This window comes from Equus quagga, chromosome 14 (genome assembly GCF_021613505.1).
Source record: "Equus quagga isolate Etosha38 chromosome 14, UCLA_HA_Equagga_1.0, whole genome shotgun sequence".
Taxonomy (NCBI): Eukaryota; Metazoa; Chordata; class Mammalia; order Perissodactyla; family Equidae; genus Equus; species Equus quagga.
The window spans coordinates 34201516-34273604 of NC_060280.1; positions in this window are offsets into that span (position 1 = coordinate 34201516).

The following is a 72089-nucleotide window of genomic DNA, read 5'->3' on the forward strand; positions in this document are numbered from 1 at the left end:
TGATCTAGACACATTCCCTCATTCTGCAGCCTTTCAAAGGCAGTCTAGGCTCAGGATAGACACCAATAATGTCTGAGCAAAGAAGGGAAACTGAGGCCGAGAGAAGTCGAGACTCACCATGTGTAACTCAGTAATTGTATATTGAGAATAGAGAAAAAAATTCTTTACATTCTTTACGCTCTCTCCTTATGAAGAGAAATTCATCAGATTCATCAAAAAAGTACTGGCTATATTTGGTTAAGGCGATCACATTGAAAGAAGCTTTTAAAAAAAGATTCCGCAGGATTTAAAGAAGGGCAGACTGAAAACCAACTGGGTGTTGGGGAGCATGGTTAAGAATACTATTGTCTGGTTGTTCTAAACTGGAGAATTTGGGATTTCCCCTAGGAGAGAGGATGCAGATGTTAGTTAAGCATGGGTGAATGTTCGAGATAGTGGAATGAAGTTAGAGAGAGGAATGTCAGTTGACTTTGCGTCAGTTACATTATCTCAGTTTTAGTTTTAGATCAGAAAAATACAAAGAGTGAAAGAAAAAGAGAATGCCCCTTGCATAATGATTTAAGACGCGAACATGACAATTATGAGAATTAAAGATTTTGGCAACTGAATTGAGCAGCCTGTATTCTGCTGTGACATCAAGTTTAAGTGCACTTTCGTCCCTACATACATACGTGCACGTAAACACAGACAGAGAAGCATTGGAAAAGGTGTGTGTTTCTGTGATGACTTACAAATTCTGGTGAAATAAATCCTTAGAGTGAGTGAGTTTGTAAATAATCAGACTGAGACAGTGGATGTTATTGGCAGACATTCTAATTTATGCTACACTTGATTTTAGTAGGTAGTTTTCACACTCTTCTCCATGGAGACCTAGAAGCTCAGAGAAAGTGCATTGGAAGGAGCTGGGGCTGGGGGACAGAGTGGCTGGGGACAAAGAGGACACGCTAGTTCCAGAGAGCAGTTCTGCCTTATTTTACTAGAAATATTGAGATTTTGTGTAACGTTTTATTTGGGGGGGGGGAGTGCTGCAATTTTTTCAAGTATGAGAGTCATTCCTTCAGTGATACTTAATTTCCTAAAACGTTCCTAGTCAAGTGATGTTCAAAATGCCCTATGCAAATCTGATATAAATCTGTAATTCACTTCTGCTTTCCTGAGGAAGCCTAAATCTCCTAGCTATGGAACCCAGATGGGGCATCGCTATAATCTAGAATTAAAGTTCATGGAGAAACATGAGCGTGCCGTAACACCCAATCCCATATGTTGGGCCATATGGTGTCATGTTCCTCAAAGCCCATTCTGGAGGAAAGTATCTCAGGAGACTTTCTGATAGTGTAGAAAGTGACCAAGACATTTCCAGGGATGGCCTTTCTACAAGCAACTTGTCACAATGGAAATATTAGGCTGGAATCAGACAGACTTCATTTTTAACCACAGCTCTACCATGAGGTAGCTCTTATGATCTTGGGCAAGGCAGTTTAATCTGTGAGCTTCATTTTTTCTAATCTGCATAATAAAGATAACATCCTCTTTTTGTACAGTGGATGTGAGAATTAAATGAATTAGCACAGGTAACTGGTGCTCAATAAATAATCTAGAGTACCCTTCAGAACCTCATAGAGAAGTGAGGAAGGCACATAAAAGATCTCTACCGTGACAACTAACTCTGAGAACCCCATCTGGCCAGCGTGGTTGGCAGGAGAAGAGACCAACTCAATGGCTTTGGGAAGGTATATGGATGATCACATGATCAGGTGAGTGACTTCTATATTCCTGTCTTGGTCTCCCGACCAAGCACTCCTGGGTTTGAGGACAACATTCACTAGGCCTCCAGTCTTTGTAAACCCTGAGAAACGTTTGCTTAGTAAGTAGAGCTATTTCTCCCAAGGAGAATGGATTCATTCTTGATCCAATTAAAGAAATTAGTTTAAAAACTTCTAAAAGTACAAAGGGAAATTTTTTCCATTCTCTATACAACACTCTTTATCCAAATGACGTCAGAGTTCATACCAATAAGGATTCTGAGAAGAATATAAAACAAGTTGGGATTCAAAGGAGACTCAGATACATGGCGGAAGCCCCAGGGAGGCCTGAGTGTGTGGCAGCTAGTTACCGCAATGGGGACTTCTGTAATTATCCTGCTGCTTCATTTTCTTGAACACATTTTGCAACAGTAACTGAGTTAAAGAAAAAAAATCTAGTGGAGGGCTAAAACTACGAGGACTCTCTTACCGGAATAATACTAGAGAATTGCATATGAATTTCAATGGTTTAAGAATTCCAAGGTGTCGGGGCGGCCTGGTGGTGCAGTGGTTAAGTTCGTACATTCTGATTCTTGGTGGTCTGGGGTTCACAGGTTCGAATCCCAGGTGCGGACATGGCACCACTTGGCACGCCATGCTGTGGTAGGCGTCCCACATATAAAGTAGAGGAAGATAGGCACAGATGTTAGCTCAGGGCCTGGCTTCCTCAGCAAAAAAGAGGAGGACTGGCAGTAGTTAGTTCAGGGCTAATCTTCCTCAAAAAAAAGAAAAAAAAGAATTCCAAGGTGGCGGTCTTGCAAAAAATAGCTTTTAGTTTTCTGCTTTGGTCCATCTTTTGACAATTGTCTACCCTGTCCAAAACTGCCCACATACAGCTCTCTAGAAAAGAAAAATAATGTCATTTTTTACTTTTCATAAAACTTCCCTATAAAAACACCATACTTGACCATAAAACTGATCACATAGTCATTTACTGCCTTTTTATTTCTGAATCATCCTATGTGCTTCAGGCACCTTGAGGGGCGCTGCGTTGATTATTCACCTTTGTAGCTCTCTCATCTTGTATTGTTTATCTTTGAGTGTTAGTCATTCCTGTGGGTGTACAGTAGTATCTCATTGTGGTTTTTATTTGCATTTCCTTGATGAGTCATGAGGTTGTGCACCATTTTATTTGTTTACCGGCTATTTGGATATCCTGTTTGTGAAGTGTCTGTTCAAGCCTTTTGCCCATTTTTTTATTAGTACATAGAAAATATATGCATTTTCTTATGGATTTGTAGGCAGGAATTCTTAACATATTCTGGATATAAGTTCGTATATGTATATATGAGTTCATATATATGAAACAAATGTTTTTCTACTCATCCCTTTTTTAAATAATTCGTTAAATGAAAAATGTCTTATTGCACATCTAATGTTCCAAGGACAATGCTAGTTTGAGAGATTAACAGGGTTTTTAATAAATTCTTCATATATGTTTACAGGAAAAGAACATTAGTGAATTTTATGATAATAAATGGCTAATTCTGAAGAGTTGTGGTAGTTTCCTACCTCTGAATAACCAATAATGTCTCATGGAGACACTCTGAGTATCAAAATTATTTCACAGCATCTTTTTTTTTTTCTTCTTCTTCTTCTTCTGCCCCCCAAAGTCTCCCCCTACCCCAGGACATAGTTGTATATTCTAGTTGTAGGTCCTTCTGGTTGTGCTATGTGGGACGCCACCTCAGCATGGCCTGACGAGTGGCGCCACGTCCACTCCCAGGATCTGAACTGGCAAAACTCTGGGCCACAGAAGCGGAGTGTGCCAACTTAACCACTTGGCTATGGGTGTCTTTTGCAGATAGAATATTCTTCATCATTAGAGATACCAGGAATTTCTTTGAATGTTACAGAGCTGTAAAATTATAAGTTCGAAATATATCTATTAATGTATTTATTGGAGGGTACGTAAGCTCTGGGGGTAGTTAATAATAAACTCCTCTTTCAAAATAAGATTTTTGATGAGCAAGATGGTTTATTCATTAAGCAGCTTTTAGTACTCAAGTGGTCTCTATTATTAAAGAAATTCCAAAGCTTTTTGTTCTGCAAATTTCATTTAGTATCACAGATTCTTTTTTTTAGGTATTATTAATTTTAGACTTATCTTGTAAAGGTAGAATAATGTTTAGCTTCTCAGTTTGACAAACTAACCATATGAAGGTTATATGGGCATCACATTAATGGAGATGAATGAATGATTGTTAAGTGACGAATCAGTTTCCCTCTAGATGAAAGAGGGGTATCTAGCAGAAGTAGTAGTAGAAGTCAAAGCCTCTTTCACTGAATTAATTCATCAATAAAATAGCCTATTCACTTAGTCAGTCTGTCAATCAGTGTCATTCAATCAGTCCATCAACAATATTTATTAGCTCAAATCTGTGAAAGGGCCTATCTGTGCCCTATCGAATGGGCACAGAAGATAGAGCCCTTCCTCTCCAAATCCATATACAGTCGTGTGTCCCTTAACCATGGGGATGTTCTCTGAGAAATGCGTCATTGGGAGATTTCATAATTGTGTGAACATCATTACCCAAACCTAGATGGTTTAGCTAGTATACATCTAGGCTGTAATATGGTATAGCCTACAGCTCCCAGGCTACAAACTCCTACAGCATGTTACTGTACTGACTGCTGTAGGCGATTACGACACAATGGGAAGAATTGGTGTATCTAAGTGTATCTGAACATAGAAAAAGTACGGTAAAAATATATTACGAAAAATAAAAAATGGTACACCTGTGTAGGGCACTTAACCATGAATGGGAGCTTGCAGGACTGGTAGCTGCTTGAGGTGAGTCAGTGAGTGAGTGGTGAGTGAATGCGAAGGCCTAGGACCTTACTGTCGCTCCTGTAGACTTCATAAACACTGTACACTTAGGACACACTAAATTTATAAAAGTATATTTTTCTTTCTTAAATAATAAATTAACCTTAGCTTACTGTAACTTCTTTTTCTGTTTATAAATCATTTTCTTTTTTTTTTAATTGAGGTAACATTGATTTATAACATTAAATAAGGTTCAGGTATACACTGTTATATTTCAACTTCTGTATCGACTACATTGTGTTTACGATCGAAAGTCCAGTTTCAGTGCATCGCTGTACAAATGTACCCCTTTACCTCTTTGCCTTCCTCCCACCCTTCTTCCCTTCTGATAACCACCAATCTGTTCTCTATATCTGTGTGTTTGTTTGTTTATCTTCCCCATATTAGTGAAATCATAATGGTATTTGTCTTTCTCCATCTTATTTATTTCACTTAGCATGATACCCTCAAGATCCTTTTATGTTGTCACAAATGACAAGATTTCATCTTTTTTATGCTTAACAGTATTCCATTGTACATAGATACCACATCTTCTTATCCATTCATCCATCAATGATTGGTTGTTTCCAAGTCTTGGCTATTGTGAATAATGCTGCAATGTACATAGGGGTGTATATATATTTTCAAATTGTGTTTTTGTCTTCTTTGGATAAATACCCAAAAGTAGAATTGCAGGATCATATGGTAGTTTTATTTTTAATTTTTTGAGGAATCTCCATACTGTTTTCCATAGCGGCTGCACCAACTTACATTCTCACCAGCAGTGTATGAGGGTTTCCTTTTTGTCCACATCCTCTCCAACACTTGTTATTTCTTTTCTTTTTAGTAATAACCGTTCTGATGGTTGTGAGGTCATATCTTATTGTAGTTTTGATTTGAATTTTCCTAATAATTAGCGATGTTGAACATCTTTAAATGTGCCTGTTGGCTATCTGAATATCCTCTTTGAAAAAATGTTCCTATCCTCTGCCCATTTTTTGATCAGGTTTTGTTTTTTGTTGTTGAGTTGTATGAGTTCTTTATATATTTTGGATATTAACCCCTCATCAGACATATGGTTTGAAAATATCTTCTCCAATTTGGTAGGTTGTCTTTTCATTTTGTTGATGGTTTCCTTTACCATGCAGAAGATTTTTAGTTTAATGTAGTTCCATTTGTTTATTTTTTATTCTGCTTCCCTTGCCTGAGGAGACATATGCAAAAAGATGCTTCTAAGACCAATTTCAAAGAGTGTACTACCTATGTTTTCTTCTAGGAGTTTTATGGTTTCAGGTTTTACATTTGAGTCTTTAATTGATTTTGAGTTAATTTTTGTGTGTGGTGTAAGGTAGTGGTCTACTTTCATTCTTTTGCATGTGGCTATGCAGTTTTCCCAATATAATTTATTGGAAAGATTTTCCTTTCTCCATTTTATTGTTCTGGACTCCTGTGTCAAAAATTACCTGTTCACAGATGTGGGTTTATTTCTGGGCTTTCAATTGTGTTCCATTGATCTGTTTGTCTATTTTTCTGCCAGTTCCATGCTGTTTTGATTACTATACCTTTGTAGCATATTTTGAAATCAGGAAGTGTGATACCTCCAGCTTCGTTCTTTTTGCTCAGGATTGCTTTGGCTATTTGAGGTCTTTTCTTTTACCTTATAAGTTTTAGGATTATTTCTTCTTTTTCTGTGAAAAATATTGTTGGGATTTTGATAGGAATTGCTTTGAATCTGTAGATTGTTTTAGATAGTATGAACATTTTAACTATGTTAAATCTTCCAATCTGTGAACACAGAATATGTTTCTATTTCTTTGTGTTCTCTTTGATTTCTTTCAACCATGTCCTATAGTTTTCAGTGTATAGGTCTTTCACACCCTTGGTTAAATTTATTCTTAGGTATTTTATTCTTTTTGTTGAGATTGTAGATGGAATTGTACTCTTGATTTCTTTTTCTGGTAGTTTATCATTAGTGTATAGAAACTTGACTGATTTTTTTTTTTTTTGAGGAATATTAGCCCTGAGCTAACTGCTGCCAATTCTCCTCTTTTTGCTGAGGAAGACTTGCTCTGAGCTAACATCCATGCCCATCTTCCTCTACTTTATATGTGGGATGCTTACCACAGCGTGGCTTGCCAAGTGGTGCCATGTCCTCACCTGGGATCCAAACTGGTGAACCCTGGGCCGCTGAAGCAGAACATGTGCACTTAACTGCTGGGCCACTGGGCCGGCCCCTGATTTTTTATGTTAATTGTGTGCCCTACAACCTTACTTGTATTATTTCTAATAGCTTATTGGTAGATTCTTTAGGTTTTCTGTATACAAAATCACGTCATCCATAAATAGCGACTATTTTTCTTCTTCCTTTCCAACATGGATACTTTTTATTTCTTTTTCTTGCCCACCGCTCTGGCTGGGATTTCCAATATTATATTGAATAAGAGTAGCAGGAGTGGGCATCCTTGCCTTGTTTCTCTTCTTAGATGGACAGCTGTCTATTTTTTTACCATTGAGTATGATGTAAGCTGTGAGTTTGTAGTATATGGCCTTTATTGTGTTGAGGTGCTTTCCTTCTCTAGCCATTTTATTCAGAGTTTTTATCATAAATGGCTGTTGAATGTCACCAAAGCATTTTCTGCATCTATTGAAATGATCATGTCATTTTTATTCTTCATTTTGTTAATGTGGTGTATCACACTGATTAATTTGCAGATGTTGAACCATACTTGCATCCTTGAAATAAATCCCACTTGATCATGGTGTTTGATCCTTTTAATGTATTATTGTATTCAATTTGCTAGTATTTTGCTGAAGATTTTTGTATCTATGTTCATAAGCAATATTGGCCTGTAATTTTGTTTTTTTGTATCGTCCTTGTCTGGTTTTGGTATCAAGGTTTTGGTATCAGGTTTGATTTTGGTATGTTTTCTTTTCATTTTCATTTGTCTCCAGTATTTTTTGACTTCTCCTTTGATTGCTTTGTCGATACAATAGCTGTTCAGTACCACGTTGGTTAGTCTCCACATATTTGTGACTTTCCTAGCTTTCTTCTTGTAGTTGATTTCTAGTTTCATTCCATTCTGATAGTAAAAGATGCTTGATATAATTTAGAGTTGTTTTGTTTCTCAACATAGGGGCTATCTTGGAGAATGTTCCACGTGCACCTAAGAAGGATGTGTATTCTGCTGTTTTTGCTTGCAATTATACCAATCTATCTATCTATCTATCTATCTCTATATATCTATATCTATTAAGTCCATTTGGTCTAGTGTTTTATGTAAGGCCAATGTTTCCTTGTTGACTCTCTGTCCGGATGATCTATCCTTTGATGTAAGTAGAATATTAAAGTCCCTTACTATTATTGAATTGCTGTCAATTTCTCTCTTTAGGTCTGTTAACAGTTGTCTTACATACTTTGGTTCTATGTTAGGTGCATATATATTAATAAATGATATGTCTTCTTGATGGATTGTCTTATTTATCATTATATAATAACATCTTTGTCTCTTGTTACCTTTTTTGGCTTCAAATCTATTTTGTCTAATATAAGTATGGGTACACCAGTTTTCTTTTGCTTGCCATTTCCCTGGAGTATCATATTCCATCACCTCACTTTGAGCCTATGTTTGTCTTTAGAGTTGAAATGTGTCTCCTGGAGGCAAGATATTGTGGGGACTTTTTCTTAAATTAATCCAGCCACTCCATATATTTTGATTGGTGATTTCAATCCATTTACATTTAAGGTGATTATTGATATATGAGGACGTAATACTGCCATTTTATGTTTTGTTTTATTGTTGCTCTATATTTCTATTGTTTCTTTTTATTTGTGTTTCCATGTACCATTTCAGTTGGTGGTTTTCTGTGATGTGTTTCTCAGTTTCCTCTTTTCTTATGTTTCGTTACTCTGTTCTGAGTTTTTCTTTTGTGGTTTCCATGAGATTTGTATAAAAGATCTCATAGATGAAATACTCCTTTTTCTGCTGATAGCATCTTATCTTTACTTGCCTATGCCGGACCTGTCCTTTTCCTCTTCCCCTCCTATGTTTTGTTGTCACAAATTATCCCTTTTTGTATTGTGAATTTATTACCAAATTGAAATGGTTATAATTAATTTTAATGCTTTCTTTCCCTTTAACCTTTACATTATAATTACATAGTTACTAACCTATTCTGATATAGAGCTGCAATTTTCTGATTCTATCTGTCTATTTATCAGCTTTTTTAAAGGTTTGTATACCTTTGCCTTTACATTTCAGGTAGAAGAGAACTTTTCAAGATTTCTTGTAAGGCAGATCTCGTGTTGGTAAACTCCCTCAACTTCTGTTTGTCTGGAAAAGCCTCTAGTTCTCCTACATGTTTGAAATATAGCTCTGTTAGATAGAGTATTGTTGGCTGACAGTTTTTCTATTTTGAATATATCATTCCGCTCTCTCCTGGCCTGTAAAGTTTCTGCTGAGAAGTCTGCTTATATCCTAATGGAGATTCACTTGTAGGTTATTGATTTTTTTCTTCCTTAATTTTCTTTCTTTGTCACTGACTTTTGACAGTTTTAATATAATGTGTCTTTGAGAAAGTTTTCTTGAATTGAGATAATTAGGTTTTCTATTAGGTTCGTGTACTTATATATCCAGTTCCTTCCCCAGGTTTGGGAAGTTCTCAGCTATTATTTCTTTAAGTAAGCTCTCTGTTTCCTTCTCTCACTATTCTCCTTCTAGGATACCCATTATCCTTATGTTGCTTTTCCTAGTTGAGTGGAATATTTCTCATAGAATTTCTTCATTTTTAAAAAATCTTAGTTTTCTCTCCTCTTCCACCTGTTTCATTTCTAGATTTCTATCTTCAAGTTCACTAATTCTCTCTTCCATTTGGTCTGTTCTATTTCCAGTGCTTTCTACTTTATTCGTCATCGCATTTATTGAGTTCTTCAGCTCCAGAATTTGTTTGGTTCTTTTTCAAAGTTTTAATCTCTTTGGTAAAGTATTCCCTCTGTTCATTAATTTTATTCCTGAGTTCATTGAATTGTCTTTCTGAGTTTTCTTATAGCTCATTGAATTTCTTCATGTCAGTTATTTTGAATTCTTCATCAGTTAGATTGCAATCTTCTGTAATTTCAAGTTTGATTTCTGAAAAATTGTCGTTTTCATTTCATGGTACCATGTTACCATAATTTTTAATGGTATTTGGTGAATTGTTCCTCTGCTGGTGCATTTGTAGTAGGGAACACATTTCTTATTTGGGTGAGGTTTTGTTTACTTTGATTCTGATCTGCATCTGGTGGTATTTGAGAGCCTGTGTTTTCCACTCTCCACTGCCTCTGCCAGAGCTGTCATCAGTGCCCTTGTTGTGCTGCTTGGGCCTTAAAGGTTGCTGGTGCCTTGCTATTTCTAGTGTCACTCTGTTTTCAGGCTTTGCCACTGGAGTCACCAGGTTAGCAAGCATCTCTGCTGCTTCTAGGGTCATGCCTGGGCTGCAGGTTTCCCCACTGCAGTGGGGGGACGGGGAAGGTGGGGTGGGAGCTGGGGTCATGTGTGTCTCTCTGCCATGTCTAGGACTGTTGGGCCTGCAGGCACTGTTGCCAAAGGTGGGGGGACTGGGTTTGCGGGTGCCATTGCAGCAGGGGGTTCCAGGCTTGTGGGCTTCATCATTGCTGTTACTGGGCTCTCCATAGCCTCGGGCACTGATGCAGCAAAGGGGCCACTGCCACATGTGCTGCCTCTGCTGCTGCTCCAAGGTTTTCTGGGAGTTCTGGATTTGAAGGTGTCACCACCACTGCTGGTTGCGCCAAGGTCATGGGTGCCACTTCCACAGGGGATAAGGTACCTCTGTTGTGGGTCCTGCTGTGATTCCTGGAGCCTTAGCTCACAAGCCCTGCCACCACTGCCAGGGGCCCTGGGGTCTTTAATTCAGCCCCTGCTTCTGGGAGGACTGGTGTCAGAGGCACTGTCATCAGTGGAGGGGGAGAAGCCTGGGTCATACTGTGGTTCCTGGAGACTCTGGTCGTGGGGACCACAGCAGTTCCTGGAGCCTCAGGTCACAGGTGCTGCGTCAGTTCCTGGGGCTTCCATTCATGGGTGTTGCTGCAGTTCCTGGAGCCTCTGGTCATGGGCACCACTGCAGTTCTTGAAGTCTCTGGTCTCAGGAGCCACTGCTGCTGCTCTCCTGGGTCGACTGCCTCCACAAGGTCCAGGCCATCCACTTCAGGTTATATAGATTTATAGTTCCCTCAGGCAGTCTGATGTACTATGCAGAGAATCCTTTGTTGGTCTATAGATGTCCAACTGTTGTAACTTAGAGGGAAAAGAAGAAGGGGCATCTCACTCCACCATGGTGCTAATGTTACTCCTGTAAGATTTTTATTTTGTATACTTGAATTTTTAAAATTTTTGACTTTTCTGTAATAACACTTAGCTTAAAACACAAACACCTTGTACAGTTGTAAAAGAAGTTTTCTTTCTTTATATCTTTATCCTATAGGATTTTTCAGTTTCAATTTTTTATTTATTTTTTTTTACTTTTTAAACTTTTTCTTAAAAATTCAGACACAAATACGCGTGTTACCTAGGGCCAGAATCATCAATATCACAACCACTTCCACATCTTGTCTCACTGGAAGGTCTTCAGAGGCAATAATATGCATGGTGTTGTCATCGTCTATGGTAACAATGCCTTCTTCTGGAATACCTCCTGAAGGGACTGAAGGCTTGTTTACACCAGCATCACTACAAACATGTTGAGTGATGCACTGTGCTACAACATTATAATGGCTATGACGTCACTAAGTGATAGAAATTTTTCAGCTCCATTATAATCTTATGGGACCATCATATATGTGGTCCATCATTGACCAAAACGTTGTTATGTGGTGCATGACTATAGTCTCACATTAGAAATAAGCAACGTAACTGAAATTAAATGTAGAAAAGTATATGTCATAAGCAGTTTATAGATAAAGGGCTATGGCCATTTAAAGAAGGATTCAAATTCATGGGAAGAAGGTATCTTTGAATGGAGCTATGGGGGATTGGGACAAGAAGGGAGGCAGTCTACACCTAAACTGTTCTATATGATAGCTGTAGTCACCTGTAAATATTTACATTTAAATTAATTAAAATAAAGAGAAAATTTAAAATTTAGCTCCTCACATAAATTACCCTAGTTTCTAGTGCTCAGTCAATAGCTATATGTGGCTTGTGTCTATCATATTTAATGGCACAGATAGAGAAGATGTCCTTTATCCCAGAGTATGTCTTTTTTTTTTTAATTTTTTTTTTAAAGATTGGCACCTGAGCTAACAACCGTGGCCAATCTTTCTTCTTTTTTTTTTTTTTGTTTTTGCTTTATCTCCCCAAATCCCCCCCGGTACATAGTTGTATTCTTAGTTGCAGGTCCTTCTAGTTGTGGCATATGGGACGCCGCCTCAACGTGGCCTGGCGAGCGGTGCCATGTCCACACCCAGGATCCGAACCAGCGAAACCCTGGGCCGCTGCAGTGGAGTGCGCTAATTTAACCACTCGGCCATGGGGCTGGGCCCGATCCCAGAATATTTCATTGAACAGAGCTGATCTAACTAGAAGAGCATGAACAAAACTCAAGTGTAAAAAATTGGGTATTATATCTGTGGAAGAGTAAATCCCTCAGCTTATTTAGGCAGCTTGAAGGTAAGTGACTGGAAGCAACCTTGGGAAAAATTTGGATTCAAACCATGGAGGCATTTGAGTCCAGGTTTTATTTTGCTTCTTTTAAAAAGATGTAAAGTAGTGATCAGACACAGACATTGACAATGCGGTAATGATAGCAATTAAGAGTGGTTTATAGAGAGAAGACAGAGTTGCACCATATCCAGACTAGACCAATGATAGTGGAAATACAGGGAAATTAAGGCCTTATGAGACCATCACTCATTCATTCAATAAATATTTATTGAATATATTCTCTAGGTCAGCAATTTTCTAGACAAAGGATACAGCAATAAACAAAACAGACAAAAGTTCTTTCTTCATGCAGGTTACATTTTAATGGGAAAGCCACTAGACTTTAAATTCATTGACTGCTTCCATGTACTTCTTAGAACAAACCTGGCAGGTGAGTACACTGGCTTTCATTTTGTATATGAGATTAATTATCACAGGTTCCAAACCTATGTAATAGCTATAATAGCAAAGTAATAATGTATGATTATATCTCTATTACACATTTATGAGTGTGATAGACACTGTACTGTGTTTCACTAATCTCATTTAATATCCATTTAATATTCCTAACAACTTATGAAGAAGAGATTAACATTCCGTCTTCTTTTAACAGGTGAGAAAACTGAGGTTTTACATTTTTATAGAATTTAATTTGAGTGAACCTCACCCAGTAACTAAGCAATAGTTACTCTGAGTCCAGAGGGCGCCTCTAACGTGGAATGCAGTGCACATAGATCTCTTTGGTTCCAAAGCCCATGCTCATACTTATAAAGGAGAAATCATAAGATTTGATGACTTGACTGACTGTGGAATGTGAGTGTAAGGAAAGAATTAGACTCCTAGATATCGGTGCCATTCATTTAGGAGGTACCGTAACTTAACCCTGACGTCACCTTGTCTCCTGAATAAACCCTGAGTTCACATTATCAGTGCTCTGACCACATTAGTAGAACAAAAAAGGTCTGGCATCTTCCGTGTGACTTAATCCTATAGTTAGAGGGCAGAGGAGGAGCAAAAATGAAAACACGTACCAAAGAGAGTGTAAATTAATGGAATTTGAGGAAGAATGTCCCTGTGACATCACCGAATGGAATGGGAATTTTCACTAACACATGTAGACGATCACAGCAGCTCAGGGCTCCTGTACCTTCCACTATTAAGTCTGCAATTAACACTTGCAGTCAAAGAAAACACTTACTTGAGGGAGGTGATTGGTAGCTTGCCTCTTTGGTGAATGAGTGACATTGCTAATCAAGGGCAAGTGGCTCAAAATTCAAGACCCTACACACAGACTCTCAGGCTTCCCAAGAGTGGGGGCTGATGATGCTCTGGCACTAGCACGTTTGGTCAGCTGAGTCCCTGCTATTCATGGTACAGCCCATCGTTATTTGTTACAAGCTGAAACATTTCCCAAGCCTGAATTCTCTGAGTTAGTCTCTGTCTCCCTTTTCTTCCCTTCTAAGCCAAACTTCATCAAACCCCATCCACTTAACACCCTAAAGAGAGTCAATCCCCTCTTGCCAGCCTCATTGTCTCATCTTTAGTCCATTCCTTCATCATTTTTTTGCCTTAATTACATCAAAGGCCTCCTAATCTGGTGTCCAATTCCCCTTTTCCCTGCTAGGTTGCAATCCATTCTCCACATTGCTCCTGATTAGTTTTTTTTTAAACGCAGATCCGATCATGTAAATCCCCTGATTAAAAACCTTTATTAATCCCAGTTGATCTTTGATCTTTAATGTGGTTCCCAAGGACCTCATGATCTGATCCTTTTATCGTCAATTGTCACTCCCCTCTCTCTGTGACTTTTCCTGTAACAGCCAGCTCTTCTTCCCTAAAACATACTGTGCTGATTCACACCTCATACTTTTGAAAAGAGTGATATAAATTAAAATTTTTACTTTGTGTAATTTTAGCTTTATTCTCACTTTTTAACTTGCTATTTCTGTTTTGAACCTCAGGAAATACCTAACTCAGAATCTTGGGAACCAAAACCAAGTTTTGACTTCCTGAAAGATTCTCAGCCAGGCCAAGACAGGGGCTTCTGAAACAAGACTTCCAGACATATCTCTGAACCCAAGACTTGAGATGGAACTACCTGCCATCAGGACACTCTTGTTGCAAAAGAGCTTACCAGCTTTGCTCATCTACTTATTCCTTGATGCTAATCACCTGCCAGTTTTCACAGTGAGAGACTGACAACATATTTAACAGTTAGGCTCTACTGACCAGGCATCCTCCTCTCCTTGCTCTCCTCTGAGGAAGGCACCAAGTGCCACTGTGAAAGTGGGGTCCCTGCCAGTGGTGGCAAATATGAAGCTCATTTGGAGGCATAACAGGGTCACATAGTACTGGAAAGCAGAAGCAGCATGAAAGGAGACATGGAGCCAATTGTCTCCTCTTCTACGGGTTCACTCACTTTCCTCTTATACCGCCAGAGGGAAAAGATCAGAAAGACAAAATACGGCCAGGTAAAAGCAATGTGGCAAGGGAAAAGAGGGACTGGCTACTCAGACTGGGTCTAATGGGACTTTAACAAAGCAGCTTGAGATTGGAGGAGAGTCCATGAGCAGTTGTAAAACTGAGCCAATACAGGGGATGCAGTACACCGAGACTCATGGACATATGGGACTCTTACAGATGTCCGGATTGAGACACCTCAGGGCAAAGGTAATACTCCTGAGACAAACGTTGGTCATTTGATTTTAGATGACTTGGAGATGGCAGGCCCATTGTGTAAGTCTTTACAGCACAACTTCAGAAGTACCATTCATGAAGTTGGAATTTTCTGGAATCCACTGCCTCCTGACTGTCTGTATCCTTTTGCCCAAAGTAAATGAAAGATGGATGGATGACCATTTTTTCCTTTTAGTCTCAGTTGTCTCATCCCAGGTTTTTAGGAGATGGGAACAGTATTGAATATTTTACACTCCCCAGAGGCTAACCAGAGAGGCATCCTCTTTCCTAGAGTAGACAGTCTTTAGGAAACAAAAATTATCTGCCCAGAGGTGAAAGTGCAGAGGAGAGTGCTAGGCTCTCTATTTATTCTTCATATGGATGCCCAGACATCACTTTATATCATCATAGAGTTTAGGAAGAGTCAACAACTGGGGCCAGCTCCATGGCTTACTGGTTAAGTTACACACCCTCTGCTTCAGTGGCCCAGGTTCATAGGTTCGGATCCCAGGAACAGACCTACACCACTTGTCAGCCATGCTGTGGCAGCAACCCACAAACAAAATAGAGGAAGATTGGCACAGATGTTAGCTCAGGGCCAATCTTCTTCAGCAAAAAAAAAAAAAAAAGTCAATAATTTTGACTAGATGACTTTTTCTTCCTTTCAGTTGAGACCCTTGAATTGTTTGCTTTATTTGGGTTTCAGAGTAAGAACAGAGGAGAACAGAATTGCTCTGCATGATAGAGGGAGAAAAGAAGTTGGATCTTTGGGGCAATGAAGGAGGGAAAGAGGAATGAACAGGGAAGAGAGGGAGGGAGACAGCAAGATGTATGAAACTTTAAGTGGAGGAATGCGACTCATCTCCATGAATTTCCCACACTTTGAAGACTCTATTAAGTTCATGAGGTGTTTGCATGTGTAGATGCCTTTTGCAAATCAGTGAATGCTCTAAGCTCTGCATGGATTGATGCCACGCAAAATGCAGCAATTTAAATGGACAGAAATGTTGGAGGTAAAGAGAAGCATGAAAGCGTTAGTTCCTAGGATGAACAGAAGTTGTGGGGAGAATTTGGGCTTTCCTAGGCCTAGAAGTTAGTGGTATCTGAGAAAATTGTTCCTAGATCTTTAATGCGCAAATGTCCCCTAGCTGACATCTGGGTGACATCCGTTATTTCCCCATCCTCAAGTTTGGTGTGGTCTAAGCCACCTCCAAGGGATAGAAAATAATTTCAGGCCAATGTTCCAGCCTGGTCAGAAGACCAGACTGTGACATGCAAGTGCCAATGCCACGTGTCATCACTTACAAAAACTCTAAGAAGAGCAGCAGTAAGAAATAGCCATTGAGTCTCACCCGCATAGCTCTTGAGAAACGTAAGAAGTAGCAAGAAGTAGTGCATCTTTGCCATTCTGACTTTCCAAAGGTGTTTAACAGACTAAGAGGTGGGCACATGGAGTTGAATGAGAGACTACATTTAGATCTAAAATAAAGCGATTAGAACATGCAGTTTTCCCAGATGGAGAGACCGGGTGATACAATGGAACGAGCCTGAGTGTCAGATGACGTATCAGCTCACCCTCAGTCTACACAGACCCACTTGGCAACCGGGGAAATGGAGGAAGGTCCAGGATCACACCCTCTCACTCTTCTCTTCCCGCTTCTTTTGTCCCCCCCACCTACTTTATTGACATAACTGTATATTTCAATCTGTTCACTCTTGTCACCAAAATTGCCAGTTTTGGGCAATCTGATGTGGGACTTGATACGTTACTTTCCCTCTCTGGTCCCAGATTTCTCATTTATGAAATGAGGTGTTGGAACAGATGATTTCAAACATCTCTTCTAGCCTTATTGACATTGAGCGAAGATTTTTATTCCTCAAAATCCACTCCCTTTAGAGCTCTGACTTTTGAGGATCCAAATAGGACAGAATGTTTTGCTGTATATTCGGCATGTCAGGAATTTGAATTTCTCATCTGTAGCTTTCAATTGTGTTCAAATGGCCAGAAGAGAAATGCTGCGGTGTATTTATAAATTAGTGACTAATGTAACATTAAACACTCAAGATCTAACACCATGCCAGACATAATGACTAAATATTCATTAGACAGAACATTTTTAGCTCAAAATTATACCAGTAAAAATGTCCAAAATGCTTTAATTTGTGAGTAATCTTAACTACAAATTGTTCTTACAAAATATGGCTCAATTTTCAGCTTGGTGGAACAATGCTTAAGACCTTTCTCTCACATAGATTTTTTTCCCAGTATTATTAAACCTCCATATCCACAGTCCAAAGTGAATAGACTTTTTCTTGCTGAAGAGGAGAACTTTCAAAGAATTACTCTTTCCTTCACACAAGCTTGCTCATCAAAACCCCTCTTTCTTTGATCTTGGATTTGGGGATTTCAGCACCAAACTGAGCAATATGACCTTTATGACATAATGGGATTTTTGTCAATCCATGATATCTTTCCAGTATGGAAGTACAAAGGGAAAGAGCATTTATTAATCATTCAGTATGTGCCCAGTGCAACATCTGGCTCCCAGGCACTCACTGAAAGCTTGTTATAGGAATGAATGAACAAACACACACATGAGAAAGCCGAGCTGCAGGTCTTTTCCATTTAATGCCCAACGCGGTCCTCCAGGACAGTGAGTGCAACACTCGCACTATAGGACACAAACGTGCCAAGGTCCCCGAGTGGTAAGAGGTGGAGCAAGAATTTGAATGGATACAAAGTTTATTTTTGAGAGGGATATTTGGAACTCAGAGATGCTTTCTCATGACATCGATATAGTTATGTTATTGGATTTGTTTTTACCCTATTGCGACATTATATGCCTATAGATAGTATGACAGAGTGTAAAGAAAGCAGGGCTTGGGATTAGAGAGACAGTGTGACTCCGACCTTTGCTATTCAGTGTGTAACATTGGGCAAGTTCATTAACACAAAGGCTCAGTTTCTTTATCTACAAAATAAGGATCATATTCCCTAGAAAGGTCATTCTAAGGAGTAGAGAAAATATGTACAGAGTATCTGCATATACCCTGGTGCCTTCTGGTGTTCAACGGATGGCAGCTATTATTATTATTACTATCGGTGCTGATTAAATATTTCATGAATGGTAGACTCAATTATACAAACATTTAAACAGCTCACTACCATTTCAACTTCTAAAAAGTGAAATAACACATGCAACCTTTTGATCCCTCTAATGAACAAATAGAAAGTGAAAGTCCTGGCACTAAAAAGTCATTACTGTAAGAGAGGTAATTACTAGTGTGAGCTGCCCAGAGTTTCACTGACTTGACTTCTAATTTTGTTTGGGACAAAGGTCTTAGCAATGCATAATCAGTTAAAATCTCTAAAAGAAAACAGATTTTGCCTGAGCTGTCTTTGTCTGTACTTTCCTTACTGCTGAAGCAAAGCTCCTTGCTCTGGCTCTAAACATCTCCACACATTCTTGCTGTACCTTCCACGAGATTTTCATTTAGTGCTTAACAGTCACAGAGTGAATAACAGAACTCGCACACCTTTTTGGTTCCTGTATCAGCAGCTCTTTCAATTATGCTCTGATGTGCTAGGCCTGCCTGAATGACTGAGCCTTGTTGCTAATGGGCTTTTCTCTGCTTACCTTGCAAGAATGGCAAGCTGTTTTGGTTTGATTTTTTTATGCAATGTAGCTACTTAGCCCTTAGTCTTTCTTTACACACACAAACACTAAAATAAGACTGCTGGATGGTGTTGCCAATCCAAATTTTATAATTGGTACGAACGTGTAGGCTTTGATTATATTTTAAAGTAGATAAAAATCAAATTTAATCTCTTTTGCCTGATGCTTGAGAGAGACAGCTGCTGTCGGGGAGGAGAGGGAAACAGCACGTTTATGGAGAGTATGATGTCTAAAGACAAAAGTCCTGGATTCAGATTTCCGCTAAGCAGGCCATCATCATCTTCCTTGTCATCATCAAAACAACAATTATAACAATAACTACAATCATAACAAAAATCATAGTGATCTGTTTTGTGCCAGGTCCTGTACTAGCCATTTTAAATGTCTTATATCACTTGAACTTTACAATATTAAGAAGAACTTTATTTTAAGTCAAAAACTGAGTCTCAGGTGATTGTGTTAAGAACTAGATCTCTCTAGCGGCAAATGACAGAGTCAGGATTTATACATGAATGGTCTGACTCCAAATCCGTGTTCTTTTTACTATGTCACTCTATATCCCCACTCATGTCCTACACGTGTGATCACATTTAGATTATAGAAACTCTCTCAATCTCTGTTCCCGCATCTGTATAGTTGGTATTATTCATGAGGTCACATGATTATTTGAGGCTCAACTACAATAACACGTAAAGATATGCATTATCTGCTGCAATAGGATGTGTACTTAAAAATTAGACTATTTTTATCCCTTGCAAGAGAAACTATACTCCTATCATTTTAACAGCAACAATATCTGCCAGGGACACTGCCTGCAAGATTGAAGATCTGGTTTCTACAACAGGGCACAGAAAAGTTTTGCCCCAATGTTCCATTACTTCCTCCGCTTTTTGCTTAATACGGTCACCAGATTGGTGCTTCCCAGTGGTAGATATCTGAGGAGGGGAAAACCCTCACTCTCATGACTACCATGGATGAAAACACACTGGAGGGTAAGTCCTGTGTTTGTCCTCACGTATGCCAATCTCCTCAGCAAGGGGATCTTGGTAGTATCTGTAGTAGAAGAGTCAGTTTAAGAAAAGTGGGATGAACTCATCAGAAGGACACCTGAATCAGGTAAAGAATGTTTCTATTGCATAGACTATTTCCCAGCACTGCAGTCTACTTTTCTGCTTTGCCAGCTGCTCCCTGTTAAGCCGTGACAGTAGGGGGTGCTGGCAGGAGACTACAAGGTTGGAGGAGGAAGAAGGGACTTGCTCCTTCCCATTCCTGGGGGTCTCCTGCCCATTTCTTCTTGGTGCACATGCTCTAGGTACACTTCTTCACATCATCAACAGCAGTGCTTTCCCAGAGGTAGAAAGCTCAGAAGAGCTAAAACCAGTTTGTAGTTTTTTCAACCCTTGCACTAAACCCTTGCGGCTTAGTCACGCCCCTTTAGCATTAGCCAACAAGAATCCTTTCCTCAGGAGTCAGAGTCCCAGCCCCACAGCACACCTTCTTTGAGGTCAGAGACACCAGCATCAGCAGAGCAGCACCCCTCCTTAGAAGTGTGAATTTCAGCTCCTTAGTGCCCCTCCTCCAAGCTTCTAAGTGTTCAAAATTCTGACTTCCTCCCTTCCTATAGTTGCTACCACCATCATACCTTAACTTCTTTTGCCTTTTTGCTTATCCCCTTAACAATTTTATACCTAGTTAACAATGCTTTTATATCAAGTACTTTCTCCTCAAAGAAGTGGTATAGATTCTGCCTCCTGCCTGCACCCTTGTATATACCCTTCCACCAGCCGTTTTACTCAGGTAACAGGACTAATGGGTATAATGTCTGCCAGTAGAATGGAAATGCAAAACTCAGGTATCTGAAAAGGTTCTGAGCCTTTTGCTAGGAAGTAGGGGAGGCCTGGCATTAACTGAGAAGCTACTATGTGCAAGCACTGTGCTAAGCATTTCATATACATTATTTCTAAATCCTCACAATGAAAGTGTGAGCCTCTTATTCTTAAATCACTTTATAAATGAGGTTTGAAGAGGCTAAACAACTTGCTCAAGGTTACACCAGTGGCAATATGGGATCCAAATTCAGGTTTGAGTGATGCTGTAGGCTAGACTCAATTAAAAAGATTAAGAGAAACTTCCAGGTTTCACTCTATTGTGTTGGGTCCAATTCCCCAGAGGAGAGAGGGAGTTAGGCTAAACGTTTTGTTTAGGAGTGAAAGTTGGTCATATATCCACTGGGCTGTTTGCTCAGAAACATCAGCACAATGGATAAGGTCCTAGAGTGGAAGCAAGGAATTCTAATGAGCCTGATATTACTATTCATGCCCTTGATAGGAATTGGTCACAGCGTAAGACACACCAATTACCCAGCTTCACATCACTTACTAACATAACCTCTTAGAGAAAAGAGGACTGTGAAAGTTTGTGAGAAGTGTTTGTGTATACAGAGGTTTGACCTAGTCCTCACTGTCATGTGACCAGCAATTATGTCGTGGGATTTCTAAAGTTCTTGTGCTTCTTTTCTCCCAACTTTATTGGGATATAATTGACAAATTTAAGATGTACAATGTGTTGACTTGACATATTTATATATTACAAAATGATTAACACCATAGAACACCTCTATCATATCACATAATTACCATTTCTTTTTTTGAGGTGGGAACATTTAAGATCTATTCTCTTAGCAACCTTCAAGTATATGATATAGTATTATTATCTATAGTCGCTATGCTGCACATTAGATCCCAAGAATTTATTCATCTTTTATGTGAAAGTTTGTACTCATTGATCAACCTCTCCCCATTTCCCCCATCTCCCGGCCCCTGGTAACCACCATTCTAGTCCCTATGAATTCAGCTTTTTTAGATTCTACACATAGGTGATACCATATGGCATTTGTCTTTCTCTGTCTGGCTTATGTGATGTTGGAGCTGGATGGTGGCATCTAATAAAAGGTTAGTAGAAGATCATTCAAGACAGAGAGCATGACTTGTGCAAACCATATACATATGAAATAAAAGTTGTGTCCTAGGAACTGTTGTAAGTCTGCAAAACAAGGAGAAGGTGGGGAGGGATGTGAAATAGCTCAAAGAGGTAGAAAGGAACTTGACCCTGATGCCATGGCAAGATTTCTTTTCTCTGTCATAAGATCATAAGAGTGCAGAATATGCTAATCTTTCTTTAAAAAGCTTTCTATTCTGAACTAATTCTTGACTTACACAAAAGTTTTAAAAATAGTAGCTAGAGTTTTGTTGCCTCCCTCACCCCACTTCCCATAATATTAATATTTTACACAACCATAGTACAATTATCAAGAATGGGAAATTAATATAATATTATTAATTAAAATACAGACCTTATTCAAAACTCACTAGTTTTTCCACCAGTGTCTTTTTTCTGTTCCAGGATCCTATCCAAGATATCATATTGCGTTTAGCTATTTTTCTTTATTTCCTTTAGTCTGCAGTAGCACCTATCTTTCAAGGTTTTTCATAATCTCGACACTTTTGCAAAGTACTGATGTTATTTTGTTGAATGACCCTCAATTTGTGTTTGACGTTTTTCAGTGATTGAAGTGAGGTTTTAAATTTTTGTCAAAAATGATGTTGTGTCCTCAGTGCATCATATCAAGGGGTTCATAATGCTGTTATATCTTAGTACTGGTGATGTTAACTTTGTTCACCTGGTTAAGCTGGAGTCTTCTGGATTTTTCTACCATCAAGTCACCATCTTTTGCTTTGTAGTTAATAAGTATCATGGGGAGATACTGTGGGATGATGCAAATCCTATTTCTATTCAAACTTTCATCCATGAATTTTAGCATCTATTGGTAGACTTTGTCTGCCACATTTATTACTGTGGTGTTTGCCTAATGCTGATTTTCTATTTTCTTCTTTCCTTCTGTGAGCATTAATTAGAATTCCTTTGTGAGGACAAGCTGAGCAGGACAGCAATATTATCCTACAAAAGAATAATATCTTAGAGAAGAGTAGCATATCAGATGCTGGATTGGAAGCAGTGAGGCTGGAGGTGTGTAATTTAGTGACTTACTGTGGAGAAAGGGAGAGAGAAAGCAAGGCAAGGACCTCCTGATCTGTGTGCCTGTTGCTGTGGTAACTGAGATTGAGAGCCCAGTGAAAGGGGCAGTTCCAGGGAAGTGCTCTCTGATCTTTAAGATGCAGACTCATTCAAAGCTCTATACTCTTTTGATCTTCTCCATAAATTACTTCCCCAACTGAAAAAGGGGAATTAAAATATCCCTTGTAGTTATCTCCACAAACCGACTAAACAGGACTGGAGATGAGTAAGTGGTCTAAAGTACCAAGTCTGTATGGATGCACCGTGTTATACTTACTGTCATTTTTATCCTGCAGACTCCAGAAGAGCACAGGATAAAATACAAACACACGCAGATAAGACCCTTCATGACATAGCTTTTGCCCACCTTTGCGGCCTCATCTCCAGCCATGCCTTGCCATTTCATATCCTGTGCTCAAACCATCTCAAACAACTGGCAGTTCCTTCAATGCGCTGCGACAATTCACACTTCACACTTCTGCAAACAAAGCTTGCTCTTTTGAGCCTGTCTCCTCCCATCCCCACACCAACATCACCGCATCCTCTGGGTGAATCCTACACACTCTTTCAGATCCCTGCATGTGTCTCCTTCTCTAAAGCTATCCTGAAACCCTCAGGCAACTATGAACAGAATTTGTATATACATCTGTTACTGTATTAAATACATTACATTACAATTATTGGTTTATACCTTCACACAATTTAATAACGAGGTTAATATTAGGGTAGGTGTAATACCTATTAGTTGCTTGTTATATGCCAGCACTTTAATTGCATTATTTTATTTCTGTCTCCTATGAGGCGATTGCTGTAATTTTCATCCAATCTATAGAGTAGGAACCAAGCTCATAGACCAGAGGAAAATTGCCTAAGGCTACTCAATAGGCAGGTCTGCCTGCCAAGGCTGTGTACCAAACCATGGTACCTCCTACCCCTCTCTCAGGTCCTCGAACTTCTGAGGGCACCGCTGGTGTTTTTTAGCTTTCTCTTCAGTTCACTGTGTAAACTGGAGAGGTGACGAGTGATGGAAGAGACCAGTATCTCTTGGTCTGGCTTGGGAGTGGAGAGTGTGGAGGAGGGCACTGGCTTTGCAGGGCTCACCCACTCCACAGCTCCTTGCCTCTCATCAGTGTCTCAAGCAGCCATAAGATGCTCCCTAAGAAAAAATGCAGGGGGTGTGAGCTTACAGTCCCACTTTCTCCACATACTGTCTCCAAGGCTGTTCTGTCTGGCTTTGCTCTGTGCACACAGCTGAGCTGCGCATACGTGCGGGAAAGGCTTATGATGAGAGTGAGCAAGGCATTGCACGCGATGGGCTTTGTGAAGGCCCCGCCCTGCAGGATCAGAGCTGTTGTTTCCTGGCCTTCACCCTCCCCCACAATTTGCACTGGCTGTAATTGTGACCAATTTGGAAGTTCCAGTTGCATCTGCTCGGATAAAATGTGTACAGCTGTGGGAATAATAAAAATGAAAACTCACTCTGAATGGGGGGAAAAAAACCTTCACAGATTTCCACCGAGTACTTAAGATGAAAATGCTGCCTTTTCTCTCAAGTAGCGTTGCAATTTCCCAGGCTGCAGTCTTGTCTACTCATGGGCATGGACACAATGGATATTTTCACATAAGCTTCTCCCCACAGTATTGTTGGGGTTACAACACAGAAGCAGGCTTTTGCCTACAGTCTCTAAACAGGTCTAAACTATTGGGCTAATAACACATCTCAAGTCACCATAAGATACAATTATCACTGAGTTCAAAAGACACAAAACACCAATAAATCTCTTAGAGTATAGGCTCCATCTAGACACTACTTCTGTTTCTCCTTGCCCCACTGTGCCAGATCAGCGTTTTGTATCTGGCAGATATTTAAGCACTGTTTGGTGAGTCAATTGAAGCATCTCCCAAACAATGACAAATGTGGGAAGTCAGAAAGGAGGGGCGGGAGAAGGGACAGAATGTGTATTCAACCCTTACTATTTGGTGAACAATGTGCCTGAAATTGATTTACCTTGTAGCACTCCAATTTCACAAAAACCTAAAGTGACCATTTATTCCTATCCCATCAATAATGAGGGTGACTCTGGGGCTTAGACAAACCACCGTGTAAAGCTCTGAGAATCTTCACTTCCTGCTAAATCAAGGTCAGGAAACAGACTGTTCCCTCCCACTATGGCCCCATGCGGCCACACCTAGGGAAGAGCTCAGAGCTCTCATTAGCTCTGGACTTGGACCACCTGGGCCTGAATTTCCATTCCGCCACTTACTAGCTGTGTGGCTTTGGACAAGCTAACTAACCTTTTCGGGCCTCAGTTTCCCCATCTGGAAAATAAGATTGATAAAAATATTTATTCATAGAGTTCTTGTGAGGATAAAATAAGATAAAAATGAAGTCCTTAGAATAGTGTCTAGACATAGCTAGTGCTTAATAATAATACTAATAGCCATACTGTATTCATGTAAGCATTGTAGTCAACATACTTCATATACATTATCTCAAATCCATACAGCAGCCATGAAAAAGAAATGGAATTCCTCCTCTGTAGCGTGAGATGGAGGCTTAGGTAGTTCAGATGGCTTGTTCAAGCTATGGAGCTAGTAAATGAGGAAGCTAAGGTTAGAATTTATCCTGTTTAGTTTCTGCATAGCATTTTATTCTACTATGAACAATTAGATTAACTTTTAAAATTCATTTTCATAGTCTGTTTCCCCCACAGGACTGCAAGCACATTAGAATAGCCACTATATTTGTTTTATTCATAACTATTTCCTAGCACCAAGAATAGTATCTGGAATAAATTATCCTTAATAGTGAGTGAGTGAATGAATGAATGAATGAAATAGATAAAAATATACAATATGTGGGGCACAGGGCCACAGAGTAGGAATCCAGAGGGCTAGGATTATTCTCACATCCACCACTGTTCATCTGAGTGATGCTAAGCCAGTTACTCCATTCTCTTGAGATTGAATTTTCTTGTCTCCAAAATAAGGGGGCTGGACTAGTTAGTACTGTGAGTACTTTATCTGTACTCAGTATCCAAATCGCCTCGGTCCATTTGATAAAAATGCTATAAAGCCTTGGTGTGGCCATTGACTATTGGATGAAATGGTACACACTTTTCCTCACTGCTTATCCTTGTGTTATGAACAATATCAGTCTTAGACAAGACCACACCCCACTTCCTGTGGACCACTCACCTATCTCTTCTGCTCTCTATAGTGCATTCATTTTTAGGGTCATAGATATTTCCTCTTCCTCCTCCTCCTCAATCTTCATCATCATCACCACCAGAACAACTAGTATTCATTGAAGACGCCTTCAATGCCAAGCACTCTACTAAATATTTTATAAATGTAATCTAATTTGATCCTTTTATCAAACAATAGGGAAGGTATAATCATGAACCCCATCCTATAGAAGAGGTAACTTCAGCTCAGAAAGTTTCAGTGGCTTGCCTAATGTCATACAGCGAGTAAGTGGTGAAGTGAGCACTGAGACCCAGATCCACCTGACCGAGGCTTTGCTCTTCACTGAGACTCACGTGGCCTTTCCATACAAGAAGCTGGAAATTTCCAGAGTAGAAATGAAATGCAAGAGAAACATGAATTAAGATGCTTCTTGTGTAAGTCCTTCTATACAACTAAGAGAAAAGGTTCTATTGATGCTAAAATAATTAAATATGTGTGTTATTCTGTTACTTATGTTGTATGGCCTTGTACCATTTCTTAGTGAAGAGCTCAGGAAGGTAAATGGCATATGCTGTCAGCAACTCCAATGGCTCCTATTAAGAACTTCTATAACCCGCCCTTTCATGAAGGTCCATGGTGCTAAATCTACAATAATCAGAACATGAAATTATTTTTAGTCACCAAAATGGTTCTTTGAATTCTCTGAAAGAGTTTTTATAATGTATAATTTAAGTAAATAAACTACAATATTTTCCTAATGCCTGTGTCATCACTTTTTCACATTGTGAGAATCAGAATTAATGTTTGCTAAGAGCAAATAGGAGTAAAATTAAATATTTTCCGATAGAAATGATAACTGAGTACTTGTATAATAGAATTGTTTGTTTAAACAAAGTAGACTAGTGTTTTATTATATCTCAGAGATTCCAGTTCTGCCATTCATTCTGTATTTGTTCCCAAAACAATAATTAAGGACAAATATTCAGCTAAATGGAAGAACCAAGGAAATCTGACTGCTTTTGTATGTCAGAAATCTAAACATAACTCACTACAACCTTCAACAATCTCTGAACAAGCCATGCTTTCTCATCTGCAAGACTTTGAGCCTGGTTCAAAGACTTTGAACTCTGTACTGAGTATAAGTGGCAGAATCTTTGAAGAATGTTTCTCTACTTAAATTCCCATTCTCCGTTAAATAGAACAAAACACCCATGGCTGAAAGTGATCATATGTTATTTCTTCTGTTCTCTTCCAAGAGACAGCTATTCCTCCCTCTGTGATTAAGGGTAACTTCCTCATTCCTCCATGTTTGAGATCTCAGACTTTCAGGGCAAGGGGGAATTTGACCAGTAAACACATTAAATGGTAAAAAAAAAAATTAAGCCAAAGTTTTAAAGTGGGGAGATTTTATGTAAAAATCTATATTTCCATTTCTCGTGAAGAAACAGAGAAAGAAAATATCAGATCGTAATGAGTTAGCACGCCTGAAGCAGCAGTCACCTGGGGCTGAGAAGCAACCATCCACTCGAGAAGAGATGGGCTCGCCAGTGCACCATGGGCTCACTTCGCTCATTTCCTATTTACTGTACCTATGTAAGCATTTGAGTGTAAGACTGCTGCTCTATGACAACTCTTACTGCTTCGCAAAAGTTATATTGCCATTTTCTCCCTCTCCTTACCATGAAAGAACTATGCATTTTTCCCTCTGAACACTAATTTTACACTTATTATATATCAGATTCTATTTTAAACAGTTTATCTACATTAGCTCATTTAATGTTCGCAACTACTTAATGAGCAAGGAACTTACATTATCTCTACCAATCTGATGAGGAAAATGAGCACAGAGAAGTTAAATAATTTGGTCCAAGGTCATCCAGTTATTATGTCTTGGAATCAGAATTTATCTTTACATTCCAGTGTGTAGCACATGATCTAAGCTAGGAACTACTCAGTTAATAATAGCAATGAGATAATTTCAAATGAAGTGTTAATATGATCAGCATTAGATGTGAAAATGTCTAAGAGACAAACCATCATGTGTAAAGTTTACAAAAAAAAAAAAAGAGGGGCTGACCCAGTGGCATAGTGGTTAAGTTCACGCTTTTCCCTTCGGCGACCTGGGGTTTGCAGGTTTGGATCCTATGAGTGGCCCTACACACTGCTTATCAAGCCATGCTGTGGCAGCATCCCATATACAAAGTAGAGGAAGACTGGCATGGATGTTAGCTCAGGGACCATCTTCCTCAAGCAACAAAAAGAGGAAGATTGGCAACAGATGTTCGCTTAGGGCCAATCTTCCTCACAAAAAGAAAAGAACAAAAACCTGTTGAGTGCTTTTACTTTCTTGGAAAACAAAAAAGAATGAGAGTGCGAAAAAGAGAGTTGCACTGGCATTGGGCATGTGTATGTGTCAGAGGGGGGTTACCATCTCCTTTACCTCAAGCCTAGAGAATAAGCGATAGAGAGAATGACTCAAAGCTCTTGCTCTGTGTATCCCTGATTTGGGATGACTCCTGCCTGGTTCGTCGAATGGGACTAGAACCTGGGGGACTCTCTGCTTCACAGTGGATACAGAAGGGTAGTGTTGCATTGGGTTCATCATGTAGGCCCAAAATTGATCGGATCAAAGGATGTGCAAGTGTTTCCTGTGGTCCAGATGTGGGTCACAGAGGAGGGAATGCTGAAGTAAGAGTTGTCTTGAAGGTCTAATAGGGTCACATAGAGGGGAGAAGAGACCTCAGCCCCCACACACTGCACCTGAGCCTGACTTATTAGTGCTAAGTTAGAAAGCCCCAGATGACCATCGAGAAGAGGGATGCTTCTGCTTGGGTCAAATGAACCGCAGGAGCAAAATCCACAGTAATGGGAATTTCTGAAGACTCACAAAAGTGTCCGCGAGAGAAAGAAGAACATCTAAACATCCGCAAGCCTGAAGAGAATAAAGCCAATTTAAGACATCAGACATTGAAGTCAAACTCCTCTCCATCACCCTTAATAGTTAGCAACTGGCTAGCACACTGTGAAATACAGACGCCAGCTGTGCCCCTACTTCCAACTGCAGGCTTCTGCCCTTGAAAGTAAGCTTAAGACAAGATTTAATACTAACTTAAGTGTGAATTTTGTTTAAAAGCTTGGACTAGACTTACAGACACTGTGTTTGTAAACTGAAATGACTTTACGACTTTCCAAGGTCTGATTGTGAGCAGAAGAGTAATGGGACCTGCTGAGTTTTCATCTAGCAATGGGAGAAAAGATAATTCCCACTGAATAACTTTATGGGGATGGTGGGGAATGCAAATAAATCTGTTGTGATTGTTATAATTAGCTCCTTCCACACAGAGGTTACAAAACTGGTGATGAGGAGGAGGATAATTTGATTATTATAGGAGAGAGAGCTTCATGTAATGGTTAAGGACAGAGTTTTGGAGACAAACTAACTTGGATTCAGACTCCTTTTCTGTTATTTACTGTGTGTCATTGGGTGGGATACAGAACACCTCTGAGTCATAGTTTCCTCTTCTGCAAGATGGTTTTATTTATAACTAGCTTTAAATATTATATAGAAGATTTAAGGAGATGATGCACATAAAGCACTGGATATAGGGCTTGGAATTTATTAAGCGTTCAACAATAGAACCTGGTTAGCTGTTGTGGGAATGATCCCTGAGTAGGTGGACAAAGTCTTGACCATCGGAGCACTGTACACCTCTCATCTCTCTAGAAACTCAGCTTTGTCTCAGCCCTGGCTTCATCCTCCGCTGACCATGTATTTTTTTTATTCCTCATCTACTGTGTTTATCTAAGTCAGCTTGGGCTGGCAAAACAAAATACCATAGGTTGGGTGCCTCAAACCACAGAAGTTTATTTTCTCACAGTTCTGGAGGCTGCAAGTCTGAGAACAAGATCTGACAGGGCTGGTTTGGGTGAGAGCCCTTGGCCTGGCTTGTGGAGAGCTGTATTGTCCTCACATGGGTGAATGCATCCTGAGAGAGATGCTTCTCTCTTCTTCTTATAAAGCCATCAATCTTTTTGGATTAGAGCCCCACCCTTATGACCTCATTTAACTTTAATTGCTTCCTAAAGGTCGTATCTCCAAATACAGTCAATTGTGGGTTAGGGCTTCAACTTACACATTTAGGGGACACAATTTAGTCCATAGCAGCGTTCAGAGGGATTCGGTGAGGATGCAGACAGGAAAGACAACCACAGCCCTCAAGGTGTTCACAGCCTTCCAGCAGGGAGATAGACCCAGGAAAGGCAATTTTATCTTCTGATGTGATTCCAGATGCAATATTTTCTTGAGTGGATTCTGAGCAACCACTGCTAGAGATGTCTACCAAGACATTGAAGCCTGTTAAATAAATTTTATCATTGAAAACTAGAATTATCAGCCATAGGTCAACAGTGTTTGTGCACACAGTATTTGCTGCACACGTTTATACTGCTATTGGACTTAATTTTACTGGAGCCTTAGAGATAGGTGTTATAATTATCTCCCTTTTACAAACAAGGCAATTGACCCCGGGATGTTGGGAATTTGTTTTAAGTTTAATAGTAAGTGGTAGATTTCTCAACCTCCAACCTTTAAAAGTACAAGTTCTTCTACTTAGGCCAATGGGAATAATAACAGATTTTGGACCATGGTTTGTGGAAGACTGATTAAAGGCTGGTATGAACGTGGGAGGGAGTCAGAGATGATGGCTTAAGGACTTGTCTCTTGAGCCAATCTTTGAATCAAGGAAGTATTGAGAGACAAATATTATTTTCAGTGCTCATGCAATTTCTGCTCAAATTATAAATATTTGGCCAATGAAATAAAATACAGCTTTTAGCTTCTTAAAGTTAAATCAGAATCAAAGGATGAGTTTCGATACTCTGCAACTTTTCCTACCTTCCCACATGAAACATTTTCTTGGTCTATGTTTTCTTTTGTTGAAAATTTACCCTGAAAAGTAATTTAATAAACCAAAGATTCCTGTTAAAATATTTTCTCTATATTTGAGGTAAGGAGAGATCCTCCTTTTGAAATGAAGCTGTTGATCCCTAAAAAACTTGAAGGAAAATCCTCAAGATGTTTTAGTTCCAGTAGGAAAAGGTAATATCAAAGCTGGCAAGCATTTGTAATGTTCTCGGGGCTAGGTGAGTATCTAAACACACGCATTTTCTCACTTAAACTTGGAACAACTTAATGAGGGATCATCCTCATCTTATAGACTGGACCCTGGGGTTTAGTGAGATGGAGTAAGTTGGTCAAGTGGGGAGAGTTGCCAGGATTCCACCTTAAACTCTGCAGTGTCCTGGCTCTGGGACTGTGCTGCAAATGTACTGAGAGGAGGACAGCTGTCTGAAATCTCAGGGACATTCCATTGTCTCTAAGAGCTGAAGGAACCTTAGAGCTCATCTCATTGCAGGTTTTATACTTGGGCTGTTGAGGCCGAGGGCACATAGGTGGATTGCTAAAGAATCAACAAAGCGAGTGACAAAGGCAAACAGAGCATAAAATACCCTGATTAGTTGAGATACTGCAATATGCCAGACGCTGAGCTAAGGGTTTTACAAGTATCATGTCACGTATTCCTTAAAATAACCCTAGTAGACAAGTATTATTATCCTCATTCTTCAGATAAGGAAAGTGAGACAGAGAAGGGAGGTCAAGAAATTTTCCCAAGTTAACCCAGAAAGTAAGCGGAAGGACTGGGCTGTGAACCTCCATCTGCTGAGCTGGACCCTAGCTCCTCTAACTTTCAGGTGTAGCCACCCCTCGTGATCTGGAAGATCAGCTATTCTACTTTATTAGGTGACCCACCCAAGATAGCATATTACAATTCACTGTAATAGTTCATAAGCATTTGTGGATATAAAGTATAAAATATATTTTTAGTTTTATTATATAAAGTATAAAACATATTTTTCGTTTTATTATTGTATTTGATATTCAAAATCAAACTATGGACTATAAAAAAGAAAAATAATAATAATAATTTGCATCATCATCACATTCATTATTATTTTTGTCCTATGAAAGAGATATTCTGGTACCGAATATACTTGAGAACTTAGACTAACAGAGGTTATAAGTGGCCCAAAGTCACATATCTAATTATTGTTTAGTATAGTATAGTTTTATTCCATATGTCCATCCAACAAACATTTGTTACGAACCTACTATTAGAAAAAAAGATATGGGCCCAGCCCCATGGCTGAGTGGTTAAAGTTCTGCATGTTCCACTTCAGTGGCCTGGGTTCACAGGTTTGGATCCTAGGCATGGACCTACTCCATTCACCAGCCACGCTGTGGGGGTGTCCTGCATACAAAAAAATAGAGGAGGACTGGCACAGATGTTAGCTCAGGGAAAATCTTCCAAAACAGAGTAGGATTGACAGCAGATGTTAGTTCATGGTGAATCTTCCTCAGCAAAGAAAGAAAAAGATATGAGATAGCTTGGAGGTACATGCAAAATGAGACAAAAGTAAAGTACATGAGGAAACAAAAGCAACATAAAAATAAAGATGAACCAGAACAAAACCCAGCACCCAACATATGTTCATTAAATTATAAGCAATTTTTAGTGGAGATTTGCAGAAAAGAGCTAACATCGCAAGGCTGAGACTGAATCCTTAGAGAGGCCTGCTTGTGAAGGCTGGCCCTTGGCTGGACTCTGGGAACTTGGACTTCAGCTGGTTCTCAGACTGATAAGAGCAGTTCATGGTGCCTAAAATGTTTGTATAAAAAATGTGGTTTATTCTAAACACTTGCTTTCCCCTGGGCATCTGGCATTTGGATACATGCTAGACAGAGACTGCCTATGTGACCAGACCCAAGTGAAAACTGAGCACTTAATCTGTGAAGAACTTCCCTGACAGACAACATTTCACACTTGTCACAACTCAACGCTGGAGGTGTTGAGTGTGTCCTGCGTGACTCTATTGAGAGAGGACTCTTGGAAGCTTGCGTCTGCTCTCCCCAGACTTCACTCCATGCACCTTTTCACTTTGCTAATTTTATTTTATATCCTTTCTCTGTAATAAATTATAGCTGAATAATAATACTTAGTATCACTCCAGCTATTATTTTGGTGTGGCTAATCTATACCGGGCACCGTGTTAAACATCACATATAACACCATCTTGTGTCTTCCCCACAGCAATCCTGTGTCAGAATTAGTATACACATTTTAGAAAGAGAAAATTAAGTCTCAGAAAGCTCCAGGGTTAAAATGGCCTGCGGCCTGTGCTTTCGGCTGGCCACTGGGAATCACTGAAATCTTCTATTCTGTTCAGACTGAGATATGAGAGAAACTTCTTCCATGGATCTCTATGAAGTAGACACAGATATTGCCAATTCTCTTTGATCATATCTCTGCAGTAAATTCAGTAGCAAGCTTCATATGACTCTTTCTCATCATATCCGTCCACGCAGTCAAGGCAAAGCAATGTTCTCCAGTCCCATTGCTCTCAGGTTGGAGGAGCGGGAATTGAACCCAGCTCCCCTAAATCCAACTCCTCTAGCGCTGCCTTCTCATTTCTCAACATTACTGCATAAGACAAGCTCAAACCTCTCAGTGTGGTCTAAATTTGTTCTGCACAATATCTTTGAATGGTAGTTGTGCTTGAAGGAAAATAACTACTCGACGGGGGGAAAAGACAGAAAAATCACATTTTGTTTAAGGATTTAGGAAAACACTTGAAATGGACATTCCTCCTCAGGGCTCCTTTCTCCCATTTGAGAAAGCTGGACCTGCAGGGGCAGCATCATTCTGAATGTGCTCCACTATGCCAGCATCCCTCTTGTGTCTCTCCCACGTCAGAGGAGCATCATATATGAACAACTGTAGACAAAAAAACCCCCATACTTTTCATAGGATGTTTCTAGAGGCCTCCCCTTGTCTTACCTTAGAACACTCATCCTTGCTCCCTGTCCCACCAGATGTCTAGATTTTGTGTCCCTCCCACCTCCCCCCCTCCACTGACATTGTGAACATGATCATCGCAGGGGACCCATTTCTCCCTGGGTCTTGAAAATAGTTTATCCTATTGTGAACAAAACAACCAGAAAAAGATAAAGCACACTTCAAGTTTAGAAATCAGAGACAGGTCTTTTTTGCCCTAATAATTATTTATGAGTCACCTTCAGTGGTAGGTCTTTGCCCTTAATGTTTTTTTCATAACTTTTTCAACGCAAAATACTTCCTCTCCTTTTTTACTTACATCTGTGGCCCTCTGTCTCACATAGATGATTGTTCTCTTGCCGTTAGATGTTGCATCTACCATGTGTACCAGTTTCCCGCAGCCTGGGGAGTTCTCGGGGCGTCATGCTTTAAGAACGGGTAGGTAGGGATTTGGCTGTTACAATACCGACCACTGTCTTACACTTTACAAGCATATGGAAAAAGCTGAGTGAAAAATTTGAGTGAGAAAAACCAAATTTCTTTTGGTCTTTTAAACATTTTTTGCATTAATAACTTGAGGCTACATCCAATAAACTGATATGCAACTCTTGATTCTAGAGACCTACAGGATTAATATTTGGGTTGTATCTCTGTGAAGCAAAAAGCTTGTGCAAACACCAGGGAGTGCATTATATCTGAACTTTACTGGCAGAAGGTTCAGTGTAATGCGGGGTCGAGTACTCCTACTTCTGACCGTCCTGTGGGGAAGTGTGCCTCAGCTGGTGTAGCAGGATGCAGAATGAGGCAGGTGATCCTTTCTTATGAGCATGAGTGCCCTTGCAAGCACAGGAAAATCGGCCTGCACTTGGGCAGCAAATGGTCTGCATTTGAGTGCCAGCTCTTTGAGGGAATGCCAACTATCAGCACCTGGCGACTTTGTGGGGCAGTGTGATTTACATAGTCCCTCCCAGGGAACATAGGGGAACTTCACAAGACAACACCAGCAGGGGCACCTGGGCCACCAGCAGACAGTTCTGTTGTCTTTCCATCCTCCAAGCAACTACATGGGATCTAAAGAGACAACTGGCTTGCTGGCTAGTGATTCACAGAAGGAATCAGTGATGTACGGCAAAAGGCCCAATTTAGGTAGATATCTCCCAAGACTTAAATGACTTTTATATTTCATATTCCTATTCAGAAATGTGACTGATTCAATTGCCCTACTGCACATTTCACAACGCATTTATTTTGTAGGCATACCAGGACATCCTATTTTTAAATTAATCATTCTATGAGTGTACAGAATGGCCTGGTTTGGGGGTGCTTGTTTATACCTGATTTAAAGATCATAGATACAGAAAGCACATCATTTGCTGAATGACTAACTGAATGAATGAATAAATACTGTACTGAAATTGTTTTGACAGTGCCAAAGATTTGAATTTTCTGGATTCTCAATTGTCTATTTGATCCAAAACTAAATGTTGAGAAAGATCTTAGTTGTCTTTATTTCACCTGTGCATTCTGCTTCATAATCTGAAATTACAGGTAGGAAGTCTATATAGTTAGGTGATGACTTTCTCAGGTCCTCCTCTTTCACAAGAGGGTGTGAATCCTGCATCCAGTTCAAATGACTATTAAAGCATCTGAACTCATCCAAAAACATAAAATAGATGTGTGCAGGTAGTTATTTGGGAAATATAACCTCAAATATACTGCCTATCAATATTTACCAAAAGCTTAATTACAGGAGATGGTGCTTATGGACTGTTACAGGACACTGAAGTCCATTCTTGGGTTATTCCAAGGAAGCAGAGAGTATGTATGGCAGGGATTGTCCCACTTTATCTTCCAGCAGATTTGTATCTATTAAACTATGTCTTAGTTTGGTGCCATCAACACTTAGTGACAAATAGCATAAAAAAAAAAAAAAACTATTCAACTAATCAAAGTATCCGCCATAAGAATATTGTTGAAAATGTTGCTCGTCGCATTATACACTGGAATTTTCTCTGGTCACCCATAAGAGGAACAAATAGTGATGTTGCTCCTGAGTATCTGTTCTATTTTTATTTTATGGGCACTGGGAATTTAGTGGTTCCTTCTTTGCATCAGCTACTAGAAAGCTTACAATCAAATGTGTGGCCTGACTCCACACAGGACTTAAATAGCAGAATATTTTATGTATCAGTATTATACATGGCTTCATATTTTCATCTCAGTCCTCTGAGAGTCCTCTGAGTCCCCCTTTTTTCTTCTCTGTTTTTCTATATATATATTTTAAATTTCTGTATATTTTTAGGAATGGTGCCTTAAATGATGACCAGAACAAGACATAGAATAAATAAATGTTATATAAACAGCCCATTTACTATTAATAATCCTGCCTGAGTAAAGTCAACATGAGCAGTCTTGATTCAGGCCTCTTAGAGTAATCAGCTCATACCCACACTCATAACTGAGTCCCAAGCAAGAGGCAGGCCCCAAGTTCCCTAAGACATTCCTAGGAGAGTTGACCGCCGTAAAGAGGTGTGGCTCCCATGACACTCATTTCTGCCTACATTGCTCTTCTAAACCACTCCTGCAGGAAGCCTTTCTTGACCACCACATCCCTCCTCCCCACCACAGATCCATTAAATTTCCTTTGGGCTAACTCTCTACCTTGCATGTGAGCTCCAGACTACCTTTAAAATGTTACCGTACTCTGTCTCTATGTTCATCTCCATACCAGACTGTGAGCTCCCTTGGATTGGTTTTACTCTTTTCATATCCACACAGCCTAGAATATAAAAGGCGTCCCATAAATAATATTTGGAATAAAAGTCAGTTAAACTGGGTGGAAAAATAAAAGTCATGGAAAGATTCAAAATCAGAAATGCTATTTCTAATATCTACTTAGAAAGTAAATCAATTCCATTGAATTAATGAAAATTAGCTACAATCTAACCATTTTGCTAGGTATGGAGATACAAGCATTTTTAATTGGTGTACCTGTTATAGTAGAGTTCCCAAATATGTCCAACTTCCAGTCTGAAAGGACAGATGTTTAGAACTTAACAAATTTAGAATGTGGGTTCTACGTACGCAACTAATAAATTAGAGGCAGTGTGACGTCGAGGTTAAGTGCAGGTTTGATCTCTGCCCTCACTCCTTGGAATCTCTCTGCCTTGAGAAAAGCTCTCTGATCTTCAGTTTCTTAGATGTTAAAACACAGCCTTACTACCTGACTCATGAAGTTATGAGGATCAAAAGACACCATGTTTGTAAAGGCCTCAACCCCATGCAGAGCACTCAACAAGAGTTCCATACGAGCTAGCAATTATAGTACCTACTGCATGCAAAACACTGTTCTAGGCTAAAAAAAAAAAAAAGAAGAAGGGGCTGGCCTGGGTGGCGTAGCAGTTCAGTTCACTGGCTCTGCTTCAGCAGCCCGGGGTTCGCCGGTTCGGATCCCAGGCGTGGACCTCAGCACTGCTTATCAAGCCATGCTGTGGCAAGCGTCCCACATATAAAGTAGAGGAAGATGGACACAAATGTTAGCTCAGGGCCAATCTTCCTCAGCAAAAAGAGAAGGATTAGGGGCAGATGTTAGCTCAGGACTAATCTTCTTCTTCTTCTTCTTCTTCTTCTTCTTCTTCTTCTTCTTCAAAGAAGTAAGACATGCCCCCTTGTCCTTGGAGAAATTACAGTTTAGTGGTGGAAACTGCATAAGTAGGTTTTCAATAAATCACGGTAAGTGACTCTCAGAAATGTAGACCTAGTGGGAATGCAGAAAAGTGGCATTTGATCCCTTATCTCTGCATAGCTCTTTATGCTTTAATAATAGCAGGATAATAATTTGAGCCATTTATGGATGTCTTCCTCTCTGTAACAATCTATAATCCTGACGTGACAATGAGGTTGTCATCAATCTAGAACAATAATAAGAAAAGTTATTGAGACCTCTAAAATCAAAAGCCTTTATTCAGATATAGGAAAGAAAAAATTTGAAACCAACAAAGATAAACCAACAAAGCCATGTTTTTCCCCCACAGTTCCAGACTAGAAAACCTTTTAGGCTAGGGTAAGAGAAGACAGTTGAAGAGGACACAAGATAGCTGTGCAGGGCGTCTGTCTTCCAGCCTTGCCCATCATGGGCTGAAGGGCAGATGAGGAGGGAGGGGTACGGAAGTGTGAGAGAATCTCCCTGGGAAGTTTGGGGGATTTGAGAGTAGAGACAACCCGGGCCTTCTTTAGCCCTATCTGTGCCTCTGATAGGCGAATGTCCATGAGAGGTGTTAGGGTGATATGAGTCACTGAGATGAGCCTGGGTTTTTCTGTAGCAAGTGAGCGACTGAATGATACAGGAGAGATCGAGATTGAAAGTCACAGCAAGCTAAAGCAAGGGAATGCATATCAAATGACACAATGTGACTAGTCCCCACTGGGGTTCAGGTGATGGCACCATGACATATCCACAAGGAGTCAGTGCCAGGGAGCCTCGTGAGTACCTGAAGCTTCCCAGCAGCAGTTACTCAGTTCCTCACACTGAGTGTGCAGTGGATTGCATTGGGAGTGGAAGACCAGCATGAGACCAAGGCAGATGAAGTTCCAGAAAGAGGGCTCCTCCTCAACAGCACTGTGCAGCGGCAGAGCAAGCCCTCTGGAGCATGCAGTCAATCCCAGGGGAGAACAGGAGGGAGACTCTCCTAAGAGGGAGTCTAAACAGAATGTGATTGAATGATACACCTGATGGAAATCACTGCATCATGCTGCATTTATCTGAAAGTGACCAGATTTAGTCTCTGTATGAGGCTTAGATAGTTTGGAATAAAAACACTGCAATGCACTATAGGAAAAGAGAGTTATGCTTTTACCTTTTGTGAATCTATGTTTATGAAATTTGTACCTGCTACTTAGCGTTGGCCTTTTATATGATTTTCTGGGAGGTCAAGAGCCAAAATGAAAAATAAAATGCACAATACGGTCCATGCAGGCCACAAACATGCCATCTGGTTCCCCATGGTGTCTCAGTGCCACATAAAGGGTCCAACGCAACACAGAGTGGGTGCAGACTTGCTGATGTATTTGGGACACACAATTGTTGACGTGACTAATGATTATGAAGACGATTCAAATAAAACACACTATGGAAAGGAAGTCTGCTTTCTCCACCCCAGTCTTTTTAAAAACAAATTCACTAGGCTGTGCTTCCCAATCTTGACAGGCACAGAATAGGTTATGTTCATAGGTCGAGATACTTCCACGACCTGGCCCTGCTAACCCATGCAGAACTCCTGGGCCATGAGCTGTATCTTTCACATTTATTTCCATGCAGAATTATATTGCAACACAGAGTCAGAGGATGGAGAAGTCCCAGGGAAAAGCTTGGCTGCCCTTTAAAATATGAACGTGTAAATCTTTTGGAAACTCTGGAATTATATACAACTATCTTAAGTTACCAATTACTGTGAAAAAACTCCTAGCGTGTGTTTGCACAGAACATCTGCTCCAGCCCGCGACTTCCCTCGAGGTCACGGTTCCTGTTTCATTCAGTTTTGTATCTGCAGTGCCCAGGAGACTGAAGGCTATATAGGAGAGAGTCAGGAAACATTTAATTCGAGTATATCTACAACATCAGAGCCTTTGGGAATTTTTTTCAAATTAAAAAAAAATCTGTTCTTCTGAAATTCTATGCCCAGAATGTGTGAGTGCTAACATAATTGAAAAGTTTGCCAGAAGGATTGGAAAAGAATGTATATTATAACAGACTTGTCTGTCACAGTAAATTCTTACATATTTATATGCATATAAATTTACAAGCATCCTTTTCATATGACACGTTTTATTTTGCATTCTTGTGCATATTACTAAACATTTTTCCACCAATAAAATGTCATTAAATGCTTTATTTTGTCAAGCATTAGTTTTCAATTCTTTGAGTAATTATAATACTTATCATATTCAATACAGTAAAAACACTGAAAGATGGCTAGAATTGTCCTAACGTGTATGAGGATGCTGAGATTCATAGAAATTAAGTAACTTTCTCAATGCATCATTTGGGAATTGGATAATCAGTTGTAAAAACTGTTTAAAGACTAGCCAAAGAAACTTCAAACTTGTGGTAGTAACAGATATTTCTCTGTCATGTATGGCATTATTGAGAGTCACTAATGATACTAAAACGATACGTATACGCGTCAGACTGCTAAACTATGCAGAAGTTCTGTATAGAGGAAAGTCAAAATAATTTGGAGAACAATTGAAAAAAACTGGAATGAATTGATTATAGAAAGAGGATTTAGACTTTACTTAAGCTAGAACAGCTGAATCCACCTATCACATAAGCAAATCCCCAAACACTAAAGTCACTCCTTTCATCACAGCTTTCTGCGACAGGGACATATGAGCACACACTATGTCAGAGGAGAGCAGTATCATATGTTCAAATGGTTTTGCATTTTTCCTGAGCAGAAACTTTGCCTTCTACGTGCTTATCACTTTTCTGTGCCTTTGACACTGCATAAAATATTTGGTTAATAGTTCCTTTACAATCTGTTAGGTTCCTCTCTTAACCAGCTGCACTATAGTATAGCCAACTTTCTGCCAAAACAGAAATATACATGATGACTGGCACCCAACACAACACATTTCTGGCTTATCTGCCATTGCTGTGTGTCCCTGTGTTCCACTGTGTTTTAACTCCAGCACAATCATTTAACATACCATATCATAAACATCAAGTTATTTATATATTTCTCTATAGAATTATAAATGCATTGATGGCAGAGACTCTATCAACAGAGTTTCTTAAGGTTCCTGGCACATGGTAGGAGTTCAGGTATAGATTGATCAGGTCAATGAACAGAAATAACATTAAGTACTTGACGTTGAGTGAGAAAACCTTATTACAGGGTGCTTGGCAGCCAGTGCAAAGAAATTTCATCAACAGGTAATACTGATAGAGGTGGCATGAATTATAGTCAGTATTGACATCTAAATTAGAGTTGCCCCACCTGCACTGTCTGCACCTGCCCCCTTGTATCTCTGCTCAAGAAGATGGAGGATCTGGTAGGCAGAATGGCCCCCCAGAGATAGTCACCTGTGAGTATTTTATGTTACTCGGCGAAACAGAGTTTATAAATGTAATTAAGGTTATGGTGGACCTTAAAATAGGGAGAATACCCTTGATTCCCCAAGAGAGCCCAATTCAATCACGTGAGCCTCATAAACCAAAGAATTTCTCAGGCTGTGAGCAAGAGAAATGTGGCACAAGGGGATGCAAGACAGATTTCAAGTTTGAAAAAGATTAGACATACAATTGCTGGCTCTGCGATGCAGAGGCCCATGTGCAAAGACCAGAGAAAAGTCCCTGGAAGCTAAGGCCCGTCCCCAGATGACAGCAAGCAGAGACCTCAGTCCTTTACCTGCGAAGAGTTAGATTCTCCCAGCAACCTGCTAGATCTTGGAAGCGGATTCTCCCCTGGAGCCTACAGATAAGAGCCCAGCCTGGCTAACACCTTGATTTTGATCCTTTGAGATCCAGGGCAGAGGAACCAGCTGAGCTGAGCCCTCCCAGACCCCTGACCCATGAAAACTATGAGATAAGTTTGTGTAGTTTTAAATACAGAGGGCTCCCAAAAGTGATTCCTACTAAGAAAGGTTTAGGAACATATAGCATGGTCACATCCAAGCAGGAGAGGGGCTTGGGTCCACAAAGGGAGAAAAACATTCACTCTGAAGATGTTGCATTCAATCCTATCTCAGATAGCAAGGGTTCCTGAGTAGATACAACTTCCTTCTCCCTACAGAAGGGAAACTGATAGACGAAAAGGACCTTGAAGGTTCTTCAAAACAGAGTTGTCAGGTAGCCTTGAACAGTGGTGCTTTTAAAGAGGTCTGCATGCCAGAAGATTTGGGTTAGAGCAACACCTGTCTTGGGCTCACTGAGTGCTTTCTTCTGATTGTAGCTTTTTCATGGATTCACTGATTCAGTGATTCATCAGGTCATGCATTAGTACTTTCATTTATTCATTTACCATTAGTGCCAGGCACTACGCTTAATGAGGGAAGTACAGGATAAATGAAAAGTAGTCCCAATTCTCAAGAAGCTTACAGTTGAGAGAAAGAGGGAGTGAGGGACAGAAAATAAACAGATAATGCTCACATGCAGTAAACTGGTCGCTTCACTATTGAAGGCTTGCCGCATGCCTGGTACCTGTACTCTGTTTTTAACCCTCCCTAGCCCCTGCCATTCAATTCTCTACTTACATGGCAATTGAAATTGCCACCTCTCCCTCTGTTATGTTTACCATTGAAATACAAGATCCACTCAAACAGCGCACCTTTGTTCTGCCCCCATTCTCTGTTGAGCACTGCTGTTTTGGTCTTCCTAACTTGGGCCTCAGGAACCTACATTGCCATCCACAACCACAAAATGGCCCCTCAAAGTTTCTCACCCTAATCCCTGGGACTATGAATATCATGAGAGATTACACCTTGATTATGTCACTGTTAAATGGCAAAAGGGATTTTGCAGATGAAATTAAGGTTAATAATCAGTAGACTTTGAGTTAACCACAAGGAGATTATTCAGGTGGGTCTATTCTAATTACACAAGCCCTTCAAAAGTAGAAAGTTCTCTTTTTCTGGCTGGTGGCAGAAGGAGAAGTCAGAGAGATGAAAAGTATGACAAATTTGCTTTTGAAGGCAGAAATGTGCCTTTGCAGATTTGAAAATGGAGCAGGAGAAGGCATGTGGGTTGCCTCTACTCTCTATGACAAGAATAAGCAGAGAGTGACCCCGGGGCTGACAGACAACAGGGAAACAGGGACCTCAGTCCTACAGCCGCAATGAACTGAATTCTGCAAACAACCTGAATGAACCTAGAAAAGAACCTTGATTTTCAGATGGGAACACAGCCCAGCCAACACTTTGATTTAAATCTTGTGATACCATGAGCAGAGAACTCAGTTGAGCCTGCTCAAACTTCTGTTCCACAGAACGGTGAGAGAATAAATGGATGCTGTGTTAAGTAATCTGTTATGCAGTAATAGAAAACAAATGCATTGTCATAATAAAAATTTATATTCTCCCAAAAGGGACAATTGTTTCCTTTGTTAATCACCCAGTGAGATATTATTAAAGAGTTAAGTGGGAAAATAAACTTGTGCTCTCCCTTTGTGGCCAAGATTTTGAAAATCCAGACTGTCTAGAGTGTGCTTTCTGTTGTGGTTGGTATATGGCACCCACTGCATGGAAACAAGTCATATCTCGTGGCCTTTAGCTCTGTTATATAGAACTGATCATACAGTTCATGCCATACACTAGGCTATCCCCAATCTCTTTATTATCCTTAAGGTTTTACACAATCTTAGGATGAATGTTAGAGCCTTTCTGAGCAATTGTGGCATTAAAAGAGAAGATCTCATTTCCGTACTTACCCAGGAGAGAGTGCCAAGGCCAGGTTTTTGGAATTAGTGATTTTCTCAGGGGAACAATTGGGTTTGCAATATTCCACTTTGAAAGTTCTGGAACATTTTAAATAGGGATAGTTATTTCTTTAAGTATGGTGACTCATAATGTATGTTAAAGATACTTTTTCTGAATAGTATCTATTGTATTAAATGATATTGAATTGCTGATATTCAACCATTTTAAACTTAAAAAACAGTAGTTTCATATGGTTGAACATTAAAAAAAAAGAGTTATTTATGCAAGGCTTTAATTTTTAAATGAAACTCAGTCACAATGATTGAAAAGTTCTATGGAATGATTATGTGTAGGTTGTTAAAGAGCTCATATGTGTTCAGGAAATACAAATGGTATCTCACATCATTATGATAGTTGATAACAATATTTGACATTCTTTCATGGATTTATTCAGTCAATCCATCATTTATTCATTCAAGACTGTCATTAAGCATTTACTAAGAATTTACAACCTGCCATAAGGAATCCCAAGTGCTGGTGATACAGAGGTGAAAACCACAGCATATACCCTCACAACCTAGTAACAGAGACATGCAATAGTCATAGGGTGTCACAGGCTCTACGACGAGAATGAGCATAGATGCTAGGTGAATAAGAGAGGCATCCATTCCAGGCTAGGGGGGAGGAGGGACTTACCTGAGGAAATAACATATTATCTACAAATTAAAGGATGAGTAGGTGTTAACCAAGCAGACAGGTGGAGAAAAGACATTTTGGAGGGAGAGGATAGCAATCACCATGACAGGAGGGTGAGAAAGCATGGTGTACTGGGGGAAATGAAAGAGCGTTGAGTTAGATCTTAGGTTGCAAAAGCGTCAAGGCTGAAGAAAAACTTGGAGTTAGATAGAGACTAACTCCAAAGAGCAACATTGGGGCCTTGCTAAGGAGTTTGGTCTTTGCTTTCTGCTGCTTAATAATTTTTGACCTTTTGAGGCTTAATAATTTTGAAAGTAATAAAATACCATGAGTGCTTTTACCATCTCCTAGACAACCTTTGTTTGAACCAATTAATTCATCTTCTAAGCCTCACACCCCAGAACAGTTCCCTCCTGACAATCCCATCTTTTCTAGCTGGTGCTCTGTCTGGCTACTTGACACTAGGCACTGAGACTACAGTCAGACCCATCAGACAAGGAGTTCAGCTCAGAACTACTATGGCGGCATGGAAATTTCGTGATGAACACTCCAGCTGGGCTCTACTACCAAGCTGACCAATAGGCAGAGTGACCAATCATCCTGGTTGCTCACCACTCTTCCATTTTTAGCTGAGAGCTCCATGCCCCAAGAAAATCTTTCCCAGGGTGCAAAAAACCACAGTATGCAGAGATGGGTGCAAAAGGTCAGCAAAAAGTACAAAACCCATATGGTGGCACAAAAAATGGGGGCTGAAAGCAATACATTTATCAGTGTTAAATGGACATGGAATAAATTACAGCTTTCATAGTACCTGTGGCTAATGTTTTCCCCTGACCACTGATGTTGGCAGCCATAATTTGCAGTTCACGTTGTTGCAATGCTCTGAGTAGGTGACTTGAGTGTACAGCTGAAATGCAATGTAATCATGAGTGTTAACAGCCCATCTTTGACTCTGCCTGTAGAATGACTGTTGTACTTTGTATCAAGATAGTGCTAGTTTAATTTTTAACATTGGGAATATTGTGACCATGTTTTCCAAGAGGTCAGGTAATGAAAACAAAAATGAAAATGATGATGATACAAACGCCAGCATGAGCCGGATACTAAAAGAGAAAGTCAAACAACTGTGTTTTTTTTCATGACTGATGGAAGGAAACATACAGCTGGATTAGGAAGGAAAATGATCTAAATAAAGCATACTGCACAATATAGAGAAAGCAATATATACAGGCTATACACAACATTCAAGAATTTAGAATTTAGAATTTGGGCATGGTAGAGAAAGAGATGTAAATTTGTGAGACTGAATCTCACAAGTTCAGGATGCACCAGGCAAGTACAAAAATAACCATTTTTTTTGTTTTTTTTTAAATCTCCCAAAAAGACATCAATGCTCAGGAGAAAATAACAGCTGTTGAATTAGCTTGGGAATACCGCATGAACGAACACACATTATCTTCTTGTTCCCTTGATTGCTCTATGAAACTTAGTAAAGTTACATTTCCTGATTCAGAGATTGCAACTAAATTGTCCCATGGCAAACAAAAGGGGAAATTTTGATAACAGATGAGTTGGCCCCTCACAGAGCAAAGCGAATTCTGTGAGATCTTACCAATACTCACGGCTTCTACTGAGCATAGTGAGTGATACATTGAATCATAGCCACAAAAATAAAGTTCCCCCTATCTCAGAAGAACGTTGATTTGAAAAGTGTAGTTTCAAATTATTTTCTTGATTTGTATGAAAAATTTAATGACACTGCAGAAAACATGAAACAAAATAGTCTTGATATCTTGCCCAAATACAAACTAGACTCTGCTCCTCAATCTGCATGTTTGACAAACAGTGCAAATGTAAATTCTGGAAGATTCCCTTCAGTCTGTAGACTTCTTACCAAAGAAAATGACAAGGTCTGCTAAATGTCCTGTACCCCTGTGTCCATTGATAAGAAGGAGTATGCTTTGTTTACCTGTGGAATGCAGACTTTCATAATGAAAGTTTATGATCACTGCTCTGTTTCCTGAAGATGTGCAGGAGTATGGAAGGAAATCTGACTTTATAGAAGTGGAGGGAAATAATCTCTCTAGACATGTGCCTACAAGATGGCTATCATTGTTGCCCACCATGGAAAAGATGTTAAAACGTTTGTCTGCCGTTACTTTCAAAGTTTGAGACAAGAAGAATACCCTTCTCTAATACAGAAATACATTGAGGATAGAAATGGAGAAAGGAGCATAGTAAAACAGAAATGTATACACTGTTTCTCCAAAGCTGTGAGATGATCTTTGAAGAGTTCAGAAAGAGCTTAGAAAGAGATTAACCAATTGCACTTGCATTGTTTGACGTTATATTAGGCTGCAACAAAAACTCATTCGGTAAAAAAAATGACCCATATCTTAGAAATAAGACTGCTTCAGAACTAAAAACAAACAAAATCCCCAGGAAAGGGCAACCAAGTTACATAGTTATTTCTCAATTCTTTTACTAAAATTATGGCTTACTTGGAATTTAACTTCACTGTCAGAAGTCCCTATTACCTCTGTACCTAAAACTGTCTTCACCGAGAAAGAGAGGGTTTCACTTAGGATGATATCCAGTGTACTTCGGAGTGTTTAAAAATGATGAATGTTTTTAGATATGAATAGCCTATATGATGAAGGTACGGATGCAAAGGACCTGCCTGATAAACAAATGGTCTATCAAAACAGGCCTGTAGACACAAAGTGGATGGATACTTTTGGGGAGCAGGACACTAGTTGCTACAAGTCCAAAAGTCCACTGCTGCTAGTAGGTAAAATCCTAAATACTCTATGCTTAAATGTTTTTCTGTGCCTAGAGGATATTTAGTCTGATAGCATCACAATGGAATGATACCAGAGATCATTGTAACACTGGCTAGATAAAAGCAGAGCTGCGTGTCAAAGCCAATTTTATGTTTGATTATATTCAGTTTTCCCACTACATTAAATGAAAGAAAGATGTCTTAAAGGGTGCAGTTCTTCTAATGGTATCTACTTTACAAGACTTTTTTCACTGCTTTCTTTTTAAGAAGTCTTATATCTATGTACATTTATGTAATTTAAGAATACACAATAATGCAGTCTACAAAATTTAAAATTCCAACAGGGAGTTAAAATAAATTGCTGTATCAGAGGACAGAAAAATATAAAAATATTATGTTTTTCTCATACATGTTATTTGGTTAATTAATCATACTATTAATTACTACTAATTGCCACTGATACAGTCCCGTGGCTGTTTTGTTTAAACAATAGCATTTATGTAACAGAAAAGTAAATATACAGAATAATGTATAATTTCAAACAAACACAAATTTTTTCATATGTGTGTCAAAGTAATAATACTTGGGTATATAGCTACTTGTAAGTAGTATTATTTCTTTTGGGGTCTGGTATGACCGTCTTGTTTTGGCTCTCTAAAAAGTAGGTCACCCTATAGAAAAGCCATCTGTGCAGTTTTTTAAACATAAGGATTCCCAGGTCCCACACCTAGAGTTACAGATCAAGAATAAAGCCTAGCAATTTATATTTTAAAAAGCACCCAAGAAATTCGAATGTATTGCCCAGTCTGGGAACCGCAGTGGTGGTCTGCTGGAGGTGGGGGAATTCTTAGAATTTTGTCTTAGACTCAAGAAGTTTTGTACTCAAACCCACCAAATGGCAGGGCTATACATAAACTATGAAAATCTTAATGGTTTCCATTTGATTCTGATCTCCTCAGTGAGTGTCAGGGGGTTCTGCCCTTATCTTCATCTTCCTGGTGACGCACAGGTTTGGCATGATGAATTATATGTGGACAGCGGCGAGGAAAATGTGGAGCCAAGTGGTAGGAACCTAGGCGGCCAGCTGCCTGTGTGTCGATCCTGGTTCCACCATTCATTAGCAGCAGGGCTTGGGCAACTGAAATTTGCAGGCAAGCTGCTTTCCTCACAACAAAAAAGATTTGGGAAAATAGATAGCTACAGGTTACACTCAAAGGGTTGCACAGTGCCTGGAACTTGGAAACTAATCCCTAAGTGTAAACCAAAGAAAGAAAAAGGATAATTTGAATTCTTTCACTTCATTATACAGACTCCAGTCTCCAGATGGAAACCCAGTGATGTGTAGAATCAGGAATTACTTTTTTTAGTGGGAAAATGCCTAGATCTGGGATATATGGTGTAGGAAAATGGAAAATACAGCCATTGAATGGCTCCACATTTCTCACATCTTGTTTGACCTTGAGCCAACTGAGCCCTGGTTTCAATCAATTTACATTGGAACTTTAATAATTTCTACTTCACTTGATGCCTTTGAATCAAAAGAATGGAATATTTGAAAAGGGTCCTAATAAATATTAAAATACAAGGTAAATAGTAGATATTATTATCTGCTTCTTTTGTGAGTTCAAAACTATTGCTTATAAATGTGGCACTGACATAGATGAATTGGAAATAGAATATGTTACAAAGTAGTAAACCTGGACTGAAAAAGAAGTTCTCCTAGAGATTGGATAGTTTTCTGAGTTCGCTTTATTTTTCTTATACAATACTTGAACTGAGAAGAGAGGAATAAAAGTAGTGATTCTCATATTATAGACGTGCTGATGGAGTCTGATGTAGAAAGAAAGAAAGACTTCTGTCAATCTCCCGAGGTCTTGGATTTTTTGCTTTCACATTGTAATCCTCGTTTTCCTTCTGTGTTTGATTGATAATGTACATTGTACCTGGCACCTCAATAAATATTCCATGCTGACTGAACACTAATGAATCGAGATTGTGAACAGGAACTTAAATTATGGAACCATCATCTAAGCTCATTCAAATTTCTAAACTTGACAGCAAATGCTCACAACTGGGTGAACAGGGAAACAGTCCAAATTTCACACTACTGGAAAGATAATTAAACTGAAAATCAGCATTTCGGTATATTTCTTCAGAACCTTTGCAGATCATGCAGTTAGGGAGGTCATAGAAGAGACAGGGGAGAGTAGTAATTGGCTTTTTATAATGGTTGGCAGCCTTATTTGAACAACATAATCAAAATGCCTAATATTGTCATCAAAAAGCATTTCTTGGCCATAAAATTCATGTTTTCTCACTAGGAAATCCACTTAGGGCCTTAGTCAAATCCCAGCTGTAAATCCAGTTGTGACAACACAGAAAGAGCACAGTCATCTTAGAGAAACACAAAATTTCTCTCCTAGCTCTCTGACATTTCTTATATGAGTGATCTTCGGCTAAACCTCTCTACACCTCTGCAAAATGGAGCGTAAACCTCTCCTAGAGAATTGTTCCAAGTGTCAAATGAGTTACTATAGTTGAAAAGTATTTTTTCTTATACCAGGGCTATGCTAGAGAAAATCACTTTTTCTTTTTGGAAAATAAGCTTCTTCCAGAAGCAAATAGTATCGGGTTGAAATGAGATCAAAGAAATCACACATCTGTTAATTTCTGTAATTGCTGTTTGTTGATGAAGAGGAAGTTTCATCTCTGTGATAACACTTACTGCATTCTGCCTCAGACAAACTGCTACCATTTGTTCAAAGTGAATATGTCTCTGTGTGTGTGTGAGTGTGTGTGAATCACATTTGTACATTTCACTACAAGCCTGAAAGATACATGTGGTAAAGCCAGAATTTACATTCAAGTCTATTTGGGCTTCTTGTTAAAATGATGACATGAAGGCATTTTTACTCTATTCTCTTCCATTGAAACCCTCGAAGAACATCAAAAGGACGAAACATAGAGGAAAATCCAGTAACACTATTTTCAACGAAATGAAGAAATGATAAAAGTCAAATCACAAGCTTAAAAGACCGTAAGTTGTCAAATGTCTCAAAATTTGGGCCAATGTGAGAGGACTTCAATCCCTGGAGCCTACCTTCTCAGATCTTCAACACGATATAGATTTTTATATAAATAGGCATAGTCCTGAAACGCCATCCAACTATTGTCTGATGAAAGTGGTGAACTCCAGGGACATGAATGGCCCACTGGAAAAAAGAAGGCGTCTGTAGATTCCAAATCTCATCTCCTAGAATGTCAGGAAGGTGGGGCTAAAGGAGCAAGGACAACGCTGAGCCTTTTGCTCTGGACAATCTGGCCTCTTAGCTGAGGGAGCTGGGAAGGGGAAGCATGACCATCTTAAAATGGCAGTTCTTCCAGTCGCATAGGGAACTGGTTTATGAGATGAATGCTCGCATATGGTCCGCAGTTTGTTGTTATTGTTTTTGAGTCTCTGCTAGCCTATGAGACTCCTCCTTGTAGAGAAGCGTAGTTATGGACACTGATTCTCCACGAATGAGGAGCATTAACGTGTATCCGAGAAACGTATGGTTTCACTCTCTGAGGGCAGAGAATGAGCCCCCAGGACTACAGCCATGCCCAAGATCTAACTGGTGTTGCATATACATTTATTGAACTAAATAGAAGAGAAGTGAACTCTTCCATTTTAACTAAGAAACAGGAATGATGAAATTGCCAGATGGCAGTGACTCTTTCTATATATTAAGGCTTAGTACTTAGCATTTTCCTGGCCCATGGGTTTCTTGAATTAAGCGATGGAAAGAGGACACTTTGAAAATACTTGGACACTGCTCTATTCTGATTTCATGTTAACTCGGCCCGATCCTTTCACACTGTCATAAGAATGCCTTTTTTCTCCTTCCTTATTTAAATGATTTTTATCACCAGGAAAGCAAACGAAGTTAGTGCTCTGTGACCATCAATTCCTCATCCAGAAGTTATGAAAATGACCAGAGTACATGAAATGACCAATTCACTCCTTTGTGAGCCAGCTTTGTGGGAGGGGGGTGAGTACTTACTCTGTGCCTACTATGTGCCAATATCATCTCATTTATTCCTCAAAATAATATTTTTTCCATTTTACAAATTGAGAAACTCAGATGTAAAATGGCTTGTTCAAGGTCACCTGGTTAGTAAATGGCAAGGTTGAGACTTTACCTTATGTCACTGAATTGAAAGCCTGGATTCCATATGGGTTACTGCTTCCCACAATGAGTTACTTAAAAAGGACAGGTACCTTTGAGTTAATTAGAATGTGACATCAAGTCAGGAAATAAATATGAATGTACCAATTGTGTTTAATCCTCATGAGTTATTTCCCAAAGGAAAGCATAAGTCATAAAATCATTTTAAAGCAGAGATGAATGAAACAGCACATCAAAAAAGATATATTCTCCTGAGATTTTGTTACAATCACATTAACATTCTCACATGGAGCGGAATCAGTCCATCGTAAATAGAAGAAATAATAAAATGGATAACAATGATAATCTATTTAAGTTGTAAAATATTATGCAATATCCATAAATAATAAAATTGCTTAATAAATCTTTATGTCCAATTATCTTTCCACATTGTCTTTAAATTTCATTTTTGAGCAGTTTCATGGAATATAAAGACACTGGACTTCATCAAAAAGTTATCTTAAATTAAACACCAATATCCTCACTCTATCTGGAATCCCAAATGACACAATTAACCTAAAAGAGAACTACACTAATAAGAGAGTTCTCTATATAGTCATTGAATAACCCCACAAAATAAACAATACATTATGACACATAGTGTTTGTACCTGAAAGTTTAACCTCCAATCATGATGGTGACAAGATGGACAGACAGAACAGCTCAGCACAGGTCTAGATGTGCACTGCTCCCTGTCTCCAGAGAGTCACCCTAATAATCATTTTTATTATCTTGTCAGACATTCTAGGCCCGTGAATTTCAGAAATTTCTTTCTTATTCACAGTCAATTTAATCCAACCTTTGATAAGACGGAATGAGTTGTATGACAATATTAAACAGCAAAAATCAATCAGAAGCAAAGTTTTTTTAGACTATGTTTCTTTTCTGTTGATAAATAGTTTGTTTCCATATGGCATTATTAATCAGTTACTCTCCACTTAGCAAATATCTACTGAATTTCTACCTCATATTAAGTACTGGAAGAATTATAAAAACACAACAAGCAAGTTGCCTGTCTTCACTGAGCATACAGTTGTAGTGGGTAAACAATTTTCAGATACTGATTTTTCTCCTGGGGATTTCCCAGTTTTTCTTCCCTATGCCCAATTCCAGTGTCCCACACTTTTTGGGTTGATGACCCCTGCAGAGGCATATAACCAGGCCACAAGAAGAAACAGGCTACTTGTGCCTTTCCCAACTCCTAAAGCCTAGAGGAGAATGGAAAGGGCCCCTTCTCACCAGCTCTCCTACTACCCCCTGTAGAATCCAGCAAGTCAGCTCTATCTCGCCCAGAGCTTTGTAGCAGCCTCCCTGGCTAGTCTCCCTGCTTTCCCTGTTGCCCTCAAGTCCATTCTCCAGAAAGTAACTGTGTGATCCCTGTAAAATTTAAGCCATATCATGTATATCTTTGTTCACACACCTCCGGTTTCTTCTCATCTCTCAAAGTAAATCCAAAAAACTCGCTATGGTTTAAAGGCTCTCTCTGAACCCTCCCTCTTCTCTCTTCCGAGCTCATATATGTTCCTTTGCTATCTCCTGGTTACTGAAAGAAGATTACAAGATGACAAGCCATCGTCAGAGAGAAGTGAAGGTCAAGGAAGCAATACTTTCCTCCAATGGCCATATTCTATAAAATGTATTGTTTTTCAGTGGCTGAAAACACAGCCTTAAATATACAGGCAAGAAATAAGACAGGAGAATCTTTTTAGCTTTTCCTGATTCTAATCTGTGAATATTGTCTCTGACAGACAAGCCAAGGGAAACTGAACTTTTAGGATGAGAATTTAATTCCTTGCTTTGGAGATTAAAGTTTACGCTCTGTATAGATTGTTCTCAACACACATGTGTTATACAGCACTTGTAAAATAGATTTTTCTTCTTAGTCCTAAGTAAGAAAAGATAGTCATAGTGTTAATACTTGCCCTGTAATGTTGTTTTCCAGTTGCTGCCCAAGCCTCCCTAACACGGATTTACTGGCGCCCAATCTGTGTTAGATAGAATAATCTACACTGGACATAGAAAGATGAATAAGATGAAACCTCCACCTCTAAAAGGTATACACATTCTAGTGGCAGACAGAGCTTGTGGCTTCACCACTACCTTTTAGTTATAAAGTGCTGTGAAAATACCACAGCCTAAAAATTAAACTTAAGCCTGTGGAGTCTTAGTTAAGCTATTTGACCTTTCCTACCTTTAATTTCATCATCTGCAAAGGGTATGGTAAAGATTTCATGACAAATTTTACATAAAGATCCTAGTTTATTGGTGGCACATAGTAGGTACTTAAGAGAGATAACTATTATTCAAATGCCTGAGAAGTGGTTCCTGGTAGTGCCATGACTTCATATTTCCATGTGTAGCCAGCCTACACATGGATAACGGTATCATCAAATTAATTCAGCAGCAAACAATTAATTTGGAAGCAAACCAAAGTTGAGATGAGAGTTTTGTCAATGGTGGGAATCAGGAAGCGAACAGAAAGGATATACAAAAAATATAAATCCTGGATCAAATTCTGTGTTTCTTTGACATGGCGTTATTTTCATCCTTTAAAAGACCCAGCTTCCTTGTAACTGTTTAGATCAGTCAGCAAATCAATCAATCTTGGCCATTATGACAAAGCCAAGTATAAAGTCAACCATTTTGAAATCTGACTTCTCTTTGCGTTCACGTATGATACAGATGACAGTTGTTTCTGCTCCTACTTACTTGTTCTTGAGCCTTATTCAGAAATATCCTCCAGAGAGAAGGGTAAGAAGTCTAAAATTATCTGCACAGCTGCCATGTGTTCATCATGTGCTAAGTACATTTTCCTGGTCCCCAAGCAACCCTGTATTACGCCGTAGTTACAGCTAAGGATTCAGGACAAAGAGGTGGAGTACTTTGCTACAATGTCACAGAGGTAGTAAGGGAAAGACCCAGGATGGAAGGACAAGTGTTTTTTCTTCACAGAGAATTATCACTTCTCAAGTCCAGCAGAGCTCAAGTCAGACATCCTACAGGAGAGCCAACACCCTTCCCTTGATTCTTATCACCTGTTTTTGAGGAGAATACCTGACTTACAACTTAGTTTCTGGAGTGAGTGTCCTAGCAAGAAGAAACATTGGGAATTGGGATTAGCCCTTGGTCCAAGCTGTAGCACTTCTCAGTGAAAAACACACTAGCACTCTGGAGTACAGATAAGCCTCCAAAGATTTAGGTGGGTGACAGTCAGTTCCCAGACTGGGGAACTGATAACATTCAGGTTATCAACATCTACCCACTGAAGACGTCACCTAGGTTCTTTCACACATAAAACACTGGGTTGAACCATTTAAATGGCTTTTCTTCCTATAGGACTTCATATAGCTTTGAATATGCTAAAGGGCATATCATTCACTTTTTTTTTTTTGGTCTAAAGAGATTACTGTTCTGTGGAAGACGCGTTGGAAGCAATCATAATAATAATTTTAAAAAGTAAAAGTAGTGGGGCCAGCCTCATGGCCAAGTGATTAAGTTCATGTGCTCCACTGCAGCAGCCCAGGATTTCACCAGTTCAAATCCTGGGCGCGGGCATGGCACTGTTAGTCAGGCCACACAGAGGCAGCATCCCACATGCTATAAGTACGAGGACCCACAACTAAAAATATACAACTATTTACCAGGGAGCTTTGGGGAGAAAAAGGAAAAATAAAATCTTTAAAAAGCACAAAAAAGTAAAAGTAGCAAAATAAACTCTAGTCAAGTCTTCCTTATTCATTATTAGTTATTACATATTTAATATATATTAATTTAAATATTATATAATACTAAATATAATAATATATAATTTATTAATATGATATATAATATGAAATGTATATGACTACTATAAAATAACTACATAGTAACTACTATACAATAACTAATATGCTAAAGTAAGTAACATAGTTTATAAATATGCTAAAGTAAAGAAGAATTTGCCATCCCAGATGTGTCTTCTTGGCTTGATTATTTGGGGACACTTAAGAAACGAATTTAAATAATTATTAATTATTTTAAAATATTTATTATTATTTGTATATTAAATAATTAACATACTTTGTAATGATTTTATAATTAAATATTGAATATTATTTATCTTTTTAGAACAAAACACTCAGGAAGAAACTTTGATGTCCCCTATAACTGCCTAAAATAATTTAAGGTAGAAGACCTGCTCCATGAAGGAGCTATCACCATAGGCAACCATAGTATAATGTAAACTAGGTGTAGTTGACAAGGAGGAAGCTAGCAAGGCCTCTTTGATCAAAGTCCTCTCCATGTCCCATTGCATGTCATGGTTAACATTTGCTTACTAACATTTGCTTTTCCATCTGCAAGTGCATTGCCTTCCTCTCCTTTGAAGTCCCAAACCACTACTCCCAACATACATTTTTGTTTTTAGCTGAAGATGGTATTTAAGGTGGTGGCTTTGGGCATTTTGGTGAGTTGTTCAGTTTTCTTAGATTTCTCCCATGTATACATGTTATTAAACTTTGTTTGGTTTTCTCCTGTGATTTTATCTCATGTCAACTTAATTCTTAGACCAGCCAGAAGAACCTAGAAGGGTGGAGGAAAATTTCCTCATTCCCTATACTTGGCAACAACAATGGGATGAACTTAACTGGCTGGATGCTGCTCACTCTGGGACAACTGCAGCTGAAAGATCCTGGACATCTGACAAAAGCCAGCAGGAGGTAAGAATCAGTCTCCTGGATCTCTGTCTGCAGGGTCCAATGGAAGTGAGAGTGGTGAGTTTTTTTCCATTTTTAAACTTAGATTAGCAGGATTAAATACTTGTGAAACTAGTTTCTTGCACTTAGCGATTCTGGCAAATTTGGCAGAGTACTCTGGTTTTTATTAATCATTTTCCTCCAAGAAATAGTCATTTATTTTTCTTTGTCTCTGTCTTTTGTGTTGTTTTTCATAAAAAGGAAAATTCATAGGGAAGGATACAGGCATAGACCCTGTAAGCCCATTGCCCAGACCAGCCCTGAAGATGGATATGCAGATGAGGTAAAAGCTATTGCTAAGGAACATCCTGGAGACCAGAGATACAAATTTGTCATGGAAGGGGGTTAGATTGACACTAGATCACCAAACAATCTCAAGAAAACTTCCACACAATGAGGTACACTGTAAAAACAAAACACAATCCCCAATCCATTGGAGAGAACCCTTCTAGGTATTGGTTTAGCTCAAAGAGACCAAAGGTTTAGCTAAAGCTGTTAATGTACATTAAACAAAAAAAGCACACAGATGAGGTTTTTCTTTTTGTCTTGTTCTATGTCTTGAAAACTTGGCTTTTTGACCAGTGAAAATATTCTCCCTGATCTCCAACATCTGGAAGGTCCATTTTACTGGAGTAAATCTTGGTGGCCTGTGAATAGATTGGTGTTTTGAGACACTCTTTGTCTGGCTGTGTTAGCTCTCAGGGGAGTTTGTCATAAGGGGTCCCATTCCATAAAAGGCCTTTGTCATCTCAACCTTCATTTCTTGTTATTGCTGGAAAAATCCCATTCCAGTAACACCTGCCCAGCGTCACTGATTAGCAGGTTTATGACTAGAAGTGTCCCATGTTCCTCTAGGAGACCAGAGACACCATTTTCACTACATTTCCTTACTGCCTGTGCAACAAAGGCATTTGTTTTCTTAGACTATTTTTGGGAGTGAAATTTCTGGGTCTTGTGAGGGATGATTATTTTGTACTCTCTTTTGGGGACACCTCCTACATCTATGGTTAAGCCATAAAAGCCTTATTGGTTTTAGTTGCTATTAAGATCCTACTCATCAATTGCCAAATGATAAATCATTTTAATTTGCTATATTTGAAAGAAAAAAAAAATCTTTTAAAGAGCTCTCATCATAAACAGCTATTTTATTGGTACTTATGAAAAGATCAAATTAAAAAGGTGGATATAAAGAAATATAATGTCTAGCCTTAAGAACTTAATTGAATTTGTGGTCTCAGCTTCTCCTCCTGGGTCTTACAGATGCTAATGAAAGTATTAGGTTAATGAATAGAGAGTGAGAAGAAGCCGAGGAGAGAGTAAAGAAACTCTTTCCAAGAAGGTGGAAATTTTTGAGTTATTAAGAAATAAGGTAAAGCAAATATTGAAAGAGAGGAAAGCAAAGAGGAATCAGAAACAGAAGAGCCATGAGACTCACCTCAGCAAGACGTAAATCATTGGATGGTTATTAAAAAAATAGAATGAATAAAACATATATTGATGGGATTAAAACAAAGGTTTTAATACAGCACTACCTAAGGTTGGGTGGACCAAAAGTGCCCCCTATTGGTCCCCTAACATTAAAGGGCCCCAAAAAAGTCTTTTCTGTTTACTCCTGTTTGAAGAAATTTAAAGGCTGGAGGGCAGACATCACAATGGGACACCTAACCAGCAATGGCTTGGGGCAAGAGGTAGGCTGGTTAATCAGGTTAAAAATTAACAAAAGGGCCAAGATCCCTTGGCTCCACCTCTCACTGGGGACCCAAAGCCTTTCGCACAGAAACAGGTAAAATGACCAAAAGATGGAGAACAGAAATTTCTAGGACTCCTTGATATGGGAACCCCATGAGCTGAGGTACCATAACTCATTGCAGGGATCCTGACGCAGGCTATAATTAGATTGAGAAAACATAAAAGTATAAGAGTTGATAGGCTTGGAAAGGTTAGAAAGTTTGAATGAGTATTATATGAAGTGGATATGTCAAATTTGCCTAAGTGTTTCATGGGAATGGATGTTATGTCTGGCCAGGAAACACTTCCCCTACCCAATATTATAAGACCAAGATTTGTTGATGAGGTCCTAATGGAGGCTGTAGTTAGAGGTATAGGAGTTGATAGGATTAAGATGAAAGTTTGTAGGACAATTGGCATATTTGAAGAGACTTTATGTGAAGTGATTGTATCTCTTTTGCCTTATTGTATTAGGGGTTGTATTATGGGGATGGACACTGTGTTGCTCTGGGGAATGTTTCCCTTGCCTGACATAGTAAAACAGAGGGCACATAAATCCTGCCTTTCAGGCAGTGTTAATTAAACATGCTAAAGGAAATCAGTAGGGTTGCCTGAGCTCACAGTGTGTGAGATGGAAACTAGAGGCTGATATTCAGGAGCTAATAAGAAGGATAATGGACGCCCCCTCGCCAAGGTGAATTGGTCTCGGGTTAAATTGTGCACTCAAAAAGAGAGCCTTTGTTAAGTGCTTTGTGAAGACTTCTTAAGATCTGGTACATTGTCCTGAATTTCTAGAACGTAAAACTCTTTTGATTTACTTCTTAGGTAGATATTTCCCTGATATAAAAAAGCAAATTAAAGAAAATATAATTAGATGAGTGATCAGCTCTTTCATATCATTCAGGCTACAAACCAAGCATTTGAGGAATTAAAAGCAACTGTCTTTGTCTTGCAAATCTGTACAAAATCAGAAATATAAACACAGCCCACAATTTCCTGAGACAAAGCCAGGTTAGGTCAATCAGTAGAACCTAAAAAATATTTTTAAAAAAAGGGAGTAAGTACTTGGAAATTTGACAAATTAAAAAAAAAAAAACTTAATTGTCCTCTCTACAAATATTAGTAAAAAGCTATAGCAGATGAACTTAACTTTTTTTAACTGCTAAAACAAAGCTTGGATCCAACTGATCTTTTATAAACTAGTGAATTTTGTATTCTGCATGATTCTTAGCAAAAATTTAATGGAAGCTATAGGGTCTCTGTCTTGGTCTGTCTGTGTTCGTGTATGTATATATATATATATACATACATACAACACACACGCACACACATATATATGTTGTAAATGTGAGATAGATTTCTACCTCCAGATGGTATTGCAAAATTTAAGAGCTCTATTTACTTTGGTTAAAGGTCAAATGCTTATAAAGATCATGTATTTTTAAGTTCTCATAAAAACAATGGAAACTAACCCAAGTGTTTTTCAAGTTAATGTGATATAAAATAATTTTGGGTAAATAAAATTTATTGAAGTTTGTCAGCTTGATTGCAATAGCCTTGTCCTCAGAGCTATCAGCATTGAATATAATGCAGATAAACAACTTTTATTCTACCTTGGTTTATTAGTCAAATAGCTCATGTTATCATGTTATCTCTGTTACAAAATTTGTCAGCAAAAATAACTTAGAATGATAGCTGATTTTGTCTAATGTCTCATGAAGTTTTTGTGTGTAATCTAAATATAATTATTGGGAGCAAATGACTTAGATAGATGTAAGTAAGATAAGAGTTTATAAACTTTTTAGCAATAATTATATTTCATGGCACGTGTACTTAAAATAGTTTCCAGAATCTCTTTGTTAACTTGAAACTTTGAAGTTTTTCTAAGTTAAGTTAAATGAAAAATGCATTGAATATCTAGATCATTTTCAAATAACATAAAATATATTGAAACATTAATTGCTAAATAAGTCTAAGTTGACCTACTTTTGTCTTCTTATTACACAGAAATTAAAGATGTTTGGGTCTATTAGTAAACATGCTTGTGCTTTATTGAAAGATTGTACTATGAAGCAGCATATGTTTCTAGAAATTATGAAAAATATTAATAAATTTGCCATGCCACAGAATGCTAATGTAAAAGTTCATAATTATTTACTTCTTTATTTTTCACTAGAAATTAAGGTTCTAAAGGTTAAAAATTCAAATATAAAGATTCATTTTTTTAAGGGAAATGAGAGCAATGTCTCAAAACTTGAACTTCTGCTTACTAGGGATAAAGCCAAATGTATACAAAAGGTTGAAGAGAAAGAGATAAATTTACTTTGTAGTCAAGTTGGCTACACTTGATTAAAATTGATTATACTTAAAATTGATTTGTGATTATAGGGATTTTAAAACTAAGCTGTAATATCAATAGTGTACTTATGTAAGACTAGAACTTAATTTTATTTCATTTAACAGGGAATTTTCTTGACCCTTTTAAGTGGTCGGCCTAGAAGATGAAGATTCTATGTTTTATCAAAATAATTTCCTGTGTTTGCTGTCTTTAAAAGGTCCTTAATTACTTTAAAAAAATGAGTCTTAACATTAAAAGAGCTAAGTTTTGCTCACAGCTACGTAACCCTCTGTATTTGCTTTTAAAATCCTTTATTGTTGGGGCTGGCCCCGTGGCCCAGTGGTTAAGTTTGAGCACTCTGCTGCAGGCAGCCCACTGTTTCGTTGGTTCGAATCCTGGGCGTGGACACGGTACTGCTCATCAAACCACGCTGAGGCAGCGTCCCACATGCCACAACTAGAAGGACCCACAATGAAGAATATACAACTATGTACCAGGGGGCTTTGGGGAGAAAAAGGAAAATTAAAATCTTTAAAAAGAAAATCTTTTATTGTCACTTTGGTTAAATAAATCATTAAGTACTGTCTCATACTGATTTTTATGCTATTTAGTCAAGTGCCCAAACCTTTGCTGTCTTTAACAAACTTCTCAAAATCAAATTCTAAAAGTGAAATCTTTTTGACCTGGAAGAAATTTTGGAACTTTTCCAAAGGGCCCCTGGAACATTCCAAAGTTTTGTTAAACTAATAAGGCTTGTTTGGTATGTTAAATTGTGTGGAGAGCATTGCTAAATAAGTGATATTAAACCTCCTTTATGAATATCCTTGTATGCATATATTATTAATATAAATGTTCTAAGAAATTGTGTGAAATTTAAAAAAATCTGATATGCCCTGGTGTAATGTTATCAGTCATAATTCTATTTATTATCTTAAAATGCAGTATGCCACAGAAATAACCAAATTTCCTTGTCAACTGCACTGTAATCAAATATTTAACCATGCCATTTTAAGTCTTTTGTCATTTACAGACAGTTATTGCTTTATTCTGATGTTTTTGCAAATATGTTGTTGCATCATCAGAGAGATACATGGAAAGGGACTCTGACACTTACTTTAGAATACAGATTTCTGATAAACTTTCAGAGCATAAAACTGAACTGGGTAAGAAATTATAGAACTATAATAGAGAAACTGGTTTCATAAAATTATTAACAAAAGATCAAGATCAAGAATTGACTATGTGAGCCTGAATAAACTGATGAAGATGATTATAATTTTTATGAATTTTTGTTTGAAATATTGCTGATTTTATTTGTTTTTCCAGACTTAAGGAGAACTTTTTTCTCTTTTCTCTTTAGCTAACTATGGCTATAATTATGATAGCAGTTTGGTAAATTATATATTTGTAAGCAGGATTGAAACATTTATATTTTTCTCTCTACTTGATCCCACCAGAATTTGAAAACTCTTAGTGAGTGAATATTCTTATTTTCATGGAAATATAGTTATTTATATAAGTTCGATAAGAATCTATCCTCTTTATAACAGGACACAATTGGAAACATTGGTTATATTACCAAGGCTTTGACTGGAATGTTATATTTGAGAGAGACATGCAAAGACTCTGATATGACCGGATGGCTTTAAACAACAACAGTTGACTTTATGGAACAAAATAAAGCCCCTTGGAAATATTGGCCTGGTACGTTGCTTACAGGATTCCCAGCAACCTTACCAGGTGAGTAAAAAAGGTCACTTCCTGGCAGGTGCAGGAACCTCACTTGCAGAAAACTGAGGATATTTTGGGGACCTTGAGAAGAGATGAATTCACAAAAATCTATAGGTATTGCAGGCAGAGTCTGATGATAAGTCCTTGGCTTGGCTTTTCCAGCATCCAGAGGCCTTTAAAAGTTCAGTTGGAGATTCCTTATTAAAAGTTCCAGCAAGCAGATTTAAAAGAGCCTGTGCAATCAATTGCTATTCTCATTACACTTATGTAAATAATTGGGCCAAGTTTATTGAAACCAGACTTATTTTGTAAACAAATTAGTCTGAATTTGGCTATCTTTGGTAAAAATGAGAATGATTTTAGAGAGAAAAATTATATTTCATCATAAACTATAATACACAGTTGTGAATATTAGATTCTAGTTCTGTCAATTGTCTTTGAGGTTTTGTTTTCCACCTGTAAACTGGACAGGATCATAAATTCTTCATTTCCTCAAATATTTGGCTACAACTCTCCAAAGTAATACTTCTAATTTTTCTCCCACTTTTGACTTGGAATCATTGAGAACTAAAGCTGCTCTTTTCCCAAAGACTTGCAAACTGAAGCTGAATAATTTGACATAAACTTAAGAGAGATCACCACAATAGTCCATGTTTAGACAATCTCTGTGCCTGTTGCTCTCTAAGCCATTCAAAAAGTTATCTGAACTCCCAATGATACAATCAGAGACATTATATAACTGAAAAAGATGCTTCAACTCTGACATCTAGAAGTCTTCTTGACTGGTTATCCCCTTGGCTCAGAAACTAGTTTATAATTTGCTCCAACCATTGACCTTTTTCTTTTGCTTCCATAGAAATGCCTCTTATTAATTATCTGATTGCTTTCTTACAGAATATAGGCCTAGCTTTGGGAGCCCATCTGCATCACTACCTCCTAAAATGAATTTAACTGGACTGACCTATTGTCATGACTAAGAGACTGGTTCAGTGACATGGAACAATCTACCAACTCAGCTTCTGGAGTGTGGAACTTGTTGGAGAAGTTTCAAAGGCAGGAGGGTCTGTAGGGGAGTAGAATTTGCAACTCCCAGATATGCCTCTTTTGCTTGATTATTTGGGGCTGATTATATTTTAGAACAAAATACTCAGGAAGAAATTTTGACCTTCCCTCTAACTGCCTAAAATAATTTAAGATAGAAGGCCTGTTCCAGGAAGGAGCTATCACCATAGATAACTATAGTGTAATACAAACTAGATGTGGTAGACAGAGAGGAACCTAGCAAGTCCCCTTTGATCAAAATCTTCTCGATGACCCATTGTCTCTGCATGTCATGGCAAACATTTGTTTACTGAACATTTGCTTTTCCACCTCCATGTGAGTTGTCTCCCTCCCCCTTGAAGTTCCAAACCACTACCCTCAACATTCTCTTTTTAAATTAGCTTTAGTATTTTAGGTGGTAACTTTGGCCATTTTGGTGAGTTACTCAATTTTCCTGAGTTTCTCCCATGTATACATGTTGTTAAACTTTGTTTGACTTTCTCCTGCTATTCTGTCTTTTGTCAACTTAATTCTTAGACCAGCCAGTAGAACCTAGAAGGGTAGAGAAAAATGTCTTCCTCCCCTACAGCTTCAAGAGTCAGTATCAAAGATGAGAACAGCAATAGTAATAACAGTTATTTATCATGCCGTAGCTACTTGCCAAAACCTGTGTTAATTTCACATCCTCATGAAAATTCTGCAAGTCAGGAAGCATAAAATACTAAGAAAAAATATAATTGATAAGATCATGGACTCTGAAGCTGGACCTGTGAGTTTAAATTCCAACTCTCTCTCTCTGTATACTTGCACAAGGTCCTAGTCTCTCTATACTTCGATTTTGTCATGCTCAATTCAGTATAATAATGCTTACAAAAATTACTATTCATCCCATTTTGCAAAGAAACTGACACTTAGAGTGACATTGTCATTAGACTGAGAAAAGTGAGACAGCTGTCCTTCAGGAAAAGCCCAGATCTTGGAGACAGAAAACCTTCCCTGGCACTCCAGTTTTGCCAGTCACTAGCTACATGGCCTTGGGTCAGCCATTTCTCTTGTCCAAGGGTTCCCTTACAGGTGTAATGGGGCTCATACTACCCTCCCTGACTGTGCCATTGTATGAATGAGATGAGATAATGAATTGGAAAGCAGCCAGCATGAGGCATGGTACACCAACATTCAGTAAATGTTTTTGGAAACTAAATGTTCTCTTTGTAACATTCTATCCCCCATTAAACTCCAATCAAGAAAATGGTGTTTTAAGATAACAATGACAGAAAACTGAGTCAGCAAGTGATTGTGTAAGTCAAACATATGGATTTTTTTTTCCTTTTTCTTTCTTTCTAGGAGACAAAATCCTCTCTGAAACTGCAAATGCAATTGCCACCCTGTGGAGCCTTTGTAAGAGAATTTCATCTTTCATTTCTGTTTCTCCTTGGGATTTTACATTGGATGAAACTTGCATGTATGTTTTTCCACATCTTACTTTTCCCATCTCTATCCAATACATACTTCTTTGACTATCATTGCTTCTACTGCTCAATGTGCTTTTAATTTCTGTATTGATTTAATTTAAAATTACTTTAGTCTCCAGAGACCTGAGAGCATTTTTCAATATAAAATAAAAATTAAATGGAGTTCACTCACTCTCAAATACCTCCCCTGGTTTCAAACTCTACCTCTGACCATTTATTATGTGAAAAACTTGCAACCTGAACATGGAAGAGAAACAAACTTCCTAATCAGTTTCTTATCAAGACATCATAAATGATTGCTGTGATATCTGAGTACTCCTGTTGATTGTGAGTGCTTACTTCATGCTCAGACATTCACCTTTGGTGTCTTCACCTGATCGCACCTTGTCTCTCTCATATCTCATTCTTTTATTTCACGAACATTTATTTACCGTCTATCATTTGCTATGCATTCTGGATATCCAAGAGGGGGGTAGTGTGGGTAAATATTCACTTAGACCTGCTGATTTGTCTTCAGATAACTTCTATAAAATTGGCTATGATAGGAGCAAGCTGCTAGAACACAGAGGACAGGGTAATTCATGGTGCTCTTCAGATGTGGGAAAGGCTTTGCACTAGAATTCAGTCTTGATAAGTGAGCATAGCTTTTCCAAGAAGAAAATAGCTTGAAGATACAGAATTCCAGGCAGAGGAAATAGCATGCTCAGAGGCATACATGTGGGAATGACAGCAGAACTGGAAAAAAAAAAAAAAAAAAGGTGCATAGGAGAAGAGCCTAAAGGAAAAGCAAAACATAAATTGCCTGAGACTGATAAAACCAGAGCAGGGTCCATATGAGAGATAAGCAAAGGGAAAAGTATCCTTTCTTTTTTTTAATGAGTGAATAGTTTACTTTTTTCTAGTTTTATTGAGAAATAATTGACACACATCACTGTATATGTTTAAGTTATATAGCATAATGGTTTGATTTACATATATTGTGAAATGATTATTACAATAGGTTCAGTTAACATGCATCTTTTTTTTTTCTTAGCACAAATGAATAAAGGCAGATTTCTGTATGATTAGGAAATACAAAATTCTTGGTAAATTTTGAAAATTAGTGAGCTTTACGTACTTAGGTCAGAGAGGGTTATGGTTTATTTTGACAGTGAAAATTAATTTTCATTATTTTAAATCTCCCATTTTCCTCTTAACTTTTAAGTTAAAACTAATAGCCTACAAAGCCTTCTGTAGACTGCTACCATTTTTCCTCTCCAGCCTCAAGTCTGGTTCTGGCCCTGATGCACCCTACCCCAGCTCCACTCAATCCTCATTTCTTTCATCTAAGTGCCATTGCATGGGCTTTTGTCACTCTCTGGAACTCTGTCTCCCTAAACCCAAAGTTATCTGCCTTTATAGCTCTTGATTATCTTTCAAGTTTCTGCTCAAGTATTGCCTCCTTCGAGAATCCTCCCATGAGCAGCACTCTCAGTCTCTACTTTAGAAAACCAGGGTGGAGATCCTCTTCGGGCTTCCCATGGCATTCTACGCCTCTCTCAACCAGAACAGCCAGTTAATTGGCTTATTAAAGTTATTTGTTATAAAGTAGGGTGATCCTTTTACTTGTTTATTCGTGCCTTTATTATTCATCAAAAACATGAGGACTTCTTAAGCTAGGCATTGTGAAAAAGACACAGATTTCTCTCCTCACAGAGTTTACAATCTAATGTGAGAAATGTGTAAGGAAGCACATGGGGAGGGCACTTTACCTGGACAAGATGGAGGAGAGCAGAGAGAAAGCGATGGAGGAGGATTTAGGAAAACTCCTTGAAAGATTTACTTTCTAAAGGCAGACTTTATTCATTCAACAAATGTTTATTGAGCACTTACAGTCTGCTGGGGACAATTGAGATAGATTAGCGAACAAAAGACATAGGTCCATGCCCTGCAGAGCTTAGTTTTTGACGCAGGGAAACAGGAAGAAATAATCACTATAAACCATTGAATTATACAGTATGTCAAAATATGCGCTATGGATAAAAAAGAAAAAAAATGTAGAGCAAGTTCAGAGGGATTTGGAGTCGGGGAGTGCTCGTTAGGCCTTGGAGAAACTTACAGGATCAATGACCTTTGGTGAAGGGAGGTGTTGGGAACACCAGATCCTGACCACTAGACCGTTAGGGAGTGTCAAGTGAAGTGTTTGTAATGACAGGGAGTGCAAGGCACATGGGAGTCTGAGGCACAGGGGCTCTTGTTAAAGGTCATAGAACGTTGAAACTAAAGGAGGAATATATCACTCAGCATCAAGCATGAAACGGATGAAGCACATCAGGATTATTTGAGAAGGATTTGACACAAAAGATATGGGCATAAAGATATGGGAAGGGTGTAAGGAAATCACAAGGGATAAGGAAGTGCCCAGGGCACAAAACAGTGGAACTCCGTTACTGCCCTGCCCGGAGGGATGCAGGCAGTAAGCCATTACCAGAAAACAGAAAAGAAAGGGCGGTAGGGAGAGGGCTCCCTAACAGGAGCTGTGATTAAGGAATCAGCCAGCCTTCAGCAACCCCACAGGCAGCAGCCAATGGAATTACCACTCTGAATTTAAACTCCTTCCTTCTTTGATATCTGGCTGCTGCTCTCCATTAACGGAATCCAACTGGAAGCCAAAGATCATGGAAATAGATGTACAGTAGATTTGGGTTTGGAGGGACGAATGGAAGATAACCACACAGGGAAATGCTGAGGAGTTTATTCTTGTGAATGCGAGGCTCATATGTCATTAATGTGCTTAAAAACAGGTGTTTAATCAAATGAATGAAAAAAGGATAGGATTTGATGTGGGGTTATAGAGAAGATTAACAATACCTACTGCTGGTGAAGCAGATTGTTGAAGAAGGACTGAGTAGGACTCAGTAGGTAGGACAACTCAGTAGGTTGAAGTAGGACTGAATAAACATTTGCCATAATTGTACATGAATCAGTGTCTGGGACGTAAAACCACTATTACAACCCTGCTTAGAAAACCGCTGCAAAATATTGCTTCTTTGCTTTTTGCATTTGCATTTAATTGCCAATGTTATGATTTTGGTGGTTTAAACCCTTCCATATCTGACTCTCATTCATCATTAAAAGGACCCTCTTCTTCATCAGTAGGAGCCTGGAATTCAGCTAACACACTAACACTCAACAACAAATGGTGATGTGATCTGGAGGAAATTAGCCCGCATGCCAGGAAAAAGTTTGAAAAATAGAAAATTCAGAGGGAAGAAGGAGAGAAAGAATGGGCTCCTTTGCATTGGTTCTATGGCCTTCTCACAATCCATATTTCATTGGTAACTGATAGTATTCGTATTTATTTGAAAAATCAGATTACTTCAGGATATCTTTGTGGAATCAGAACTATGATGCAGTTGGCAACAAATGTACTTTGACAGGATACGGATGAATCTTCTTTCCCTGACCCTGGCTTATGACAGTGAATAAAGCCAAGAAAATGAAAACAGTGAAGCAAAATGTCAGAGTGAGAACAGGGCACAAAGCTGTTTTATTTTGTTTGAACACTATGAAAATGGGATGCTCATTGACTTTATGGTCAGATTTATTGGTCTGATTTCCTTGACTTAGCTCTTTCTTTGCCATGTCATCTTGCCTTCTATAAAAGAAACTGTATCGAAGCTGCCCATCTAGAAAATAGCCAGCCGTCTAATTCTTTTGCTAAGGCTGAGTGGAGAGTTGGCATAATTTATGAAACCTTTAAGTGATTGGAAATAAGACTGAGCATGTACTTGTCCTTTACCTGTCAAATGGGTACCCTCTCATGAAGGAACCCACGTCCTCTAGATCTCTCATTCTTTCTGAACTTTTTCTCCTTGTGGGGAAGCTCACCAGGGGTAAAACTGGTTGGAAGTCTGGGGAGCATCTTATCCATGGTTTGAACTGGAGAGAGTTCCAGAGAGTGTAAAGAATAACAAGTGGAGACTTGTTTGCAACTGCCTATGGGTGCCAGGGGCTGTAGTGAGCCCTTGAACTGTAGCTGAGAGGCACAGTTGAGAACTGGAAAGGAGAAGACTGACAAATAATAACTATGAAGAAGTCATCAGCTGGAAAATTGAAAGAAAAGTTGGAAATGGTGAATGAGAGGTAGCTGATGAGAGAAAGAACAGTCAAGTCTTAGTAGAGAGAGGTGGGGATTAGAAAAATGGTGCAAGGAAAGTTTTCCTTTGGCTCTTAAATTTCTGACTTTAAGGGAGTATTGGTGGCTGTTATTTCTAGCACGTTGTGAACAGATGTTTTCCTGTGGATTTTTAGAATGGGATTTTGAAGGGCTGTGGACCACAGTAAAGGGACTGATGTAGTGTGAAATTAGAGTTGTAAGTGATTAACAAAATGGAAAGTTTCTGCCCTATAACTGGTAAATGACCTTGCTAGAGTCTATATTCCATGGTGATATGCAAATATTAACAGCTTACAAGTAGTTAAGCATATCAGATAGACTTTCCATACAAACCATACAAATTCGATTTCACGCAGGAACGTATAAGGTGGCCTAGCATTACTAATATTGCTATTTACCACCTAACTATGGCTGCTTTTCTCCTCAAGAATTCATTTTATGTAGCCAAACTACTGCAGGGAATTGCACCCCACATCCTAACATTTGACTATCTAGGCCAGTGGCATTGCTCTAAAAGGTAAAGAAGTTTCTTCAGAGGCTGACAATTTAGTATCAGAGCATTCATGGTAGAAAGGGAGTTTTAAAGCCGTCTAATCCTATCACTCATCTGCTGCTTAAATGTCTTTTACAGCAGTGGTGTTTTAACTGAATTGTGCCAAGGAATAAAGACAATAAGTATTTACATTCAAAAACTATTTACAGAGAACCTACCATGGGCTAAGTGCTGTGCTAGGAATACAGGGGGTAGCAAGACAGACATCATACATGCCTTCACAGAACTTACAAGGGAAGAAGACAGATATTTAAAAGATAAGCCAATAAAAGAAATGCAGTGATTTCAGAGAATCACAAGCACTATGGAAAAATAAAGTTGATTGAAGTACAGTTAAAATTTGATCTCTGAAAATGTTTTCAAAACCCTCAGACTATCTTACCCACAGCAAGAGTGCAAACCTATCTAATGATACTGAAGCATGTGAGTCTCCCATTACAGCTGAATATAATGCTTCAGATCAAAGCAGAAATACAAAAGAGGGCAACTCTGTCCTTAGTTTATATAGGCAAAGTGATGACTGAATCTGGATGGAGGAGGGAACTAGATACCCATTCATTTTTCACATATTCACTGGGTGCCTTCTCCATGCCAGGCACTGCAAGAATGTTAGTCCATGAGGACAGAAGCTTTTCGTTGTTCACCACTCTATCCTCTAAAATAGTACCTGGCACTGGGTAGGTGCTGTATTAGTCAGGGTTCTCCAGAGAAACAGAATCAATAGGAAATTAGGTAGATAGATAAATAGGCATAGATATAGATATACACGTATGTGTAGGAATTGCCTCTGGTAGCTATGGAGCCTGGAAGTCCCACAACCTACCATCTACAAGCTGCAGAACGAGGAATGCCAGAGGTGTAATTCAGTTGAAGTCCAAAAGCCCAATAACTAGGAGCACTGATGTCCAAGGGCAGGAGAAAATGACCATCTCAGCTCAGAGAGACAAAATTTGCCCTTTCTGCCACATTTCTGTTCTATTCAGGCCCTCAGTGGATTGGTTGATGCCCAACCACATTAGTGAAGGCAATCTTCTTTACTCAGTTTACTGATTCAGATGGTAATGTCTCCTGGAAACACTCTCACAGACACACCCAGAAATAATGTTTTGCCAGCTATCTAGGCATCCCTCAGCCCAGCCAGGTTGACATATAAAATTAACTATCATAGGTGCTTATTATGTTATTTAATTGAATGAATAAATACAAGGCATTGAGAAATTAACAGAAAATAAATTTTCTTCTTTACTATAGCAAGTCTCAGAGGCAGAAGATTTTCAATCTTTACAGACGAGGAAATTGGATCTTAAAAGGCTAAGATAGCTGGTTAAGATTGCATAGTTAATGAGAGATGAAGCCAACACTCAAGGGAAGGCCTGCCTGGCTCCATTGTACACACTCAGTCCTCTAGGCATGATAACAGGTTCTGAGGAAGCAAGTTTCTAATACAAACCACAACCATGCACTCCTCAGCTTAATTTGTTTTTCCAATGATTTCCTGTAGCTTTGAAATTAAGGTCTTTAAACCTTAGATTTGAACATGGAATCTTCCAGGATCTGGTCCATGCTTAAATCTAGTCTCCTTTCTAAATATTCATATCAGCCTCTTCTCTTGAAATTCCTTCAGTCCATCAAATAAATCTATTTGCCTTGAGAGTATCACATTTCTTACCACTTCCATGCTTTTCCACATACTATCCCTCTGCATGGAATGTCCATCACTCCTTCTTTTGCTTTTAAAATTCCTGCCAATCTTCTAAAACCCAGTTCAAGAGCCGCTCTCTATAGCAAGCCTTCTCTGAACCCCAAGACAGCACGAGACATTCCTCCTCTACGATCCAGTAACTTTCTGCATGTCTCTCTACCAGGCAACTTAGAAAATTCTCAAATTGCTCCTTGTACTGACCCATCTGCCAACAAGACTTTGAGCTGTTAGAAGACTGGGTCTATATTTTATTTCATTCCTGGACTTTCCTCACATAGCAAAATGTCTGGTATGGCAGGTATTCAATTAATGTTTAATTCAATATATGATGAATAAACAAATGAATCCTGGAATGAGTAACCAAGACTATGGTGCCCGTGAAGATGGGCCATAAGACCAACATTTAGAACTACTTAGAATGACTAAGGCATTAGGTAGCTGACAAAGAAAGATCAGGCATCAGCCAGTTATCAGAACTAAAGGACACACAAGGGAAAGGTGAAGCTCATCAGGAGCAAGTCCAGGTGCTTTTGAGTCCCCAGGTTATAATACAAACTGTTGAATCCCAGCTGCCGAGTGTGACGCTGTGGCAAGGATGGGTGGAGCAATTATTTGTATTTGGCAGGTTGGAAATCAGTTGACCCAGCCCTGGAGAGAAGAGAAGGGATTGAGAATTTGGCCATGATAAAATTGTGACTTACGTTGGCTTTCTTTTCTCCTCTCCCAGGTTCTCTTGAAACCCGGCACTCTTTTGAAGAGGTTTTACTACAAGCTGAATTGCTTATAGCTACACTCAGAGACGGTTCCACTGTCATTGGAATGAATTACCCCTTCAAGAATTTTGTGCCCAGAGAACATCTCTTTCTCTCTGGAGCTCTTCTGGATATTGATTTTGACTCAAACCTATCTTACCAAAATAAAAAATAAAGAAAGCTCCCAATCAATTTTTGTTTTAGTTGAAAGCAATATAGCTTTTCAAACTAGATTTTTTTTTCCAATGGTGCAAAATACATTAGGTGAGAAAAGCCTGGGATTGAGAATTTCATTCCTTCTGAATTTCATCACTTTGTTTATATGTCCGTCTCTGCCCAGTTCTTGAGCAGTATTGTTATTTTTTCCTGCTCTGCTGTGTACAGCTGTGCTTTGCTACTAGCAGGTGACCACCAGACAGTAGTGAGAGTTAAAATAGTGACAGCTATAACCATGTAATGGAAGTAAGTGAGAGATAATTAAGAAAAGCGTAAGCCTATTTCCCTTAACTTACTCCAAAGGCTGGTACATTTAGACCATAAACTCTGAAGCTCCACTCCCTAGGTTCAGGTTCTGCTTCCACCATTTACCAGCTATGTGATCTTGGACAAGATAGTTACTTCTCTGTGACTCAATAGCCTTGTTTGTAAGACGGGAAGGAAAACAGCACCTATCTCATAATGTTTTTGTGAGAATTAAATGAATTAGTATATATCAAGTTATGGAATAGGGTCAGTACATATTAAGATCAATGTAAATGCTGGGCATTTATACTATTATGGAACTCCTCCCAACTTTTTTGGCAATTTTTTTCCCTGGAAATAATATTTAAAATGGAAATGTGGAAGATCTTATTTATGTACTAATTTGTTTGTTTATAAGTTTCCCTTAGTAGAGCTACCTGTTGCCCACTAGCCTTTGTCAAGATATGGCACATTTTTGGGGCTGGCCTGGTGGCTTAGTGGCTAA